This window comes from Phoenix dactylifera, chromosome 2 (genome assembly GCF_051530095.1).
Source record: "Phoenix dactylifera cultivar Ajwa chromosome 2, Ajwa_hap1_PhDact_Kaust_v1.1, whole genome shotgun sequence".
In the NCBI taxonomy this organism is placed as follows: domain Eukaryota; kingdom Viridiplantae; phylum Streptophyta; class Magnoliopsida; order Arecales; family Arecaceae; genus Phoenix; species Phoenix dactylifera.
This window is the reverse complement of record NC_143191.1, coordinates 44,772,317-44,833,264: the sequence shown is the minus strand read 5'-3', so window position 1 is coordinate 44,833,264 and position 60,948 is coordinate 44,772,317. Positions and strand designations below refer to the sequence as shown.

At 43.9% G+C, this 60,948-nt stretch overlaps 3 protein-coding genes across 3 annotated transcripts; 2 read left to right on the top strand and 1 right to left on the bottom strand.

Moving 5' to 3' along the window:
* Positions 1-10,175: 10,175 nt before the first annotated feature.
* Positions 10,176-20,116, bottom strand: LOC120106552 (eukaryotic translation initiation factor). Its single transcript, XM_089929055.1, has 9 exons — positions 19,647-20,116; positions 16,972-17,043; positions 15,981-16,076; positions 15,481-15,702; positions 12,872-12,969; positions 12,569-12,656; positions 12,103-12,453; positions 11,761-12,003; positions 10,176-11,548 (listed from the first exon to the last, which is right to left on the bottom strand). The coding sequence occupies exons 1-9, from the start codon at positions 19,833-19,835 to the stop codon at positions 10,511-10,513; spliced, it is 2,397 nt and encodes a 798-aa protein (XP_089785181.1). The 5' UTR covers positions 19,836-20,116; the 3' UTR covers positions 10,176-10,510.
* Positions 20,117-20,189: 73 nt separating this feature from the next.
* Positions 20,190-24,153, top strand: LOC148703286 (protein FAR1-RELATED SEQUENCE 5-like). The gene is made up of 6 exons (XM_089929054.1): positions 20,190-20,418; positions 20,756-20,833; positions 20,919-22,090; positions 22,163-22,889; positions 23,171-23,644; positions 23,747-24,153. Exons 1-6 carry the CDS (start codon positions 20,374-20,376, stop codon positions 23,912-23,914), a joined length of 2,664 nt encoding a protein of 887 aa, XP_089785180.1. The 5' UTR covers positions 20,190-20,373; the 3' UTR covers positions 23,915-24,153.
* A 28,535-nt stretch (positions 24,154-52,688) lies between these two features.
* LOC103707468 (heat shock 70 kDa protein 5-like) lies at positions 52,689-54,880 on the top strand. Its single transcript, XM_089928269.1, has 3 exons — positions 52,689-52,886; positions 54,025-54,201; positions 54,368-54,880. The coding sequence occupies exons 1-3, from the start codon at positions 52,689-52,691 to the stop codon at positions 54,878-54,880; spliced, it is 888 nt and encodes a 295-aa protein (XP_089784395.1).
* The last annotated feature ends 6,068 nt before the right edge of the window (positions 54,881-60,948 follow it).

The window sequence follows — 60,948 nt, the reverse complement described above, 5'->3', positions numbered from 1 at the left end:
TGTCTTCTGTCCTGACTAGGCCTCTTGCAAGGAACTGGTCTGTCCTCTCTTTCAATTTCTTGTAAACAATCTGGCCTGATAAATTCCTTGTAAGAAACATAAACAACTTAAGTACAGTAAGGATTGCATATAGATTATGTCATATCATGCTTAAATTGTTGCCAATATTTCATTCTTTGGAACTCTTCAGAGTTAAAAAAATAATTCAGCATGCAGAGAATTTTTGACATTCCCATGATCAGCTGCCACTAGCTCATTAAAGGATCAACGTCTAGGCTTGAATTATAGGCTAGTAATCTAAGTTCTTGTCTTTTTTACATCCAGTCCTTTCAACACAACTTTCACCTAGCCCCATAAGGCCAAACAATTGGCACCATTGCACCAGCACGAGATAGTGCATCCCCTTGCTTTACTGCTTTTCCGCTCCTAGCCAAACTTCAGGAAGCATCTTGAGTAAATATAGAAATTAGACACAACAAAATACAATGAGACACTAAACACAATCCATCTTCTTCATAGTTTCCTAAAGAAAGCTCTAACTTTTTGAAGTTTAATTTAGTGTCAACCCTTTCTCCCTTCTTGTCTGCCAATTTGTACCCAGCTCAATGAGAGCTCATTATGAAATCATGTAAGTCCACTCCACTCAACAAGTTCATCACCTAAGCTTATGTGGGTCCTCTAAACCTGGTTGCCAAGATTCTGGTGAAAGTTCTGCAAATTAAGATGTAAACCAAGCTAATAAACCTATAACCTTTAACTCTTTCAATCCCTTCTTATTTGAATTCAGAGGTATGAGTGTAAAATTGTTCCCTCCAAGTTCTGTAAAGCAGGTCAACAACAGCTTTCACCTCCTCTTACGGCAAATACCAAAAGCACTCCTAGTACAGCAAAAGGACTGTGGGATTGTATCTGTCTGCATGTGTCTGTGTCAAAAGGTCTGGGTTGACTGGTCCCTTGCCAAACTTATCTGGCATGACTGCGCTCAGCTTTGTGTAAGTAAATAATAGTATTGGATGAATTTTCCTGAAGTTATAATTTTCGAGGATCCAGAATAATGAGATCTCCCTCTTGCCATTGGGAGCTTTAGAACGATGGAAAATAGAAATCATGGATCCAACTTGAAGTGTATTTTATGGTCCAAAGTCTGTTCTTAATGTGTAAATGTCATCTCTACTATGTGTTAAGACTGTTATGAATTATGATTATATTGGCTGTCAACTAATCAGTCAACGACCTATACAGGGACATGAGCAACAACTCCTTTGATGTATCAGATGTTCCACCTTGGTTCTCAACCTTGCCATCTCTGACATCATTGTAAGTAGATACATAAATTTATAGGTATATGGTCTGCGTGCATGCATTTGTGCAATCATGTGGTCATGCATACATGATGGAAGGATGAATGTGTTATGCATATATGAATATATGAATACTATATTCGAAGATTAACTACAACATATTTCATTTTTTTTCTGCTGAGTTGTGTTCCACACATTCCTATTCTGTGAAAAAAATACGTGGAAAAGAAAAAAAAATCAACAATTGAAGGTATGTTCGAAAATGAAGTATCATGTAAAATATTTGACCAGTAAATTGAGTTTCCAATTTAAATTTATGCCAATAAACATGAGTTGGTATACAATATGAGGTAGTTGAGCCAGGTCTCCAGCATGTAGGCACCCTAGGTAACTTCTTGACTGTGCCCAAGGATCATATTCCTGAGTTCTTATGTTAAGGAGCTACTAAGTGAGACAGAGGTAGGGGAGAGAACAAAACGAACTAGATAGAGAGAAAAAGTGATGTGTGAAAAAAAAAAAGACTTTCAACAAATATTATAAAGATGACATTGGTATGAGAGTTGACCAAATCAAGGCTACGGTTTCGTTTAATAAGCTGAATGTATCTTGCATCATTTTTTTGAAATGCTTATACCTTCTGCTTGTTATTTTAATAGGAGACCGGGTCCTTATGAGCAAACTGAAAATAGGAGTTGAGGAGTCACATTTGCGTAGACAAATCATGCAGAATGGATGGAAACAGCATGCAGTTGATGAGCACCATTGAAGCTGAAAATAGGAGTTAGGAGTTGAGGAAACAGCATTCCAACTCTGCCATTCCAAGAACATCATTAAGTTGTAGGAACTTTTTATGGAAGTTATACTCCAGCCCCTTCCATTGTTAGCCATGTGAATGATTTTTTTTTTGTTGAGTTTGTTTTACGTTGAAACTACAATATGACAATTGAAACATATGTATTATACATAAAATTTCATTTGGACTGAAATTGAATGGTTGCCAGGAAAGTGCTTGACTGAAATTTAAGCGTCGGCAATAACTCTCCCAGCACAGGTATACCGAAGCACAAAAGCATCGGTAATACAAGAACTACCGACGCTTAAAAGCGTCGGTAATAGACCGACGCATAAAAGCGTCGGAAAAATTGCCTTTGCCGACGCGTTTAAAAGCGTCGGGTTATCTGCCGACGCTGACGAAACGCGTCGGACCATAAATCGTCCATGCCCACCTGCCCGACGATTTCGTCACGCTTTTGGACGCGTGGGGAGGAAAATTTCCGACGCGTATAAGCGTCGGTAAAAGCTCTGAAAAGCGCCGGAAAAAATTACTTCTTTTGTAGTGCTTCCACTAATTAATGATGCGTGAGTGCATTAATTAAAGAAATTAGAAGATCGAATCTTATATCTATGAAATCTTGTGCTGAAAAAGTTTGTGGCCAAGTTATTGCTTAATGCAGAGCCAACTCTCGATCTACTTGAATGTTTTTGTTTTGCTGAACACGAAAGTTGTCTGAATTTTATGCAAGTTTTCCACCTAGAAGCCACCCATCTCTTCTTTAGACTGTTATTTTTTCTAAATGGTTCATATCAACAAGGAAAATGAAATTAAGTACATTCTGCTGGTTACTGAAAATGAAAGATACATGAGATGATCATCACTACATATAGATTGCAATCTAACAGCAGTCATCATCATAGAATGCAATTTAGAACACCACACTTTCGATGATAAATGGATGTAAACCCTGAGAAATTAATAGAAGAAAAGAAGTACAAGGATCAACCAAATACTAGGGATGGCGGATGGGTGGGAAGTATATAGCACTTGCATCTGCGGTGCAGCACTGTGATGTCCATGTCGTGACGGACTATAATCGGAATTTGCACTGCCGGGATTTCTCTCGGCAGCTGCACCACCAGGTGCACCACCAGCTGCGCCACCCTCTCCTTTGTGGTTCTCTTTCCTCCGAGCACCCGAGTCCTCACACTCTCCCCCTCTCCTGACTTCGCTCAACTCGGTGGTCTTGTTCGGGCCTACAAAAGATGGACAAAGGAAGCATTTATCAATTCATCTCTTGCGAGGGGGAAAAAATAAGGAAAGGCAAGCCTAAAAGATAAATGCATGGTATAGTTTGGCACCGCTGGTGGAATGGCATGCAAGGTAAACTGCTCGTGAGAGATTGAGGCATGACCTTGAAGCCGTTGGCCTTGTGGTAGCTGTGGCAGTTGATGAGGTCCACTCCCTTCTGGAATAGTCATTTTCATGGCTGAGCACCAGGGAGACTGGAGTAATAGGACAAGGAGAAGCCATGAGAGTATGATGGTCTTCATCTAATATCTGTGATTGGATAAGCAATGTGAGTTGTAGTAGCTGAACAGGAGCGCCAGGTTTGCTTATAGATGGCCTGACAGGCATGACCCGGGGAATGGATGCTGTGGGGTTCATTAGTTTAGCCTCATTGATTAGTGACGATAATAAGATAGTGGCAAATGAGAATTAATTCCATACCTTTCTTCTTTAATGGTTAAAGAAGGTTCATGTAGCACTACTTTGTTAGCCAGTAGTCGTGAAAGCGAAAGGAATTCGTATCAAAGCTCAACTTGGTACAGGCTCTTCAGGTTCTCCAGAAGAGAGCAGTTTAAACGCTCATGCTCTAACTCAGTGATCGACTCAAGGTTCAGGCAAGCCTACTAGAAGGGTGCAAGAAGGTTTTAGTATCACATCAGTTTGATATCTTACTTATGAGGTGGGAGATTATCTTTCCAAGGGTGAGGCGACATACTGCTCATCAGGTAGCTTAGTAGAGAAGACGTCTACGAGAGGAAGCTTATAACTTTTCTCATATATTTTGGGGACCAATTCTCGTGCTTCTGAAGTTGGGAATATGGTGTCATATTCAATGCCGGAATTTGTTTCATTCCTAGGAGGAACCTAAGCAATTCATCCACTTACTCATAAATAAATAGATTTCTTTTTATCGACTGAAAGTAATTGCTTGCGGATTCATATTTTGTTCAAGAGTTTATACACCAAAGAGAGAAGATTCAATTCAATTTAAGCACTTAATTATCCAAATAAATATTGTGACGTAACATTGATGTGAACTCTTCGGCCAACAATATTTTTTATAGTTATGTCCGATTCCATCCCCAATTTTAAGCCAATAGATGTTAATTTTAATGTTACATTGTTACCCTCATATGTTTGAGAGGGAACCGAAGAGATATCATCGCTCATAGTTGAGGAATGATAGTTCCATATCTGACAGATCGAGGATTCTTACCATGCTTATATATTTTTAGACTCCTCAATCTAAACGCTCCAATTTTTAGATAAAATCTTAATATATGGTATTTGAGTTCCATCCTTTGATCTCTGTTGCTGGAAATTGGACCCGGGGGCCGCCGCGAAGCCGGGGAAGGAGGGGCTTCCGCCGCAGGGGCGGCGATCGACGGTGCGCCGACTGGTGGCGTCCTCCTAGAGGGGCAGAGCTCCGCCGCCGGGAGGGTGGTCGACGGTGCGCCGGCTGGTGGCGTCCTCCTGGAGGGGCAGAGCTCCGCCGCTGGAAGGGTGGTCGACGGTGCGCCGGCTGGTGGCGTCCTCCACTGTGGGGTGCGAGTCCTGCAGGAAGAACCGGTGGCCGGGCTCCCCGGCGCCGGCCCTCCGATGCCTAAGTCAGAGGGGGCCAATATGTGGAGAGAGCAGGGAAGAGAGTATGTGGAGACAAAGAGAATATTGTGTTCAATTGTGTCTGTGCTGTTTTCTTCCTTTTTCCCCCGGTCTAGGAGGGTTCTCTCCAGCTCCGGGTTTTTCCTCTTGTTTTTGGTCCCCCCTCCCTTTTCCCCCCAGGTTTCCTTTTATAGGAGGATTTTTGTTACCTGTGAGGTGACAGGAGGTTTGTCCTGTTTTGTAATAATTGGGCACGATTTGGCCCATTAATGGCGCAATGGAGAACGGGACCGGATCAGACCGGAATCAGGGAGTTGTCACGGTCGATCGGACCTGTTGGAGTGGTTGAACCGCCGGCTGTGGTGGGCCTGGGGTCCGTGGATGGTAAGTGCATTTATTACCGAATGAACCGGCGGTCAGGGAGAGCCATACGTTCTGATGGTTCAGTGATCCGAAGATCGTCTTGGGCCGTGTTCATTAAATGACTGAGTGCATCGGAGACTTGAGAGAGTCTCGGGCATTAATGGCAGGTCGTGCCGAATACCTGCGAAGATCTTATGCCTTGATGGCTTGGAGATAGTGGCAGGTTATAGTGGAGTTGTCAGGTCCCTTAGAGGGTTAGGTGGAAATTGGATATTTGGCTAAGGCATGGGCTTGGCCTGCTGTGCTCGGCCTTCTGGTCTCGGCTCTCTGGTCTCGGCTCTCTGGTCTCGGCTCTCTGGTCTATGAGCTCGAGAGCGGAAGAGCCCGATCACTTAGGATGAGCTCGAGAGCGGAAGAGCCCGATCACTTAGGATGAGCTCGAGAGCGGAAAAGCTCAATCACTTAGGATGAGCTCGAGCTTGCTGATGGATTTGGGTGCTATAATTACATTTGTGGGGTGGTCCATTTTTCCACCAACACTACCCCCCGACTTCCGAGTCCGAGCTGCTTTTTGGCTCGGGCGAAGGAAGTAGTTCAGTCATCGATCGTCCTGGTGCTGTGAGCGTTCTTACACCAAGGCGACTGAAGACGCTTTTTCTGCTCGGAGTCCGTTCTTTGGAGACGTCGGCAGAGAAGAATCCAAGTAAAGATAAATGAGAATGTAAAGACATTAAATGAATGGGTACCTTGTACCGTGTGCGTCCTTGCGCCGAGGCGACTGAAGACGCTTCTCTGCTCGGACTCCGTTCTTTGGGGACGTCGGCAGAGAAAAGTCCAAGAGTAATGTAAAGACATTAAATAAATGGGTACCTGGTACTAAGTGCGTCCCTGCGCCGAGGCGACTGAAGACGCTCCTCTGCTCGGAGTCCGTTCTTTGGGGACGTCGGCAGAGAAATCCAAGAATAGAGAATGAGCCGAGCTTGTTGGGCCAATGAAGACCACATCCCAACGTATTGGTTCAGCCCGATAAATCGGGGCATCTCGACGTCTCGAGGCATCCCGGCCGAGGCCGGGGTAGGAGCACGAGCCGAACTCGTCCGGTCAGAGAGGACCGCTACTCATAGCCGATGGAGCACGAGCCGAGCTCGTCGGTGGAAGCCGATGGAGAACGAGCCGAGCTCGTCTGGTCAGAGAGGACCGCAACTCATCTCGACGTCTCGAGCTTCCCTATAGCCGGGGCATCCCGACGTCTCGGGGCATCCCGACGTCTCGGGGCATCCCGACCGTGGTCAGGGTAGGCGAACGAGCCGAGCTCGTCTGGTCAGAGAGGACCGCAACTCATAGTCGGGGAGCACGAGCCGAGCTCGACGGTGGAAGCCGATGGAGAACGAGCCGAGCTCGTCTGGTCACTTAAGACCGCACCCCGACGTCTCGGGCCATCCCGACGAATCGGGGCATCCCGTTGTGGCAGGGCATCCCAATATATTGGGGCATCCTGACGTCTCAGGGCATCCCGACGGATCGGGGCATCCCGACGTCTCGGGGCATCCTGACCGTGGTCAGGGTAGGAGAACGAGCCGAGCTCGTCTGGTCAGAGAGGACCGCAACTCATAGTCGGGGAGCACGAGCCGAGCTCGACGGTGGAAGCCGATGGAGAACGAGCCGAGCTCGTCTGGTCACTTAAGACCGCACCCCGACGTCTCGGGCCATCCCGACGAATCGGGGCATCCCGTTGTGGCAGGGCATCCCAATATATTGGGGCATCCTGACGTCTCAGGGCATCCTGACCGTGGTCAGGGTAGGAGAACGAGCCGAGCTCGTTGGCTAACCTGAAAATAGATAAAATATTGAATTTATTTGAAGCCAAAGTGGCGTCCTGTACCTTTTGGAGATATTTTGATAGCTCTCGAGCTTCGAAGTCCCTCAGGACTTGGTTCGGCACCGGCCTTCTTTGGCTTGATTTTTTAGGTGTTTTGCGCTCGGGTTTCTGAGCTCGGTCTGCATGAGCTCGGTGGGGGCTTCAGTGATGGCGACGCTCTGAAAGGGGAGCAATGTCGCGGGCGCCGTCCCAAGGACTTACGCCCGTAAGGAGGGAGTACATGCTGGTTTCTTGCTTGCTGCCGGAAGACAGAAGACTTGGAAGGATAATGGGATTTAATGGGGTTGTACCCTTTGTCACAAAGGCTTACAATCCCATTTTAAAGCTCCATAACTCTCCTTCTCCAGACCTCAGCTTTTATTTCTCTTTCCCCCCAACTCGTTGATGTGAGACTTGGACTACTACTTCTCACTGGTTGCCCCCACATACGTCATTGCAGCGGGAGCCATGCCTGATTCGAGATGGCTCGGGAGTCAGGAGAAAGTTTCTTCCTCTGCTTAACATGATTCCGTGAAGGCGGCACAGGAGGGGCCTCCACTTGTTACAGGCTTTGGGCTGCAAATAGCTAGCGCTTGGACTTGCTGCACAAGCGCATCGAAGTGCTCGAGTTGGACTTGTGGAACTTGATCTACCGGAGATCTTGATGGTGAATTTTGGACTGAGCGTTTGGGACTTGGAGCATGATACTCGAAGGGGAAACCCGCTTGTAGGGGGCTCCGGTTGAACTGGAGCCGGAGGAGGCGGTGCCGTTGGGATGCCCCTGGGTTGCAAGCTTTGGACAGCGGTAGCCAGGGCCTGCACCTGTTGTACCAGGTCATCGAACTGCTCCGGCCGAACTTGATGAACTGACTCGGTCGGAGGTGATGGGTTTCGGACGGAACGCTCCGGGCTAGGTGGAGGACGTCGAGAGGCATTGGAAGCCCCTTTGCTTCTTAGCTTCATGGCAGCGAACTCGGGCCCTTCCTCTAACGCCAACTGTTGCTGGAAATTGGACTCGGGGGCCGCCGCGAAGCCGGGGAAGGAGGGGCTTCCGCCGCAGGGGCGGCGATCGACGGTGCGCCGACTGGTGGCGTCCTCCTGGAGGGGCAGAGCTCCGCCGCCGGGAGGGTGGTCGACGGTGCGCCGGCTGGTGGCGTCCTCCTGGAGGGGCAGAGCTCCGCCGTTGGAAGGGTGGTCGACGGTGCGCCGGCTGGTGGCGTCCTCCACTGTGGGGTGCGAGTCCTGCAGGAAGAACCGGTGGCCGGGCTCCCCGGCGCCGGCCCTCCGATGCCTAAGTCAGAGGGGGCCAATATGTGGAGAGAGCAGGGAAGAGAGTATGTGGAGAAGACAAAGAGAATATTGTGTTCAATTGTGTCTGTGCTGTTTTCTTCCTTTTTCCCCCGGTCTAGGAGAGTTCTCTCCAGCTCCGGGTTTTTCCTCTTGTTTTTGGTCCCCCCTCCCTTTTTCCCCCAGGTTTCCTTTTATAGGAGGATTTTTGTTCCCTGGGAGGTGACAGGAGGTTTGTCCTGTTTTGTAATAATTGGGCACGATTTGGCCCATTAATGGCGCATTGGAGAACGGGACCGGATCAGACCGGAATCAGGGAGTTGTCACGGTCGATCGGACCTGTTGGAGTGGTTGAACCGCCGGCTGTGGTGGGCCTGGGGTCCGTGGATGGTAAGTGCATTTATTACCGAATGAACCGGCGGTCAGGGAGAGCCATACGTTCTGATGGTTCAGTGATCCGGAGATCGTCTTGGGCCGTGTTCATTAAATGACTGAGTGCATCGGAGACTTGAGAGAGTCTCGGGCATTAATGGCAGGTCGTACCGAATACCTGCGAAGATCTTATGCCTTGATGGCTTGGAGATAGTGGCAGGTTATAGTGGAGTTGTCAGGTCCCTTAGAGGGTTAGGTGGAAATTGGATATTTGGCTAAGGCATGGGCTTGGCCTGCTGTGCTCGGCCTTCTGGTCTCGGCTCTCTGGTCTCGGCTCTCTGGTCTCGGCCTTCTGGTCTCGGCTCTTTGGTCTCGGCTCTCTGGTCTATGAGCTCGAGAGCGGAAGAGCCCGATCACTTAGGATGAGCTCGAGAGCGGAAGAGCCCGATCACTTAGGATGAGCTCGAGCTTGCTGATGGATTTGGGTGCTATAATTACATTTGTGGGGTGGTCCATTTTTCCACCAACAATCTCTATACGAGAGAGTGATAAGAAACAATAGTTCTATATTATATAAAAAAAAAGAGCGTTGAAAAATAATAGTCCTACGATCTTAGTGATGATTTTATCGTTATTCCTGGCAGGGATAGGGTCCCGAAGGGAAAGACAAGATCCTATCAAACAAATGCCAAAGGTACTTTAATCTGAGAATCATAAAAATATCGGATAGATGGAGGACCTCAGTGACGGCTTTATTGACGGGGATTGGATACTGAAGGGAACGAGTGCCAGGAGTATTTTAGGCCACGGTAACGAAGATGGCATTATATTAATAACTCAGTAACTCAAGATATGCAATTAAAAATTTTTGAGCTATAGAGATCTAAGGAAAACTGGGATAAAGTCGAGGAGTTGAAATAACAATTGTTTTTCTAAATAAAATGTATAAAATTAGATCAAAGTTCTTAACTTAGTAACTTGCTCCAGGAATACTTTGCAAAATAATCTTTAACAATGTGTGCAATAAGAATACTTCAAAAATGCTTCCCAACACGTCACAGAAATCCTTCATATAAAACCTAGAGAACTCAAATAAGGACATTGTTGATCATATAGTTAAAATAAAATTTTCTGAAACCAAATTTTGCCCTGTCCAATGTCTACCCTCGCTCGGATAACATGGAAATAACTAACTAAAATAAGAATAGAATAACAACTAGGAATATGATTCTAATTTAATGAGAACTCACAATGAACCGCCAACATGAACAACAGTAAATCAGTGAAGAATCAAACAAGAGAAACTTAAAACAATATGACAAAAAAATTACATTAAAAAACGTAAAGCATTAATCATATTAAGCCTTGTTCTTCTTGGGCTTGAAGCAAATTAAGCTGTGGCCAAGAACAAAATCCATGGACCTTTTCCCGTCAACTTGAAACAATAATAAACACTCACGTCACCTTGCAAAAATATACAGCTCATTAGATTATTTGTTCTCCAATTCTCCACCAACAAACATTGTGACACTAGCTGCTCACCTCATGGGGAAAAAGAGGGGAAAAAAAGAAATGAGGGGGAGGAGTCTTTGTTTAACTTTAACCAGAGTTGCAGAAAGCCAATTGGGAGCAACTAGACCCAAAAGCTAGCACTGCTACTATTCAGGAGAGAAGCTCCTTGCAGGCAGTGATATCTGCTGCCTGTGAACCTAATAATGCCTGACCAGATGGGCTTGCTTCTATACTTTTCATCACTGCATCAAACATTGCTGACTGGAACCTGCTATCTTCTACTTTCTTCAAGATCTCCTCCACTACTTTGAAACCCAATCCACCAGCCAAAATCAGCTTTCCGATGACTTCGCCAAAACAAGTAGGTGCTTTTGGTAAGTCTATACCTATATCATCCAGCATTGATCCATAAAGCAAGCACCCAGTCCCCAAGTCTTTTGGTGTAATAACCTCCTTGACAAACAAAAACTCGAGGAGCCTGACAACCGAATTGATGCAATTTGGGCCTTTGTCTAGAGCAAGATTGATGGCTTCTTTAACAACCTCAGGATAGTACTCAGGACTCTTCAACTCCTCAACACATTGCAATGCTTCATCAAGTATGCAGACATGGAAGTACTCCTCCAGAAGAGCAATTGTTTTCTTGTGCAGCACGTTAAGGTTGAGTTTTGGAGCACCAACCATCTTCTCAGTTATTGGAGCAGCACTAGGAGGCACCACACTCAGAGGCTTCAATGGCCCTAAAGTTTGTCCTGGTGTGTTCACCGCACCAGGAACAAGATTAGATGGACGGGATAGCAGCCCACCGCTGCCACCCTGCAACAATGCACTAGTCTTACCGGTTAACAGGCTCCCGCTGCCCTGGGGAAGTAGCTTAGCATTGATGGGTGATGGCTTGCCAACCAAGGAACTCTCATCGCGAAAAGCATCACTTTTCGACGTGGATTTGGAACGTGGAACTTCCCAATTATCCGTATCTAACCCAGGCATTCCAGGCATCTTTCTTGTTCCAGGCATTCCAGGCATCATACCCCCAGTACCAGGTCGGTTGATAGGGAAGGCTCCAGGGCGAAGGCCTCCATGAGCACTTCCACTGCGACCATTTCTCATGTTTGCAGTTGCTCCTGGACGCAATCCAAGATTCTTTTCTGCCTCAGTGTGGATTTCGGTTATGGTCTTTGCTTTCACCTGCAAAACCACAAGGAAGCAGAGAAAATCCAAGAAAATCAATCAGAACTAGACATACTTTCAATCAGCTCTGCAAACTAGAATCAGTCAGAAGATCAAGTATTCTGTAATTGTCTTTATACCAGTAAACCAATCTTGGATTTTAACTTCAAGCTAGGCTAAATTTCCAAAGATTACTTTTGTGTTAAAATTGATGGATTTGGAAAACTAACCTCTTCACGTCGAGGCACCCAGTTGTTGGCACGCAAATCAAGAACATCACGAACCATGAACCTCAACCGTGGTGCAAGCTGGGGGTTTGTCATCAGCTCCTTCAACCGGTTGAAATAGGTATCACTAAAACGACGGGACTTTGGGCTTTTATCCAGCTGCTTACCAATGGTATTGAATAACTGACAGATTGCCTCAACATTTTCCTCAGCGGGGCATGACTTACCATCATGTCCCAGTAGCTCCTGTTTGCACTAGCTGTATTAGGCATTTTTATCCAAGTAAAAAGAGGTCTTCAGACGTTCAAAATAATCAATAACAGGGCAAAGAATATGCATATTAACCTGAACAATATGATGAACTATTTTCTCTGGCACCATTTTTTGCTTTAAAAGCTCCCCAATCAGGCGGATGTTCCCAAGGGTGCGGAGCTTCACTAGTCTTTCTTTATCCCTGCGTTCCATTTCTTGACCTGGGCCAGTCAACTTTCTAACCTCAGTCCTCAGATTGTCAGCACCTTCAAAGGCCTCCTGACAATTGTTTAAGAGTATTCGCTTGAACGTGATCTCCTTTCCACCAGGTTCTTCAGGAGGAAATGGTGGAAGCTTCTCACTGAGATCAGAACACAGTTGAGCATACATGGGGCAAAAGGTAGGTTCCAAAACCGCTTTTTCAAATATGAGCATGATAACATCCTGCAACATTAGTTTGTTCAACAGATAAATTTTGCAACTGGAACCCAACAATACCATATCATATTTTTCATTAAAATTAAAAAGGTTATTAAATTGTAAAAAAAACCATTGCTACCTTTAAAATATCAGGTGTGGTGATTCCTGCATCAATCAGTTGGCCCTTGAGAACATCAAATTTCTCTGGTGTCAATTTGTTTAGTATACTGTATAAAAAAATGATAATATGTATTACATTGATGCAGAGTGATTCAATTGCATAATATCATAGCAATTAAATAAAGGAAAACCAAAAAGAAGAGGCAAATAGAAAGGGAATAAATTTGGGTAAGTAATAATTGAAATATCTATCAGCGTTTTCAGAGACTAAAAGCTGATCAATATTTCCCAGCAGGCTAAACTAAGCATTCAGATTCATTACCCCTTCACCGCTTTCAGAACCCGTTCTTTGTCAGATAGATTGCCCCGTCTGGCAGACCATGGCACTTCAGCCTTGAGTAGTACAGGAGCAGGTCCTGCCTGATAGATCACAAGAACAGCATCAACTGTCAGAAAAAATAAAGACCTGAGGACTTAAATTAACAAAACAAAAAAAGTAAAACACATAAATTGGTCATGACCCATATTTCACATTAAAAAAAAATCAGAATAAAAATGCTCTAAGGTGACAAAAGGAGGTAAAGCCATTTGCTGGTCACAGGTAAGCTTCATGCACTAAAAACAAACAGAATTCCAGATTCCAACTTATCATCAAATTTTTGAGCCACAAATGACTACCAGTTGAAGTCGGAATACGGATCAATGCTGTGTACAAGAAACTCAATAAGATAGCAGACATACTTACAGAGAAGAAAACACGAAGCAAGTCCAAAATTGCTCATGTAAGCCATTATAAAGAAGAACAAAATTACAGAACCTAATAATTGTATGACAGTAAGGTGTTGACAACAGAAAATTTCCTTAAAAAAATTTGTGGGATCACCAAGAATGATGCCAGTATAAATTGAGTCAAAGAAGTGTTTTCTTAAAAAATATGGTGATATCACCATGAATGATGCCAGTATAAATCACATCGAGGCAGTGTTTTTCCCTTTCTACTATGTTGCTTGACTTGTAATTTTTTAAACATTAAAAAAAAGAAATCCCAGAAACTCACAGCTTCAAAATATATAAAAAAGAATATCCTATTATGAAAAATAAAATAAGTTTTGTGACTGCTTTCAAAGTTCCCACAATATTATCTCAAGCACTTCTTTTGTGGATAGCAAGCACTTCAGAATTCTGACTTATGTAAAACTAAACACTGAACTACCACAAATAGCTAAAAACAATTTCAGCAGTGCTGCAGAGCAATTAAGTATCTCCTCATTAAGTTTCTTGTCCATGGTCAGAATATTTGTCTTTGTCCTCTTTAAGTTTCTTCAAGCAACAAACTATTACAAACCTAATTTGCAGTTAGGAAATCTCGGTAATATATTGACTAAAAGAATAGCAAAATAAAGTGTAACAAAACTCAAGGCATGTAACAGCTCTCTCTAACAAATCAAGGCATGAACTTCTCAGCAAACTTAGCCACATCAAGGACTTAATACCTTCCCATTAATGCCTTCCCATAAACAGAAGCTATTTTCCATCTAAGAAAGTAGTTCTTGTGTTGCTAAAAGATAAATGAAGCACATCCATCTTAGATTCACAATATTTATTACTTCCATCTTAGATTCGCTAGGAATATTGAGAAGTTGATTACCACAGGTACTAAAGGTCAAAATCCCCTGGACTCTCTCTTTGAGTCTCTTTATTTCATTAAAACAATATTCACCGCAAGAGAACTTCTTTCAAAAGATCTCTCTCCCTTGTCTCTACCAAATTAAAAGTCCAATTCTGATGGGAGTTTCCTAAATAAATTGGTTTCAAACTGGATGAAATTAGCCACAGGCCATAAATAATAAAAAGTTAGGATATCCACAGAAAAATAATAAAATAGTATAAAATGATGCTAGAATATTATACCTTAAGGTTTTTTCTTTCAACAATTATACTATATTGAATGCTTCTGATTTCAAAGAAAATGTTTTAATGTAAATTCTGAATGCAAATGGTCGCTTATAATTTGTCATGATGATACATGAACTTAGCATGACTGATATAGACAGAATGATGTATCTAGGCTGCTGAAATGGAACTAAGATCAGTCTGCCCAGGCTTACACTGGCAGTATGACCGACTGTACAAAATTATTTCCACTTCATTTCAATAGTAATCAAGTTGCTTCAGACCTTGCAGTGAAGGAAGTGTGAACTGTTTAAAGAGAATGGATCTCAGTTGATCTTTAAGCCTGTGTGCAAATTTCCTGCATGTTTTCTTTCACACGAACTGATTCAATGCGAGTAGCTCAAATGATGCAAATGGTTTAGTAATTACATAATTTTATATGTAACAAAGCACCATGATATTTTTCTTGAAACCCCATGTCATGATTCAAAACAATACAGTAAATAACGTGTCTCCAATTGGAAGACACATAAAAATAAGGGAAAAATATTCAACTAGCAGAACAAATAGACTTACAGGGAAAACGATGAATTGAAATAAATAAATGCAAAACAAAGCTAGCAAAGATGTACACATATCAACTTAAATGAAGCAAAGAAAATGTCTACATGGGCATCACATGATAACAACTATTTTTCTAAGTGATAAAGCTTGAAACAATGTGTAAAGAAAAGTTTAAAACAAGATGTAAAGTCACATGACTCAAAACAGGTAGGATTGAAATAACTTATGGCTACATTAGTCAAAAATGAACTAGTCTTATCCCATCTGGTTTGGCTTTATAAATTATGCACAGAGACAAATTTCTACATCCATCATGGACTAAGAAGAAAAGAATGTACATATAATACAAAGCAACAAACTAGGCCACCCCCAACCCCCAGAAGGCAGGGGAGGGGGGTTAACTGGTGGTTTCAAAGGATAAGAAAGGAACAGGGAAAGCAATCGAGAGGAAGAAATTAAGATGTTAGTAATTACCACTTGGCCAGAAGATACTTGAACTCTTGAAGAAAAGTGAGAGCTCAATTGGTCCTGCCCATCAAATTGTTCTGGTTGTCTTGTGTTGGGTGGATATGACTCCTTATTATCACGAATCTTATCCCAAGACCGCTCCTCTCCAGCTGAGGACAGTTGTCCCAATCGGCCACGCCAATCACGATTGTCTGGCTCGGAATAACGAATATGTGATTGACCTTGCAGCTAAGAGATGAAAGAAAATATCAGAAAGAGAATAAATAATAAAAGCACATAGTAAAACAATTATTTCTATGTAAAATGATGCGAGCATTATGCTTTCCAAAGGCTTCCCTTTGTAAAGATTTGCATATGGTACATGTAATAGGCATTGCAGGATATCAAAAGAGCCAAAATACTCTCCAGCAAAATTCAGTCCAGGTACATAGAGGGGACATTCATATCAAATATTTCCATTTGGATGACACATGCACATTCAAAGGATAAGACCTCAAAGATCTTACATTTGCATCAGCACGAACCCAACTTTGATCTTCACCATGAAGTTCTGCCTCAATCTCTTGCTTGATTTTCAAGATATCTTCAGATGCATGAACTGCCTGTCATAAGGCAACAGCAACTAAACCAAGGATATATAAAGATAACAAGATACTAGATTACAAAACATATGAATGATGCACAAGAAGCATCCAAAAAGAATGCCTAGTTAAGACATCAGAAATTTTCTTGGCATCAGAAATTTCCGTCGCAGCTGATAGGCGTCCTAGTGGTGGCAAAATATTGGAAAACTGAATGAACACACCATGAAATTTTTTATAAGAATAATAATCAAATGATCATCTGCCCAAAAATTAGCAGGGAAGTTTCATCTCTGAAAAGGTTTTTACATTACAAACTTTAAGGTAAAGCTCCCATTTATCCCCTCCTAAGCAACAGCAAGGGAAATTATCAAGCTGCTTTTCAGGTAACCTGCCATGAAACATTTTGGGCATGTAATGTTTCTATTATGGACCTCATCAAGAAAAAAGAATGTCCCTCAAATAGCCTTTATTTTATATTTAAATATAAAATCGCTCATCCTTTAAAGGTGATTGGAGAGGTTTAAATCTTTGGATTTTGACTCATGCTAGCACAAAAAATCTAAAATCGGTTTCATCAGATAAAAGCATAGTGACCACAAACAAAATATCTCCCATAAAATATTGGTTAAGTGTAGCTCAAACAGTCTTGCTCAATTTTTATTTGTCAGCTGTTGCTCAATGCTTTTACTTTCATTTATTAAAAGACTTTTTCCCATTAACTCCGTTCATTGGATTTTCAGCAATAATTACTATGAGAAACATAGTTTTTTGAGGTTTTACTGAGGAACCAACTTAAAAGGAACAGTGACAAAGGTAAACTTTCTTGATAAAGGAAAGCAATGAATACTCAAAGCTGACCAGCTTGAAGCAGGAGATCAGAACAGATAAATAGTCCACAAACTCATTAGTGTACCTCTCGTAGTTGTAAGAGTTGGTCCCTTGAATAACGAATTCGCTCACGAGCCTCAAAGCGTGAATCTCCAGTCTGCAGCAGAATCATCAAAATCAGCTCATAAAAATCCAAGATAGCATCTTGAATACAATACATCGAAGGAAGCAAAACTACAGAAGATTTCTCACAGCATAAACCACCAAAACTCATCAAGAGCAAAGAATTTTTTTTACAAGTTCTTATGGGCCACAAAGCTTCAATCTGACAGTAGAATATAATGCTATCATGGAATAATGGATCCTAAGTTATTCAAATGAACCAGACAAGCTGGGATAGATATCCGTTATGTAATTATTTATCCAGATAAATAAATATACCTCCACTCCTGGAGTTTTTTTTTTTTTGAACATATACCTAGCAGCTTAAACCATTTAATTATCATGTAAAAATGCATTTAAACAAATAAAGAGAAACCGATGATGACAATCTCAAAATGACAGAACTCGTATGTAATTGTTCATTTAAATGTATAAATACATCATGATATTTCATGATTTTCTATCTTTTGAAACTATATGCAATGATCTTCTAAAATTCAATTTTTGGTTACGCAAAGAAATTTCATATTATCCCTATAATCACAAAATTGCAACTTCTACTCCAAATAAAATTTCCAAAGTCACATTTTCTTATTTTTATCATCTTATGTTCCTTATTTTGTCAACCTTTTCCCTTTACAAATGAAACACCTTCTAATAATAAATCTCTACTTTAAATTTCAAATGCTCTAAATCTAGGAAAAGAAGAAAATTGCAGTATTGTATACAAAATTTGCAATATGGCAAAACCATAATAAAAGCCCTTTTCTATGGTAATTGTTATTACTTACTTTTTCGTATCCATGTAAAGAAAAATTCTTATTTTTTCTTGTACTATTATTGATTCTTACAACAATATAGATCAAGAATCTCTATTTCAAAGTTCCTCTCTAGATTCTAGCTTTATACACCATCTTGGACAAGAAGCTCCGACTCTTAATATCTTGCTTACAGGTCTCATTGCAATACCTTACGCCATAAAACTTCAATATTTTGATAATCTCCTGTTTGTTCTTTTTCTTACATCCATTATTGCAAGTCTTGTCACTTCTTGTTGTCTCACTGTAAGTCGGATGCCCGAACTGCACTTCATCTAGAAGTGTGCAGTTCTGGGTGTTTGTTTTGACATTAGTAACTCTAAAATGGCGCAATGAGGCTCCCAGTTCAGTAAAACTGCCAAACTTCACATCCACTTTGGGTGATATGAAGTCAATATCCATAAGTTTAAGCAGCACATTTAATGCCCTCAAACTCGCTCCCTCTTTACATATAGACCAGTATAGCTCACTTGGGCTATAAGTATCATTAATAATAGTTTTAGTGCCCAAAAAATTGCTTTTCTTGTGGAACTAATGTTCTCAAAGCTAAAGTTCTCAGAACTCGAGTCAACGAATTAAAATTCAGACACTTCTAATGCTTACTTTGAAATAAAGACATCATTATCAGACGATGGGAAAAAGAGTCAAAAGGAAGTGACAGAGGGTCCACAACTCCCTATTACATTGAGATGGAAGGTGAGAGTTAAAGAAGAGATCTCAATGAAAGGATATGGTGTCTCCTTTTGGCTTAAAAAGTTGGTGTATAATTTTAAGAAAAAGACTGATCAATAGGATCAGATTAACATCCATTCTACACACACGCACACACTCTCATGCACACAAGTGCAGATGGGAAGCAAAGGGAACTCTTCATGCTTATAAAAATCAACTTAATGCATATCATTACTATTTGCAGAAGTGGCTTTTTTTGTCCTTTTTTTTTTTTTTTGTGGTGGTGTTTGTGGGGGGGGGGGGGGGGGGGCGTACAACATCTGGCTTCTTTATAGATGGAGAAATGCATCACTTCTGCACAATTTAACTTTATGACAGATATTATACTTAACTTTATACAAACATAACTTTATTACTTGCCACGAATATACAGATTATAGCTCATATGCCAACTAATCAAAATTCCTTTAAAAAAATTCTAACATTCAAATACCTGATGCTATGAGTCCCTAAACATACGAACAGTTAGTTGGATATTTTAATTGCATAACCAAGTTGATTCCTCGTATATTTATTAGATGCGAGAATTTTTGCAGATAAAGTTTCAAGAAGAGGATCATCCTGATAAAATCATCCATCGTATAAGGACCGTATCAAAGAACTTCTTCGCTCCCTAGCACTAATCACACTTCATTAAACAATCAAAAGGAGTTTATTTTTCACGACCAAATAGAGAATAGATAATCAGGAAACAATTTCGAAAATATATCTTTCATCTTCTTAGAAGCCTCGGAGAGAGGGCGAGATTAGGAAAAAAAACTAAAAAAGAAAAAAATTAAAAGAACACAACGAAACGCAACTCAAGATTTCACTTCTAAACCCTATCATGACCTATCAAGGACCCATCTTTCCCAAGAAATCAACTCCACTCGAGATCAAAGATATCAGACTAAGCACCAACAAACCCGTCGGAGCAATCCAAGAATCTAACAGACCGACCAAAACCCTAGCTCCCACATGATCAGTACGTACTCCCGAAGGGAGAGCAAAGGAAGCCAACTTTGGCCGACGCGAAGAAACCCTAGATCCGGGGAAGAGGGGTGCTTACCTTGCCGGTGGCAGCGATGCCATGGGGGCGTAAGAAGGGGAGGTCGAAGGGCGAGGAGGAGCTCAGGGACGATGACCCTCCAGCGGACGCGGCGAAGGCGGGGGAGTCGAAGCGAGGAACGAGGAGTCTGCCGCCTCGGTTGCCGCCGCCACCCGGCCTCAAGCTAATGACCGTCTGATCTGACTGCATACCTCGATCGATCCACTCTCTCGGCCCTGATGGGATCGCGTCAACCGTCCGATCGAATCGCGGTACACTTCCGCGAACGGCAAGGAAGAGAAGCCTTCGGCGGAGCCCTCTCTCCCTATGGAAGAACAAGGCGGAAAGGGGGAAGGGGGTGGGGGAAGAGCTTTTCTTACGTCTGAGCGGTGGGATTTTAGGGTTTCGATGAGGGTATTTTGGGTATTTTGGCGTATAACGCCGAAGAGGCTACGCAAGTTGCTCACCTTGGTCTCAACCCTGCGATGGGTAGTTCTAAATACACCCCCCCGATTGCTCAGGACACCCCCCAAAAACCAAAAAAAAAATACCCAAACTAACCTTTAGTGTAATTACCAAATTGCCCTTGAAATTTTCTCAGTACACCCCCCTTCCTCCTCCTCCATCTCCTCCTCCGTTTCGTTTTGAAAAGGAAAAAAAAAACCACCCCTCAAACCCCCCTTAAACCCCTCGATCCATTTACATCGTTTAGGCGATCTTTGAAGGAGATTTAAGCCCCATTCGAAGCATGGACAAGCAACTAGTGATTTGGGACGAAGAATCGGCCGCAAAGGTACGTGTTCCACCTTGTTTCGAAAGTTTTTTTTTTTCACGGTTCGTGCTCCGTTCGGCACTGGATCGCCGAACAAAAGGCTTCTGTTCGGCTGCATAGTGCCGAACAGAAGCCTTCTGTTCGGCAACGCTCTACCGAACAGAAGGCTTCTGTTCGGCTGCACAGTGCCGAACATAAGGCTTCTGTCCGGCACACTGCAGCCGAACAGAAGGCTTCTGTTCGGCACTCTGCAGCCGAACAGAAGCCTTCTCGTGCCAAATCGCGTGCCGTGCTGAATTTTGTGCCGAACAGATCCTCTGATTCATTAATTCTTGATGATAAATTATTTTATATGTAGGGCTATGCTACAACCGAATCTAGTATAATTGGATCAGAATTTGTACTGGATTACACAAGCGAATTTACAACTTACGAGGTATTATAATATATTGTGCAATTTTGTATTAGTTTAGCGAGCTATTTTTACAACTGTGTACTTACATAAATTGTTTAATGTATAGATCTTCAAGAGTAGAGAGGACTTGTGTAATTGGTGTCGTGAAGCTGGGAGGCGAAATGGTTTTGTTGTTGTAATCAAATCATCCGATGCAGGTACCATTTCTAAGAAACCCAGAATTACGTTAGGTTGTGAGAGGGGTGGGACGTACCGAACCACAAAAGAAAAGCGAATAAAGACTGCCTGTGGGACAAAGAAGTGTGGATGCCCTTTTGCATTAAGAGGAAAGAAATTGGATACTGCGGATGATTGGATATTACTGGTCGTATGTGGAGTGCACAATCATCCCGCTGCAGAGAATCTGGAGGGGCACTCATATGCAGGGAGATTATCTGAGCAGGAGACGGAATTGTTAGTGGATATGTCGAAGAGTTTGGTTCGTCCAAAGGACATATTATCCACATTGAAGGAAAGAGATGCCCTCAATGTTACGACTATCAAGACTATCTACAATGTACGTCAACGGTTTAAGGTTGCAGAGAAAGCCGGGAGGTCTGAAATGCAACATCTATTAGGTAAATTATCAGAGGCTAAATATATTGAGTGGCATAGGAATTGTACTAATACGGATGTTGTGCATGACTTATTTTGGGCACACCCTGGCAGCATTGATTTGTTCCGTGCATTTCCCCGTGTGTTGATAATGGATTGCACGTACAAGACGAATAGGTATCGTCTTCCGCTCTTAGAGATTGTGGGGGTGACATCTACTGACATGACATTTTCAGTTGCTTTTGTATACTTAAATTCTGAGGGGGAAGAAAGCTATACTTGGGCATTAGAGAGATTGCGCAGTGTCATAGCTGATGATGTTTTGCCTGAGTTGATTGTTACAGATAGAGACTTGGCTTTGATGAATGCAATTCATAGAGTATTTCCTACTGCTAGACATTTATTATGTAGATGGCATATTAGTAGGAATGTTTTGGCCAAGTGCAAAAAAATTTTCGAATTGAAGGAGAAATGGGATAAATTTATTATGAGTTGGAATGTACTAGTGCTGTCCTCCACGGAAGACGAGTATAATGATCGCTGGAGTGCACTACAGAGAGAGTTCGGTACCTATCCAGATGCACTACAGTATGTGTCAGATACTTGGCTGAGCAAATACAAGGAAAGATTTGTTGCGGCGTGGACTGATACATGCAGGCACTACGGAAATGTGACGACAAATAGGTATCACAAATAAAGACTCATTTAAATTTAATTTGCCTCAATTCTTATATCTAACTTTCATTTGTTTACTAGGGTCGAGAGTGCACATGCAAAGCTCAAAAAGCAGCTTGGATCAAGCCAAGGAAGTTTCGAGTCATCTTGGACTAGAATACATGGATTGATTGAGTTGCAGCACAGCTCTGTTAAAGCCTCATTGGAGAAGAGTTTATTGGTAGTGCAGCACAACTTCAAGCCAGCTGAATTCAAAGAGTTGCGAGGTTTCATATCTATAAGTGCGTTAAATCATGTCCTCGCCCAATCGAAACGAGCCAATTCAGTTGGGTTTGATGATTCAAATTGTGGGTGCGCTATTCGACGCACACATGGTATACCATGTGCTCACCAGATTGCGCGGTACAGGGTGGAAGGTCGGCCCATTCCTCTCGACTGCATAGATCCTCATTGGAGGAAACTTGATATTCTGCCTACCCCCCCCGTGCAGCCAATTCAGTTGAGTTGTGATGCAGAGTTAGATTTGATTGCGCTACGATTCAAGAAGTTAGATGGGGCTTCTCAATTGCAGATGATCAAGAAGTTACGAGAGATTGCAAGTCCAGATAGTACACCTCTTTTAGAGCCTGCAAAACGGAAGACCGGTTCACGTGGGCGCGCTTCACTGAAGGTTGATACGTCTACTCGACGTGACCCGTCTGCGTTTGAGTTGGTTCTATCTGGACAGGATAGTTATTCACCTGGTGTTGAGAAAGTTACCATCCGCAATCCATCTACTCAGATTCAAAAGAGACGGCCCAAGCAAAAGGTAAGTACCAAATATTTATTTCCTTACAATAGGTATCACAACGTCTACGGGACGGTCCGTGCCGTGCCGGTATGTCATGTGCCGATACGGGACATGTCGGGACGTGCCGTGCCGAGATGTGCCGATACGGGACATGTCGGGACGTGCCGTGCCGAGATGTGCCGATACGGGATGTGCCGTGCCGAGATGTGCCGATACGGGATGTGCCGTGCCGAGATGTGCCGATACGGGACATGTTCTGCCATTGTTACATATTTTCTATCATTTGATATTATTTGCAGATTTTTCGTACTAGAGCCCAGTCACATACGCCCATTATCTATATTGATGCTATTCCTTCTGCCTTGAGACCATACATCCAGCATATCAAGGATGTAAAAGCTGATGGGAATTGCGGATTTAGGGCAATAGCTGACTTACTGGGATTTGGAGAAGATGACTGGGTGCGTGTTAGGAAGGATTTATTGCAAGAGTTGCAATGTCATTCGGACCACTATCGCACATTATATGGTGTGGAAGGGACGATTGCTGAGATCACTCATGCATTATCATATTATGATGATTGTCCACCATATGACAGATGGATGACTATGCCGGACATGGGTCATCTTATAGCATCCTGCTATAATGTTGTCCTATACCATCTCTCGTTGCAACAATGTCTGACCTTCCTACCTCTCCGTTCTGTGCCAGTACCTCTTCTATCCCGCAAAGATATCGCTATCGGATTCGTAAATGGAAATCATTTTGTTGAGGTACTACGTTCACAACACTTGCGAATATTTAATTTTGCTTATTTAATTTTGCTTATTTATAATTTTGTAGCTATTAATATTTTCTTATTTCTAATTTTGAAGGTGTTCTTGTTGCCGGGACATCCCGTTCCGCCAGTAGCGACCAATTGGCGAAAATATCATCTTCCTTGTGCTACCGGATGGGAAAATTCATATGAAGCACGGATTCAACAGTTCAAAGAGAGCATCTCACCTAATGTTATAATTAGCGAGACAGTAGAGTTAGATTGATTATTTATATATGTACAATTTTTGAAAGTTGTAAATTTTTTGGGGCTCTTAGAGTCATGTACTGTGAAACTCCATCATCAGCTGGGAATACATATGACGACTGTTGTTTCCGTTGAGATTTCAGATGTAAACAGAAACATACTTAAGAGCTGGTGGGAGCAAACAAATCAAACAGGGGAACTAATAGACCTTTCTGATGTACAAGAACTTAACGGTGACAAGCTTGAGCAGATGATTAACACATTTGTTGGAAAAGAGGGCTCTGTGATGTTCTTGGTTAAGAGGTTAATCGGCTGCCCTCTCCTTGCAAGGCCAGGTCTTGCCACTGGCACCCTCTTAGGCTTTGCTGCCTTTTTTGGAGGGGAACTTTGTCCAGGGTCAGCTTTGATTGGAACAACATTTGGAGGTACCTCAGGGGGAGGTGGAGGTAGAACATCAGTCGTATCAGATTCAGGGTCAAACCCCCCACGGGACTCCATCTCCTCAGGGGGAGGTGGAGGCAAGACAGTAGAGTTAGATTGATTGTTTATATATGTACAATTTTTGAAACTCCATCATCAATATAAATCAAAAAATATCTGTCTTCGCATTGTTAGATTGATTGTTATATGCACTGTTATATTTATGTAAAATAGAACGGGCCAGGCTTTACAAAGATTACACGTAAATGTACCAAAAATATATATTTTTCATTAATATCAAAGGCTTTACAAAGATTACAAAGGCTCCATCATCAATCCCTATGACGCCATCGTCGACGCGTGTACTGTTGTACGTCCGAATGAGAGGGTCCTGGATCCAAATGAGAGGGTGCTGTACTCGGGCCAGGCTCATCACCCAGAAGTACCTGATGCATCTGAGAAATAGCATCATATAGGTGCCCGGCACCTAGTGACGTAGCCTCTGAGGGACCCATCCGTACAATGTCGGTACTGATACCGAGTGCAGCTGCATTACGCCGCCGGTGCATGTCAGCATCATCATGACCTCCCCTAGCTCCAGAATGAGTACTCGAGCGCAGATGAGGAGGCTGAACTGCAACGTGCGTGATACGGAGATACCACTCCATGTATCCCGGTACGCTGTCTGATGGCCGGGTAACTGGGTGGCTCCTGCTCGCCTGGCTCAGCACGTGGTCCTCCCACCGCTCCCAAAGCTGATCCATATAGGAGTAATGTATCCGGTACGAGCCTGCTGTGGAACCTCTGTTGGCTCGCGTAGGGGCTAGTGGCGCTCGAGGGATGGTCTGAATACGACCAAACTGTCTAAGAACCCTTTCTGGATGATAGGGTTCTACGATATCAAGGCACTTGATGGAGCCACTAAAAAATGCGACGGGTATATATGGGTGATCTCCCCGAAGCCGATGATGGGGATCCCAAATAACCTGTAAAACAAAAGGTCCATTTCAGTTTTATACTATATCGCATATTAAATGTACTGACAAACACAAGCAAATGGTAATATGATACGTACCTCATCGATGCTCAAAAGGTCCAATGACTCACGTAGAACCACTAAATGGTCCATCGTGGTACGGGATGGAGTACCGGGCATCCAGCGGTGCACGCGGGGACTGGCATCAGTATACTCGAGCGACGGGTGAGGACTGAGTGCTGGAAAATGCTCATAAATCCATGCCTGCAGAAGCGTCATATAACCACTGATCTGTCTCACTGATGACCTCGACGCAATCCCCAACTGCCGATACAAATATGCTAAGGCAGCTGTACCCCAGGCATATGTGCTCACCCTATCCAGATCCCGCAGTAAACACAGATACGCTATAGGCACCCTGGTCCCACTCTTATCAGCAAAGAGTGTGCAGCCTAACAAAAATAACAAATAGGCTCGTGCTGCACACTCTATCCTCTGCTGCCTGTCTCTATCAGATACAGAGTGAAACTGAGTCCTCAGCCACTCCATCCTCACAGACTGACCGCGCGATGACAGTACCTCCTGACGCGCGTCTCCAGCTGACACCCCCAACAACTCCACAAGTAGCTCCTCAGCATCCCGATCACTCATCCTCTCAGGAGAAACTGATACTGAGGAACCTGCGACAGGAATCCCTAAAATGGCGGATACATCATCCAACGTGATAGTGATCTCGCCAAATGGTATATGGAAGGTGTTCGTCTCGGGCTGCCATCTCTCTACGAAGCCCGAAATCAGAATCTTATCGATGAATCGATAAGAGCACTGTACTAACTCTACGAGGCCCGACTGCCTCAATAGTGCTCTGAACCTGGTATTTGGTTGGTTTGAAGACCACCACTTCCATTCACCAACCTTGGCAGTATGGTTCATGCACTTTAGTGGAGCTCGTTCCTGTAATATAAATGTATAATTACTACTACTTTATAAAACATCAATAAACAAAATATAATGCTATAACAAATAAACAATACCTGTTGCCTCCAGATGGAAGCTGCTATATGCGTCCTGAAACTGATCAGGACGGACTCATCCTCTGGACCTCCTGGACATGGTCCAACGGACTCATCGTCTTCGCCCCTAGCGGGCATATCATCATGCTCTGACTCAGGAGAGTCCGATGGCATATGAGCAGGCTCGGGAGAAGCAATCCTAGCACGACGTCTCCTAGCTGACGCCGTAGGTCTAACTCTGGCGGGACGGGGATCCATGTCTGAAAATATAGAAATTCAATGTTAGGCTATATCAAAGAAAATAATTCAATTGCATACATAAATGTTCGGCACAAAATTCAGCACGGCACGCACCAGAACCCTTCTGTTCGGCTGCACAGTGCCGAACAGAAGGCTTCTGTTCGGCTTCACAGAGCCGAACAGAAGGCTTCTGTTCGGCTGCACAGAGCCGAACAGAAGGCTTCTGTTCGGCTGCTCAGAGCCGGACAGAACCATTCTGTTCGGCACCGTGCAGCCGAACAGAAGGCTTCTGTTCGGCACCGTGCAGCCGAACAGAAGGCTTCTGTTCGGTTGAGTGTTGCCGAACAGAGGGCTTCTGTTCGGCACTGTTCAGCCGAACAGAACCCTTCTGTTCGGCGATCCAGTGCCGAACGGAGCACTGGAGGCGGGGGGGCGGGGAGCTACCTCGACGTGGTCGTGGAGGCGCCGGCGAGGTGCTCGTTGCTCGGGAGATGGCTGGGGAGGTGGTTCCGGGAGAATGCCGGCGACGAGAGGGAGAAGGGGAGAATGCCGGCGACGAGAGGGAGAAGGGGGAACGGGGGGGTTTTGGGCGAAGGAGAAGGGGGAGACGGAGGGGGTTTGGCCGCCGGCGAGGTGCTTGAGGTTCTTGAGGCGAAGTTTTTTGGGGGGAAGGGAGAAGCCGGCTGGAGTGGAGTTTTGGAGGGGAAGAGCGGGGTTGGGGGGGGGGGGGTTTGGGGGGTGTAGAGAGCAATTTAGGTGAGGGGGTGGGGAGGGTGAAGGGTAATTTAGGATTTTTCAATTTTTTAGGGGTGTCCTTAGCAAATGGGGGGGTGTAGAGAGTATTTAAATTTTTTTTAATTTTTGGGGGGTGTCCTGAGCAATCGGGGGGGTGTATTTAGAACTACCCCCCTGCGATGGATCCTCTTGGCCTTTGAAGAAGTTCTTGGACGGAATTAGGTAGGCTTCGGCTTTTGAGAGAATATCGGATGGTGCCATCGTGGAGTGCGTCCGCTGTGACGTTAGAGTCTCCAGCTCAGACCGAATCCGACTCGGATCTAGTTTTCGGGACGGTTAGGTGCCGGGAGCCAGGTTTTGAATGTTGTCTGCTGCGTCAGCCAAATTGAATCTCTTTTGACCAATAAATTTTTTATTAACACGTACCAGTTATACAAGGAAAGTTGACCATTAGATTCGGACACGAATCCTTGGCCCAATGGGTTGTCATGCCAATAATAAATTAAAATTGAACTTGCTTGCAAGAATTCTGTATAATTATTTTTTAGAGTAAATTTCTCCGACCCCCTCGACGTTTGGGGTAATTACAGGTTTTCATACTATGTTTGGGAAATATACATTTTATTACCTAACTTTTGCTATATGTATAACACATAACCTCCTTCAGTTATTTTCCTAACAAATAAGTTTGCTAACATCATTACTCTCTAATTTATCTGAGTCTTAAAATATCTTAGCTGATTTGGGGCAAGGTTAAAAGACCTGATTAGTCTTAAAAAACTATGGCTAAGTTACTTAATTTTGGATATTTTAGTCTTTTTAACATTGTCCAAAACCGGCTGATACTTTAAAACTTAAATAGGTTAGAGAGTGATGACTCCATTAACTTATTTAATGGAAAGGTAAAAGGATAGGGGCTATGTGTCATACACACAACAAAATGTTAGGTATTGGAATATATATTTCCCAAATGTTAGGTGCAATCTATAATTAGCCCAAACTTTAAGGAGGATCGGTATAATTTACTCTATTTTTTAATTTTAAAATTTTTAAATATCTATTTATAGTCGCAAGTCTGGTAGAGGTTCAAGACCTCATGCTTCATTCCAATTTCCGAACAAGGCTTAAGGTTTCAATCATAGTTCACAGCTTGAAATCATTGTTATATCAATGCATGAAAATTGAAGAGAATTTGATCATAGCTTTACAATGGTAATTATCTTAAATTTTATAACATGACTAAATCTATTGGCATCTTCGAATGGGATACCCATTACTTAAAAAAAATAAAGGTATGTTATCCAAAAAAATGAAAAAAAAGGAAAACTCCAATGAAAAAGGAAAAGACAGCGAGCAAAAAAAAATATATTCATAGGGGTTGATACAGTGAGAAGAGGGAAGAGCTATTTGATTACCGAGATTATACTTCAAATATTGACATATAAATAGAAGTAAACTGGAATCAAAAATTCTTTATTTGGTGAAGAAAATTCTTCCCAAAAAAACTTATGAACATGTCAAAATGCTCCCCATACAATGAATTAAATGCTATATATAGGACATGACCCCAACCTTGATTTGGCATTAACCTCGGTAAAAAATCACACTAGCTCCTAATAGGAATCGAGAATAAGAAAATATGTTAGAAATATAGAAATTTGACTAAAATTCGACACTATCTTCAATAAAAAACATTTAAAAAAATCCAACAAAGACATCTAAATCCTGTTTACTCGCACCCTTCTCATACAATGGAAGTAAAATCAAGTATTTATTTATCATAGTTTCACACTTGAATTTGTTGGCTATGCTGGACATCTAAATCCTGTTTACTCGCACCCTTCTCATACAATGGAAGTAAAATCAAGTATTTATTTATCATAGTTTCACACTTGAATTTGCTGGCTCTTGTAAAGAATAGCATAGCCAACAAATCATGATATGTGATCTATGCTGCATCAGGATTTTTAAATAAATATTATGAAAAAAATACATCTCACAACACCACCATGGTGAAGATTTAATGGTAAACCTATATAACATTTTTTTTTCTCTATTTAAAAAGAAAAGTTTGAAATGCACATTATCTTTAGTGTAATATGGCATCAATTTAAAATATCAGAACAGGAAATTGTATTGCCATACCTTTGGTAGATAGAAGATAAAATCCTCTTGGCTAAATAATAATGAGTCGAGTTCCCTTATTTGCAAATATATGTGACCAAGTCAATATCAATTATTATCAATTATTGCACTGCACAATTTCGACAACCACTAGATAGCCACAAACTGCCCACTTCTTATCCAAAGAAGTATGGTTGTAGAACTCTTTTTATAATAGCTTCCGACCTCCGAACTTTATCATGACCTAAATCATAATTTTTTAGCCATTTTTTTTTTCTTTTGATGTATCAATAGATATAGATATTAGAGGACAATGACTGTCTTTGATTTGACTTGCTCGTGTGGATATCGACTAAGGCCCTATTTAAGGAGCTGTTGGCAGTAGAGCTCTTGCAAGTAGAATTTTTGAAAGTAGCGCTTTTGTAAAAAGTTGTTTGCTATTTGGTAACGATATTTCTAAAGTGTTGTGACACTTTAACATGTATTTGGTAAACAAACTGAGAAAGTACTTTTAGTATGACAAAATAACTATAAAAGATATTGCATAATATTATACAATAGAGCATAATAAAATATAATATGTACTAATACATAAATATATGATATAGTAAAATATTACTGTAATGTAATATAATATTATTATAACATAGTAATATAATATTATATACTATAGCATAATAATTTAATATAATATTAAATTATTTAACATAGCATATCAATGTATTATGATATAATGTAATATAATATTATATTTATAGTATAATATAATAATAAATATATAAAATATTATAATTATTAGCATAAATTAATTTTTCATAATATAACATAATATTAAATTGTTTAACATAATATCTTAATGTATTATGATATAATGTAATATAATATTATATTTATAGTATAATACAATCATAAAGGTATAAAATATTTTAATTATTAGTGTAAATTAATTTTTTATTCTTTTGATGGCCATTTATCTCTGCAACAAATTTTCTTGCGGATTTTCAGAATTATAAATTTTTTTTGTGTAATTGTTATATTTTATCACAGATATTTTGATAAAAAAAATCAATTTCTGAACGGGCCTAAAAGTGCTTTTTCGGAAAGCTCCATTTTGGAGCTTCTTCTAAAAAGCTATTTTTAGCTTTTTAAAAAATCTAAAACAACTTTTCAAAATTTTTACCAAACACTTCTATTTAATCTAAAAGTACTTTTGGAGGGCCATAAAGTGTTTTTTGGTCCTCCAAAAGCTTCTCCAAATAGGGCCTAATATGATCAGAAAGGATGACAGAGAAAAGTTTAGGCTTGAACATTAAGCATCATGATAGGAAATGATAGTGAAAGTCACTATTTTTTTCGTTGCGTGATCACTGTTAGGCTCTTCAAAGAGTGATTCTCTTTTCTATCGCATTGCATTATCAATGCTACTTATATTCTCAACAATTCCTTTTTTTGTTTTCTTTTTCCTCAAATTTCCCTTTTGCAGTAGCAGCAAACTGTGCCATAGAAGATTAATACTTGTTTTATAATGATATACGCTCAATAATAGATCTTTCAAAAAATATATTTATTCAACTTTCTTAGCTATGTTATACTGCAGAAATAGCTACTTGATATCACCAATAAAAATGCTTCAGTAATTCAAGAATCTAACTCTAAGACCTCGATCAGCGGTATTGTTGTCTTCACATCGCTCCCTTAATGGCATCATGAAATATGCCGCATAATGAAGGCCAATGGTGCTGGACCGTTGAGTACCTAGTTTGAGTGATTTTTCCAAGTTACAGTCGAGTTGCCTTCTCCATGATATCAATGATAGGCATTTATTTTCTCATGAAAATCATAGAATAATGCACATGCCCAATGTTGCTGAAAGGATGTGATGTGATATGATATATATTTATTAGTTTGACCGAGGTTATGATCTTGGCAACCGCCCAAGGTTATAAGCTCGACATCAACTGAGCCACCAACCACGACAGTTGATTGAGTTGCTGATCTCAGCATTGACCAAGTAGCAGCAGCGAGCCTCTTATCTCCAATTCAAGGCATATTAAAGGCAGTTAAAAGCCCATTAAAGGTATGATTATGATCCCGTCATTTATGTGGCATGTTACGGGATAGTTCAGCTCGTTCTGCATGATTGAGTGATTATTGCATGTTCGCACAAGTTGAGATCCACGACTTGCAAAACGTGAGGGTCTTTGTCGAGCAATTAAGGCAAATTTCCACCTTCCTTGGCAATAGGCATTAACCCTCGCTATAATAATGCCCGGAGGGACTTTTAGATATGCTTTATTAAGCGCTCTCTCTCTCTCTCTCAGTCTACAATCTCTCAAATCTCCACTGTTTCTTCCAAAATTCCATTTCTATTTTTCGGTTGGATTGCACTCATCAAACTTCTTGTCTGGAGCTCAACAACCTAATCATTCCAGCTCATCTCTTTAGCTCGGAGCATGTCTGGCCTTGCCAACTTGGTGCCCCTCTGATCTCCTTGCGTTCAACTTGGTTTTTGGCAGCAATAGAATGCATTCTAATGAAAAAAAATAGAGCAATGCCACCAAGGTAGTAGCCTGGTGGTAAGGGGGCGATAATTCCGCCCAAGTTGCCCGGGTTCGAAACGCGCGGGCGTCGATTAAATTAGGGGACCGGATGCCCCACGCCCGGCTGGCTTGTTGGCGGTTATGCTTTCCTTCCACTTGTACCAAGGTGGCGCTGGGGTGACGTACCCACACGTGAGGCGGTGAACCCAGTGGGGTGAGCCCACGGGTCGGGGAAGGCACGCGAAAACCTGCGACCTGTATCGAACATTCCCTGATGGAAGGGGGGCCCAGTAATGGGGCTGCTACGCGGGTGGGCTGGTCCCTCCCCTCCCCTCCTATTTTTTGACCAAAAAAAAAAAAAAAAATAGAGCAATAACTGATTAACATAGAAAGGGATAAATGATCCGGAAAAAGCTTAGCCGGCACACCTAACATAGCTGACGTTATCTATGCGTACGCCATGCCAGCATCTGAAGACCTCAATTTGCTGCCGCACCTGATCTCTCACGAGTAGCCACCGCCTGTAGCTTCCAGAACACCAATCAACAAAAGCTTTTTTTTATCCCCAAACTACCCCCACTCTTTTTTATCCATTACAACTTCAACGGGAGTCCGTTCTGATACCATTTATAAGTTATAATAATACAAAATTTCACCCAAAATAGCTAGACAAAAAATATTATTTAGGTTCTTTGACTCCGTATGAGTATCCAAGATCTACCTAGTGAATAATCGATGTGGGACTAAACACGCTCGTATGAGCTCTCGCAACCGGCCTTAATATCATTCACATGATTAACGAGCCCACCACCGCCACCATCGCTTACAGAAGGCTAGCCGCAGTGGGAGCGCAACCAACCAGCCACCGTCGAGATCAACTCCATCTACGAAGGAATCGACTTCTACGCGACCCGGGCTCAATTCAAGGAGTCGAACATGAACCTATTCCGGCGATGCATGGAGCCGGTGGAGAAGGACCTTTCGGACTCCAAGATCGGAAAGGCCAGGTGCACGAAGTGGTGCTGGTTGGGGCCCTTGGGGGATCCACGCAAAGCCAGCCCAACTTTTAAGCAACTTAGGCGGTCGCCTAAGGCTCTGGCCCAAAGAAGGCCCACCGTAGGAAATACCTCAAAAACAAAATGGAAAGAAAAAGGCCTTTTAGTAAGTTCACCTTAGGCCGGCTCACTATAGAAAATGCCTCAAAAACAAAACGGTCTTAGGCCCTGTTTGGGGGAGCTTTTGGAGGGCCAAAAAGCACTTTCTGGCCCTCCAAAAGTACTTGTAGATAAAAAATGGTGTTTGGTAAAATTTTCGAATTCATGGGATCCTGCAGCTTCCTTAGCGACGTAACCCGATCTCCAGACAGTAAGATCCGTTATCGCTTCGCTTCGCCTGCTCTACTTCTCATCGTATTCCGTATAGCTATACTTCCCTGACAGACTTGACCAGCTCAAGCCTCTCGGCGAAAGACAAAGTACGAGCCTTCCAACTCTCAAGTCTGGATCTGACTTTATCAACCAGCAATGCCTCTCCTATTTTGAAAACGAACAAAAGAAAGAAAAAACAGAAAAGGCCATTGGAAGGATGCGAGCGGGAAGATCCATCTCAGACAGAGCAGACGGGGAAAGAGATAGTCATAACCAAACTTCATATCTCGAACCAAGCCCGAGGAGACTGCTTGAGACCATATATCGCCTTTTTTTTCACCTGCAAACTTTCCCTTCCTGCGCGCTTCGATCCATTTCCCGATCCGATTCATCCGATAACGTACCTATATGAGTGGGATGGATGGTAAATCATTTGCAGTCTTTTTCGGCAGGACCTAGACACGGAGGTTCAGGCGCAGCAGAAATTTTTGAATATCGGGATTGGCGGATTTTTTTTCATGGAAATACGCTCTCTATCCCCTATTTTTTGAGGTCCCCATGAACCGCTTTTTAGTATTCGTGTTCGCCTTCTTTCTTCCTTCCCTTCCACACGGAAGGATCATGGGGTTCTCCCAACATAAATATCCAGGGCCCGTTCTCTGACCAATTAGCTACCTACCATCCAGAAGCGACGAAAGGAAGGAGCTGCTGCAGCGCCGCACCCCCTCTCCCCCGCCGCTGCACCCCCTCCCTCTTCCCCGCCGCCGTAGTGCCGCACCTCCTCCAGCGCTATCGGCCATGCGGGAGGAGAACCCTTTCTAGGGGGCCAGCCGCGGCTGCCAAGACTGCCACAGGCGCCGCCGGCCATGGCCCGGTCCCTTTCCGGCGCCGCCGACCGCACGGGAGGAGAAGAACGGAGAAGGGGGGAGAGGAAGGAAGGAGAAGAAGAGAAGAAAAAAAGAAAAGAAAAAGAAAAGGAAAAAAAGAAGAAAAGAAAAGAAAAGAAAAGAAAAGAAAAGAATAAATAAATAAATAAATAAAATAAATAAATGCATAAATAAATATTTATATAAATGAATGAATGAATAAATAAATACATTTCAATGAATAAATATTTATATCATAATACATTAATATGTTATTTTAAATAATTTAATATTATGTTATATTATGAGAAATTAATTAATACTAATAATTATAATATTTCATATCTTTATTATTGTATTATACTATAAATATAATATATATTACATTATATCATAATACATTAATATGTTATGTTAAATAATTTAATATTATGTTATATTATAGAAAATTAATTTACGCTAATAATTATATTACCATTATGCTATGCTATGCAATGTTATATTACTATATTATAATAATAATATTTTATATTACAGTAATATTATACTATATCGTATATTATGTATTAATATATGTTACAATTTATTATGCTCTATTGTATAAAACTATGCAATGTCTTTTATGGTAATTTTGTCATATAAAAGTACTTTCTCAGTTTGTTTACCAACCATATGTTAAAGTGCCACAGCAATTTAAAAATATAGTTACTAAACAGCAAACAGCAGCTCTACTTCAAACAGCTCTATTTTCAATAGTTCTATTTCCAACAGCTCTAGTGTCCACAGCTCCCCCAAACAGGGCCTTAGGCCCCAAACACATTGGGACGCTTCTGATCCACGAGAATTTCCGTAGTCCAGCAGCAGGACTTTTTTTTTTTTTTTTTTTTGCTAAACAAAAAGGAGTAGGGGGGAGGAAGGGACAAGCCCACCCCCGCGTAGCAGCCCCCAACTGGGCCCCCACCCCGCCAGGAGAATGTTCGATGCGGGCAGAAATGGCCGTGTGTTGGGCACCCCGACCGGTTTTACTCATACCCTCCCCACCCGTGGGCCCGGCTCAGCTACTCCTCTGAGCTCTGGCTCGAGTCCCACGTGTGAGTACGTCACACCCGGCACCACCACGGTGGTGGGGACCAAGTGTCGGTCATGCACTTCCCACACCAAGGGTTTCCCTCTTAGCTTCTTGGCGTTGGCCAAATCAAGGTGTGCCGCCTTGACCGAATGTAGATAGCGCCAGCCAAAGGGAAATTCGGCACTTTGCTCCTCCAAACTCTAAGTATGCTCGGCTATGGATGGAGTCTTGCACTCTTCTTCGGAATCTAAAGCTTTGTTGGCCGATGAAGACAACTCATATGAGAATGTAGAGGCATCAAAGGCAACTTTGATTCAAAGTGAAAAGGAAATACAAATATCTAAGGAGGGTTTGATGGTTCCCTGCCTTAGCCAATTCCAAGGGGGGTTGATGTACCCTGCCTTGGCCCAAGTCCCTTAGGACCGAAATTAGGCAATATGCCTACCCAAGCCTAATGGCCGAATGCATTTTACAAGTGGCTAACTAAACAATGTCCAAAAGTCCCTCCCCCTACTCAATTCGGATCTATTTGTAGACCCCCTACAATGGCATGCATTGGCTTCCTTTTGGCTGGTTGTTAGTATGTTGTGGCAACTCCTTTGGGACTTCCATTGCATAGCTTGCTGTCTTGGTTTGGTTGCCATTTGGTTGCTGCCTTTGGTTTGGCTGCTTGCTTGTCTTGGCGGTGGTTGCTGGCGGTTTCTTGCTGTTGTTGGCATTGGCTTGCAGTTATGGCTGTCGGTGGTTTCTTGCTGTTGGCCAAGCTCTGGCTACTGCAGAGGCCTTGGTTTGGCTGGAGTTGGCTGTTGGCACTCTTCTGTGCTTGCCTCTGCAGAGGATTGATCTTGCTGTTATGGCCCGGCGCACTGGCTTTGCCCGTGCCGCGCGCGGTCTGGTGGGCTGCGCGTTGGCATGGGCAAGCCAGGCGCTGCTCTTGTTTTCCTTCGCCTAACCTCTTGGTCTGTGGTTTGATCCTTTGGTTGCTTTGGCTCTGTCGGCCTGGCCGCTAGGTGCCTGGGCGCTGGGCGTCTGGTCGCTGGGCGTCTGGTCGCTGGGCGCCTGGCCGCTGGCCGGTTGCTGAGTGTTGGCTCCCGTGCGCGCATGGGCTCGGTCGGTTGGTGGTTGGCGTGCTCGGGTGGTTGCCTTCTGTGGCGCATGGCATGCGCTGGCCCTGGATGCCACACGCCTGCGCGTGCCGTCGGTTGCCTCCCGTTGCTTCTGGCGCGTGCGCGCGCCGGTCTTGGGCGCCAAGGGCCCGCGCGCGTTGGCGGTTGCCGGCCGTTGCTCCTGGCCTATGCGCGCGTTGGTCTTTGGCGCCATGGGCCCGTGCGCACGGCGCCCCTTTGGCGTGCATCGGCGGTTGCCGCCCGTTGGTTGCCCCTTGCCCGCGCGTCTGCTGTGCTTTGGCGCGCGTGGCCCGTTGCTGTCCGTTGGCTGTCTTTGGCTTGTGCGTGCCTTGGCTTGTGCTGGGCTTGCCTTGGCCGCGCCTGTGCCTGTCCGGTTATCGGTGGCCTGTTGGTGTGCGCGCGCAATGGTTTGGACCGAAAGCATCCATTCCTTGCGCGCGGCTGGAAATTTGGCTTGGCCCTTCCGGCCAATCAGTTTGCCTTGCGCTTGGTCCTTGTGGCCTGTTGGTTGTCTCGGTTGCAGTGGCGCCCCAGCCGAAGGTCTGCGGCCTTGGGCGCGCCTCTGCTGTCCCTGTCGGTGTTGCCAATGGCCCAGCCTTTGCTTGCCAAGGCTGGCTGAACCTCGGTTGTGCCCCAAGGAATGATAGAAGGCCACTAGGCGGACATGAGCCTTGCTCTTGCTCCGCCTTGGCCTTCATGATTTGGCTGATTTGGTGAGGTGAATTAGAGGGAACCTCACCATTCCCCCCTTCTTGAAGAACACCCTTGTCCTCAAGGGTGGTGGTTTGATAATCCTCCTTCTTAAAAAGTGGACTCCCTTCTTTTCTTGATAATGCATCAGCCACTTTGTTGTCCTTTCCCGGTTGATAAACAATATTGTACTCAAATCCCAATAGTTTCACCAAGAATTTCTGCTGTTCGAGCGTCGTTATCTTTTGTTCTAAAAGATGGCGAATAGCCTGCTGATCAGTCACAATTGTGAATCTCCGCCCCAATAGGTATGGTCTCCAGATTTTGATTGCATGAACCACAGCCATTAATTCTCGGGCATAAGTGCTGCTGGCCTTCTTCTGTGGCCCTAATGCTTTTGACATGAATGCAATTGGCCTTCTGTCTTGAACTAGCACTGCACCAATTCCGTCCCCACTTGCATCTGTATATACTTCAAAGGGTATGCTGAAATTAGGTAAAGCAAGGACCGGCATTTGGGTCATCATTCTCTTCAAGTCTTCGAAAGCTTTTCTTGCCTCATCCGTCCAAGTGAATTCTCCCTTTTTCAGCATATTTGTCAGGGGCTTAGCAATCAATCCATAATTCTTGACAAACCTTCTATAGTAGCCGGTCAATCCAAGGAACCCTCTCATTGCTGTGATACTTTGGGGAAGTGGCCAATCTACCATGGCCTCAATTTTCTTTTGATCCACCTTGACTCCTTCTCCCGAAATGATATGGCCTAAATACTCCAATTCACGTTGCATGAATGCACACTTGGATGCTTTGATGTAGAATTGATGTTCTTCTAGGATCCTTAGGACAAGATCCAATTGTTCCAAGTGCTCTTCTACTGTCTTAGAATAAATTAGAATGTCATCAAAAAACACAATCACAAACCTTCTTAGGTAGGCCCGGAATATGTCGTTCATGGCCGCTTGAAAAGTTGATGGTGCATTACACAAACCGAAGGGTATGACTAGATATTCATAGTGGCCCGAATGTGTTCTAAATGCAGTCTTGTGAATGTCTTTATTCTTCATTCTGATTTGATGATATCCGGCTCTCAAATCTAGCCGAGTAAAAACTGTGGCACCATGAAGTTCATCCAACATTTCATCCACTGTCGGGATTGGAAATCTGTCTTTGATTGTTGCTTCATTAAGGGCTCTATAATCAGTACAAAATCTCCATGTGTTATCCTTTTTTCTGACCAAGAGAACGGTGATGAAAAGGGACTAGAACTCCTTCTAATTAACCCTTGTTTAAGCATGTCATCAACCTGCTTCTCTATTTCTCCCTTTTGGAAGTGGGCATATCTATATGGTGGGACATTCACGGCTTTGGATTCTTCCTTAAGGCGGATAGGATGGTCATACAATCTTTGTGGGGGCATGGTTTTTGGTACTTCAAGGATCTTCATGTGTCTTTCTAATAATTGCCTAACCGAACTAGGGACTCCTTCAAATTCATCTTTCATGGGATTTGGTTCGGTTTGGCCTTGAGTAGATAATAGAATGGCTACACATAGGGCACCTCCCTTGCAAAGTTTTTCTAAGGTATAAGCCTCACAAGGTTTAACTTCATTATTTCCTATGGCAATCCACTTCTTCTTTTGACTACCTATTTTGAATTCCATTGTCATTGAGCCAAAATCCGTGATTACCTTTCCCACTTGTCGTAACCATGCATTTCCAAGAACTATGTCAAGTCCTACTAATTGAATCACATGTAAATCAGCCTTGATTCTTACCCCTTGGATGTTCATCTTTACTTCTTGTATGACTTCCTTGCATGTGAGCTTTTCACCATTGGCCACCTTAACTTCAAACGGCTGAATGTTCATAGGATGCAATCCCAATTTAGGCACAATTGCTGCATTGATGAAGTTGTGTGATGACCCGCTGTCAACCAACAAGGAAACTTCATTTCGGCCGACCCATGCAAGTAGTCTCATGGTGCTGGGTTTTGGCACCCCTGTTAGTGCATTCAATGAAAGTTCTGCATTACTGTCATCCGCCTGCACATGCATTTGCTGATTTTGGGTTTGCTCCTCATCATGTTCACTTGAATGATTATTTTCTGCATCTCCAAATTCTGCATCTTGAACTTCAATTAGGAACGATTGCCCTGATTTGCACTTGTGATCTCGACCCCATTTCTCCCCACACTTGAAACACAAGCCTTTCTTGATGAAATCTTGGACTTCCTCCCTTGTCAGCCGCTTCACTTGTGGCTGGTTCTTTGGGTTGCTGCCGACTGCATCCTTGCCCTTCCAAGAAATTTTGGTTGGCATGGCTTTGGCTTCACGGTTGATGGTCTCTTTGATCATTCTTCTCTCGGACTGAAAACCATCATCCAGAATTTCTGCCATCCGCATGGCCTCTTGCATGGAGTTGGGTTGCTTTAACTTGATCTCCTTGGCAAGCCAAGGCTTCAAGCCATCAATGAATGTTCCCATCAAAGCCTCCTCCGACCAACCTGTCACCAAAGTTTGTAGGCGGCGAAATTCTTCAACATAGGGCCGCACTCTTCCTTCTTGCTTGATTTTCGCCAATTGTCCATGATAGTTCACAATAAGGGAAGGCCCCCATTGAATCATAAACTCCTTCACAAATGCAGTCCATCCCAATCTCCTTCCTTCTTTTTCATAAATGGATCTCAACCATCTCCACCATTTACTTGCTTTGTCTTCAAGATGAAAACTAGCAAGGGTTACTTTCTCCCTATGTGGAACTTCATAAACATAGAAGTATTGTTCCACCTTATCCATCCATTCAAAAGGATCTCCCCCACTGAATTTAGGGAATTCTATCCTTGGCTTCCTAACCTCTCTTCTAGGCTCTCCCTCATCTTCTTCAACTTCACCATGATGGGGCATTCTTACCCTCTCCTCTCTTCTTCTTCCTCTCGGTCTAGTGGCAATCCGGGGCTCCTCTTCGGACTCCCTCACACTAAAGGCTTCCTCATACTCTACTCCTCTTCCAAACCGATCCACACACACCCCAAATCCTTCCACTCGACTCCCTCTTCTTATTCTTTCACTCCTTCTTTCCCTAATCCGGCATCCACTATGGTTACTTGCCAATTCTTCCTCACTTCCCCTTCCTTGGTCCTGCTCATTAGCATACGGCCAAGACTCCTTGTTTGTATTTTTTTCTCCACTTGAAACTCTCCTTTCCAACCTCTCCAAACTTTGATTGGTATCCCTTCTCATTTCAGCCATAGAATGGGAGAGTTCTTCCAAGGCTTTGTGTTGCCCAGATAGACAACCCAAGAGGGGGGGTGAATTGGGTTTTAAAATTAACTTAGATATTTAAAACGTTATGGATGATTAATTAAAAACTATTGCAAGTTATTTAATTAATCCTAAGTGCTGTGAGTGATGTGAGAGTAAGAAGAAAAGAGCCAATCAATCACAAACACAAGGTTTTATAGTGGTTCGGAGCTAACCCTTGCTCCTACGTCCACTCCCCAAGTCTCACTTGGGAATTTCACTATAACCCCCTTGGATTACAGCCGGTTGTTTTGCAAGCTCACAACCAAACTTGTTGTTTTACGAGCTCACAACGAACTCGGTCGGTTTTTCCAGGCTCACCGACTAGAACCAACCCCGATTGTTTTCCCGGGCTCACAATCAAACCCTTACACACGTTGGTTTTTAACTTGGCTCACAATCAAACCCTTAGTCCCCTTGATTCAATCCCCCGATTGAACCAAGTAAATACAAGTTATAGAAAGAAAGAAAAATAAGCTTCTCAAAAGCAGATGTAAAACAATATAATCAAAAGAGGAGTTTAGAAGCCCTCAAACGCTTTTAAGCTGAAGTAGAGGAATGGCTTCTTGAACTCCGATCTCCTCTCGAATGAGTAGTCGACTTGAATGCAGGAGGAGGAGGCTTTAATTGCTGGGAAGATGTAGTTGGTTGCAGTAAATGCTGATCTTCCCCTTTTTCGTTGAAGAGCACGTTGCAGAGCTTGAAAGCTTGAATGCTTGGAGTGGAATGGTTGTTCTCCTCCTTGCTACAGTCTTCTGTGGCTATTTAAGCCAACCCCCACGGAAACTAGCCGTTACACTGCTTTTTCTGTCCGTTCTGCACACTCTGCGCAGCCTGACAATATGACCATTGGTGGGTTGGAGTCGACTCGCGCGATCAGGAGTCGACTCGGCTGTAGCGGGAGTCGACTCAAGCTTTTCCGGAGTCGACTCGGCAACTGTTCCAAATTTGAATTAAAGTTGCCGTCACGACTGGGAGTCGACTCGTCTTGACCCGGAGTCGACTCGCCAACTTCTGGAGCTGACCTGGCAATTTTGGAGTCGGCTCATCCACAGAAGTCCGTGGATCCAATTTTGAATTTTGTCCACTCGAGTCGACTCGACTGTCCTTGGAGTCTACTCGAATCTCAGAGCCCGAACTCCCGATCCTCTGTCTTTTGGCTCATCCAGTCTTGGAGTCGACTCGAACTTCCTTGGAGTCGACTCGGCTCTCAGTTTCCGAAAGTTGGTCTTCTGCCTTTTGACGTGAAGCTTGTCTTGGAGTCGACTCGAGCTGTCTGGGAGTCGACTCGAATCTCAGAGGCAGTAACATGGTTTTCTGTCTGTCGATGGTCGCGGAGTCTCGGAGTCGACTCGTGCAATGCGGGAGTCGACTCGAATCTCAGAGTCCCAAAAATGCTCTCTGACTTTTTTCTTGTGTTCCGCTGAGAGTCGACTCATGCTTTCTTTGGAGTCGACCTGCCAACCATCGGAGTCGACTCGCGTTCCACTGGAGTCGACTCGAATCTCAGACCCGAAAAACTGCTTTCTGACTTTTCTTTGTGTACCTCTTGGAGTCGACTCTTACTACCCTGGAGTCGACTCGTTGAACATTGGAGTCGACTCGCGCACTTCAGGAGTCGACTCGTTGACAGGTTCTGAGATGAGGCTTTCTGTTCTTCTTTCTGTTCTCAGTCGGAGTCGACTCGTACTAGTCTGGAGTCGACTCGAGCTCGTGCCAGTGAACTTGATACGCTTGGAGTCGACTCGTGATATTCGGGAGTCGACTCGAGTCTCAGACTTTGGTTCAGCATACTTCTTAACTTATCCAAAATACTATGAACCAAATCTAGAGACACTTGGACAGGATTTTCACTGAAACACTCAATTGAATTCATTAGTAATCACAAGATATACTCAAATGCTTTGAGCTCATCAAAATCAAATGGGGTTTTAATCAATCACTCCACAATCTCCCCCTTTTTGATGATGACAAAACTTTGAGTATATGTAAAATGACTTGCTCAATAAATAATGAAATAAAATCCATAAATGAAATCAAATGTCTGATAATTTAATTTATCCAAGTTTGAAAGGAGTGAAACATTAAATTTCGGAGTTAAAGCTCCCCCTTTCATTTGGAATTATATAAGCCTTCATATTATGCAATCAATTGTTTGGCTTATATGTCATTAATGATTTAGTTTGATTAAAGTTCAGATTCTCCCCCTCAACATATGCATTCAACTATGTTTTGATTCTCTGAATTTTCTTTTAATGCTTTGAAGTTTTTGAACTGAATTTTTTGTTTTTAGAGGAAAAATCTGTCAATTTGTTCTTGAGTAGGATTCAGCTAATCTCCGAATATCCCTTGAATAGATTCTGGAGATTACTCCATTAGGAGCCCCAAAAGAGAGATAATGAGCCTCGAGGTACCGAATCCACTTAGAACAAATTTGTGTGTGTTTTTAAGAGTTTATCTTTTTATTTATTTCCATTGATTTCTTTTCATATTTCTCCCCTTTTACACATTTTATACATATTTCTCCCCCTTTTTGTCATCATACCAAAAAGGAGGTAATCACACACAATCAATGGCACAAATGGCACAACCAATCATCAAATGGCACAGAAGTGAAGATAAGATGTCTACTCATTGTATTGATATGAATGTGAATACATTTGAGCATACAATAAGTAAAGTAAAACAATACAAAACAAAACTCAAACACATCTATGTCCTCCTCGAGGATGAAGCTCCCCCTCTCGAGGATGCATCTCCTCCTCTGGAGGATGTGGCTCCTCCTCTCGAGGATGGTGCTCCTCCTCTCAATCGGCTCTGCTCCATGAGGAGGGTGACTGCATCTGTGACATGGCCAAGCTGTGTGATGATAGACGTGGTGGCTCTGCTATGTGTAGTGGAGAGCTCTGTCACCGACGCCTGAAGCCCAGTCACCGATGTCTGAAGTGCGTCCAGCTTGTCGATGAGTACATTCGACAAGCGCTCGGCCCCCTCGGTGGTGGTGTGCATGTCACGACCTATCTCCTCTCGCATCTGTCGAGTGGAGCTCGTGACCTCACTCATGCTGTAGAACTGGGCCTGGACCAAACTCCGGACATTGTAGATCTCTTTCCGTACATGAGCTGTCATGTCAGTCACGACTGTCAAGGAAGGGACCAACTGAGAAGATACGGGTGCAGGAGTGGGAGCAAGCACCGCACCTCGGAGCTCTCGAAGCAGCTCATCCCTCACCTCTCTGACTATCTCCTGTCGCAGCTCCCGGAGCTGCTCAGGATCAATCCGGACGGCCATAGAGGGTGGTGCCGAGGAGGAAGGTCCGGCGGAGGTGGTAGGAGCAGGAGGAGTGGATGGAAGGTCTGGATGGTCTGGAAGGTCTGGGTAGTCTGAATCGGGCTCAGGACTGGGTGAAGGTCTGGTGGTCTGAGCGGTGAGGGTAGACTTCCTAACCCATACCCCCTCTCTCTTCCGAAACTCCATCCTGTGCATGGTCCCTGTACACAAGCGATCTGTCCATCGCAATGCACGAGAGGGTTCTCTCTCAGGAATGGGAATCTCGTACTCCCTAAAGAGGAGTAAAAATCATGCCGTATGGGAGGTTGAGCCTAGGTCTATCTAGGGGCTCACACATATACCTATAGATGAGTTTGGGGAAGTTGACCGGGGTGTCCTGAAGAATGTAAGACATAATAGCTAGGTCCCTCTCATTTACAAAATCAAATCTTCCTGTCTTAGGGAAGATGGACCTGGACAGAATACTCAAAAGGATTCTCACTTCAATAGGAAGTGAGCTAGCAGATACCTCGTCTAGGGGGGACTGAGGTGGATGCCCTAAGACGACCGTAAGGGCCTCAACTCTATCCTCAGGGTGTGCGGGAGCCACCCCTACTAATGGAAGGTGGAGGATGTGGGCAATGAGATCCTCCGTGACACGCACAGGGACACCTACTACTGTGCCCTCGATACCTCCATCTCCCCGATGGACGGTACTATAAAACTCTTGAACAAGGCCAGGGTAAGTGGGAAGGTCCAAAGTGAGGAAGTACTCTAGGCCCTGGGCTCTAAGCCTATCACCTATGGTGAACCCTTCCCGGGAGAGATAGTCAAAGTCGACATACCTCCCGGTGGTGACGGCCTTCCCGGCCAACGGCCTTGTGGGAACCGCCCTAGGCGGGGAACGAGCCGGAGGTGGTTCCCTCGCGGGATCGTGCCGCGCCTTGGAGCGCCGCTCGGGACCGGCCTCGGGACGGGACCTCTTCCTAACCACGGTCTTACGAGGCATCTTGACCTAAACGGGAAGAAACACCTAAAGGACGGAGAAAGGTCGACGGAGGAGACTCGGGACGGACAGGAGACGACCTAGGAACGGACGAAAACCCTAAGAACCGGTGAAAAATCGACCGAACAGAGGTTGGAGACGATCGGGGACGACCTAGGAGTCGGCTCTAGGGCTTTTTGAACAGTGGCGGCTTGAAAGAAAAGTGTTTGCGAAACGACAAACCTAGGGTTAAAAAGTCGGATCCCGACTGCGAGTCGACTCCCCTGAGTCGCGAGTCGACTCGACCTCGAGTCGACTCCAGAATATGCGCGAGTCGACTCTCCTTATGCGCCTGTAGACTTCGAGTCGACTCCCGACAATGTGCGAGTCGACTCCCCCTCAGCTGCCATCTTTGCGAGTCGACTCCCGCAAATGCGCGAGTCGACTCCCCCTTAGGAGCCGGCTCTGAAACTTACTCGAGTCGTCTCTAACTTTGGCACGCACCTAAAACTATGCTATAATCGTGCCAAATGAGGGAAAAACACCTAATTATGATCTGATTTGATGATCATTGAAAAGAAACTCTATTTTAACCACATTGTAATCATCAAAATCTATTATTCTAGTGAAAACCACCACTAGGATGGATCAATCACTCCTAATCCCCTCCTAAGCACACTAAACCTCTCTTCACTTAGGGGTTTTGTAAAAATATCTGCTAATTGATTATCAGTACAAACAAATTGGAGTGTCACATCACCATTCAATACATGATCTCTTATGAAGTGATGTCTTATCTCAATGTGTTTAGTTCTTGAATGTTGAATTGGATTTTTAGTTAGATTTATGGCACTTGTATTATCACAATTAATGGGAATTTTATCTTGTTTAATGCCATAATCTTCTAATTGTTGTTTAATCCACAAGATTTGAGCACAACAACTCCCGGCTGCCACATATTTAGCTTCAGCAGTGGATAATGCAACCGAGTTTTGTTTCTTGCTAAACCATGAGATAAGATTTTCTCCTAGAAATTGACAAGACCCGCTGGTACTTTTTCTATCAAGCTTACATCCAACGAAGTCTGAATCTGTGTATCCTATTAAGTTTAGGCTAGATTCTTTAGAGTACCATAGCCCTATGTTCTTAGTTCCTATTAAGTATTTAAAAATTCTCTTAACTGCAGCTAGGTGTGATTCTTTAGGATTAGCCTGATATCTAGCACACATACACACACTAAACATAATATCAGGTCTACTTGCAGTAAGATACAGTAAAGATCCTATCATACCTCTATAAATTTTTTGATCTACAGATTTACCTGATTCATCTTGATCTAATTTGCATGATGAGCTCATGGGGGTGCTGATTGACTTGTTTCCCTCCATATCAAACTTCTTGAGCATCTCCTTGATATATTTTGCTTGATTGATGAAGATTCCTCCTTCAGATTGTTTGATTTGAAGCCCTAGGAAGTAGTTCAGCTCTCCCATCATGCTCATCTCAAACTCACTCTGCATCAAATCAGCAAACTCTTCGCAGAGGCGATTGTTAGTAGCACCAAAAATGATATCATCAACATAAATCTGTACTAATAACATATCTTTGTTTTGCTTTTTCAGAAATAATGTTGTGTCTACATTTTCCCTAGAGAATTCATGTTCTAATAGGAATTTACTAAGTCTCTCATACCATGCTCTAGGTGCTTGTTTTAATCCATAAAGTGCTTTGTTCAGTTTATACACATGATTAGGGTATTGATGATTTTCAAAACCAGGAGGTTGTTCTACATACACTTCCTCATTAATATACCCATTTAAAAATGCACTTTTTACATCCATTTGAAATAGTTTGAAATCCTTAGAACATGCATATGCTAATAATAGTCTAATAGCCTCAAGTCTAGCTACGGGAGCAAAGGTTTCATCAAAATCTATGCCTTCTTCTTGATTATAACCCTTTGCCACTAGTCTAGCCTTATTCCTTATAACAATTCCATTTTCATCTAGCTTATTTTTATATATCCATTTTGTACCTATAATTGGATATTCAGAAGGCCTCTCTACTAGATCCCACACTTTGTTTCTAGTAAATTGGTTTAGTTCTTCTTGCATTGCATTTATCCAATTTTCATCATTTTCGGCTTCTTCTATATGTTTGGGCTCAAAGTGTGAAACAAAAGCTAGATGGTTATTCAAATTTCTAAGTGAAGCTCTAGTCCTAACCGGTTGAGATGGATCATCTAGAATGAGTTCCTTAGGATGCCCGTGAGCATACCTCCAAGCTTTTGTTAGCCCATGATCCACAATAGGCTCTTGGCTTGATGATGTTTCTTCAATCAATTTTTGATTATCATCTTGTAATCCCATCTCATCTATCTTTTCTTCAAGTATTTCAACATCATCATCAAAATTAACCTTCTTACTAGATGAGATGTCACTAGAGTCATCAAAAACAACATGTATAGATTCTTCTATAACTAGGGTTCTTTTATTAAAGACTCTATAGGCTTTACTAGTTGTAGAATAACCTAAGAATATTCCTTCATCAGATTTAGGATCAAATTTCCCTAGATTATCTTTCCCATTATTATGTACAAAACACCTACATCCAAAGGCATGAAAGTAATTAACTTTTGGTTTTCTGTTTTTCCAAAGTTCATAAGGTGTTTTCTTTATAATGGGTCTTAATAAAACTCTATTTAATATGTGACAAGAGGTATTAATGGCTTCTCCCCAAAAGTACTTAGGGAGGTTACTTTCACATAACATAGTCCTAGCCATTTCCTCTAGTGTTCTATTCTTCCTTTCCACAACTCCATTTTGTTGTGGTATCCTAGGTGCAGAAAAATTATGGGTTATCCCCTTTTTACTACAAAATTCGTCAAATAATTGATTTTCGAATTCGGTACCATGGTCACTTCTAATGGCTATGACTGAAGACTCTCTAGCATTTGTTACTTCCTTATGGAACTTCTTAAACATAGAAAATGCTTGATCCTTATGCGCTAGAAACATGACCCATGTGTACCTAGAGTAATCATCTACTATAACTAGACCATATTTATTTCCACCTAGGCTTGTTGTTCTAGTTGGACCAAATAGGTCCATGTGTAGTAATTCTAGAGGTCTAGAAGTAGAGACACATTTTATGGATTTAAGAGAGTTCCTAGATTGTTTGCCAAATTGACATGCTTCACATATTTTATTCTTTTCAAATTTTAATTTTGGCAAACCTATCACGGAGTCTCTTTTAACTAGTTTAGTTATTGTGTCCATGCTTGCATGACCTAACTTACGGTGCCATAACCAACTAGCATCATTATCTTTAGTTTCATTTACAACTAGACATTGTTTATGTTTTGTAAGATCTTCTAGGTCTACAACATATACATTTCCACGTCTAATTCCTTTAAAAACTAAACTATTATCATTAGGATTTGTTATAATGCATAGTGATGGTTTAAACATAACATCATATCCTTTATCACATAATTGACTAATGCTTAACAAGTTATGCTTAAGACCATCAACATATCTAACATTATCTATAAAAGTAGAAGGGGTGATTTGAACTTTACCAATACCAATGATGTGACCTTGGTTGTTGTCTCCAAACGTCACAGCACCTCCCTTCTTAGCTTCAAGGGTGAAAAATTGATCTTTATCACCCGTCTATCCAAATACCAGCAGTTTTTGTTGACTTTGGCTGCAAGACACTCCTACACAAGCAAATCATGTCATCTTAGGTACCCAAGTTTTCTTGGGTCCTTCATGGTTAGTCAAGTTGGTTCCTTTTGGAACCCATACCTTTTTAATTTTTCTTTTAGTTTTACTTTTCCTAAAATTACACACATTTGCTTTATGACCTACTGTACCACAGCAAAAGCAAGTTATTTTCTTAGTTTTAGTTTCTCCAGCTTTAACAAAGAAGTTACTAAGAAGTTTTTGTTTATTTCTTGGTTTATACCCTAAATCCGCTTTATTAAATACGGCTCGTTGACTATTTAGTATCAAGTTTAATTTTTCAGAGCTATATGTAAATTTTTCAACTAAGGGTTTGTATTTGTTAAGTTCTTTAGTTAGTGTTTGATTTTCAGCTTTTAGATCATTAAGTTCTTTTGTAAGATCCTTATCTAAGGTTTGTTTATATTTTTTAAGTTCTGAAAATTCCTTAGTTAGTTTTTCATTATCTTTAGTTAAGGTGTTAGTCTTTTGAGTTAAAAGTTGGTTGCTTGTTTTAAGTTCTATATTTTCTTTGGTGATTAAATCCTTATCCTTAACTAATTTATCGTATTTATGTAGGTGTGATTGATTAGCTATTTTTAGTTCTTTATTCTTAAGATTTATAGCCTTATATTCTACCATTAATTCATTAAAAGCATCATAAAGTTCATCAAAAGAAAAATCAAGATGCGTATCGGAAGTTACCTCGTTTTCGTTGGCCATGAAGCAGAAATTGGCCTTCTTTTCTTGTTCATCATCTGATGAGGAGGATGATGAGTCGGAGTCGGATAGTGTAGTGACAAGAGCCTTCTTCTTCTTGTACTTACTCCCCTTCTTCAGTAAGGGGCACTCTGCTCTTATGTGACCCGGCTTCTTGCACTCGTAACATCCTATCCCCTCATTTTCCCTTTCCTTACCCTTATCCTTTCGATAGGAATTTGAGGGGCCTCTCCTTTGATGATACGCCTTCTTGTGGTTGATGAATTTCTTGAACTTACGCACAAGAAGCGCCTCACCATCATCTTCCTCATGTTCTTCTTCTTCACTGCTGCTACTGCAAGATAAGTCTTTGTTAGATGAAGTAGATTTTAAAGCTATTACCTTTTTCTTATGGGAGAACTCTTCCTCGTTGTGTTGTTTCATGGTGAGCTCGTGCGTCATAAGGGATCCAAGAAGCTCCTCAAGTGGTAACTTGTTCAAGTCCTTGGCTTCTTGGATTGCCGTCACTTTAGCTTCCCACGACCTTGGTAGACACCGAAGGATTTTCCTGACAAGCTCACTGTTAGTATAGTTCTTGCCAAGGCTTTTTAGGCCATTGACAATATCAGTAAACCTAGTGAACATGCATGTGATTGTTTCATTTGAATCTATTTTAAATAGTTCATATTTATGAACCAAGATGTTTATTTTGGATTCCTTGACTTGATTCGTGCCCTCATGGGTCACTTCAAGTCTGTCCCAAATTTCTTTTGCAGAATTGCAAGTTGAAACCCTATTGAATTCATTTCTATCTAAGGCACAATAGAGTACATTCATAGCTTTGGAATTAAGTTGTGCCTTCCTCATGTCATGTTCATCCCAATCCGTTTCTAGTTTGGGTACCTTGACACCCTCTACATATATGGATGGGATGTATGGCCCATTTACTACAATAGTCCACATCTCATAGTCTTGGGCTTGGATGAATATTCTCATCCTAGCCTTCCAATATGAGTAGTCAGACCCATTAAAGAATGGGGGTCTTTGGGTGGACTGACCCTCAATGTGGGAAGATCCAAATGGGGTTGTCATTTCGATCTTTTACTCTTGGGTGGAAGAGTTTAGGCTCTGATACCACTTGTTGCCCAGATAGACAACCCAAGAGGGGGGGTGAATTGGGTTTTAAAATTAACTTAGATATTTAAAACGTTATGGATGATTAATTAAAAACTATTGTAAGTTATTTAATTAATCCTAAGTGCTGTGAGTGATGTGAGAGTAAGAAGAAAAGAGCCAATCAATCACAAACACAAGGTTTTATAGTGGTTCGGAGCTAACCCTTGCTCCTACGTCCACTCCCCAAGTCTCACTTGGGAATTTCACTATAACCCCCTTGGATTACAGCCGGTTGTTTTGCAAGCTCACAACCAAACTTGTTGTTTTACGAGCTCACAACGAACTCGGTCGGTTTTCCCAGGCTCACCGACTAGAACCAACCCCGATTGTTTTCCCGGGCTCACAATCAAACCCTTACACACGTTGGTTTTTAACTTGGCTCACCAACCAACCTTAGTCCCCTTGATTCAATCCCCCGATTGAACCAAGTAAATACAAGTTATAGAAAGAAAGGAAAATAAGCTTCTCAAAAGCAGATGTAAAACAATATAATCAAAAGAGAAGTTTAGAAGCCCTCAAACGCTTTTAAGCTGAAGTAGAGGAATGGCTTCTTGAACTCCGATCTCCTCTCGAATGAGTAGTCGACTTGAATGCAGGAGGAGGAGGCTTTAATTGCTGGGAAGATGTAGTTGGTTGCAGTAAATGCTGATCTTCCCCTTTTTCGTTGAAGAGCACGTTGCAGAGCTTGAAAGCTTGAATGCTTGGAGTGGAATGGTTGTTCTCCTCCTTGCTACAGTCTTCTGTGGCTATTTAAGCCAACCCCCACGGAAACTAGCCGTTACACTGCTTTTTCTGTCCGTTCTGCACACTCTGCGCAGCCTGACAATATGACCGTTGGTGGGTTGGAGTCGACTCGCGCGATCAGGAGTCGACTCGGCTGTAGCGGGAGTCGACTCAAGCTTTTCCGGAGTCGACTCGGCAACTGTTCCAAATTTGAATTAAAGTTGCCGTCACGACTGGGAGTCGACTCGTCTTGACTCGGAGTCGACTCGCCAACTTCTGGAGCTGACCTGGCAATTTTGGAGTCGGCTCATCCACAGAAGTCCGTGGATCCAATTTTGAATTTTGTCCACTCGAGTCGACTCGACTGTCCTTGGAGTCGACTCGAATCTCAGAGCCCGAACTTCCGATCCTCTGTCTTTTGGCTCATCCAGTCTTGGAGTCGACTCGAACTTCCTTGGAGTCGACTCGGCTCTCAGTTTCCGAAAGTTGGTCTTCTGCCTTTTGACGTGAAGCTTGTCTTGGAGTCGACTCGAGCTGTCTGGGAGTCGACTCGAATCTCAGAGGCAGTAACATGGTTTTCTGTCTGTCGATGGTCGCGGAGTCTCGGAGTCGACTCGTGCAATGCGGGAGTCGACTCGAATCTCAGAGTCCCAAAAATGCTCTCTGACTTTTTCCTTGTGTTCCGCTGAGAGTCGACTCATGCTTTCTTTGGAGTCGACCTGCCAACCATCGGAGTCGACTCGCGTTCCACTGGAGTCGACTCGAATCTCAGACCCGAAAAACTGCTTTCTGACTTTTCTTTGTGTACTGAATTTCAAGGGCGTCAAGCCTTTGGTTACCCTCGGAATCCATGAAAAATTTTTTTTAGTAGATTCAGAACAATCCTTCAAAGGTATTCAAACGGCAAAACTACTTCTGAATGGTCAACACCCACAAGGTTCCCTCACGTAACTCTTCCCTCTTTTACCACTCGGAAATGGCAATTTGAAGAAGGTTGATTGACTTACTTGTAGGGGACTTCAGATAAATGGCGCTACCTTCAAGATGTTCTTCTTGAAGAAGATATCTCAATGAAAGCACCAAATTGGTGGGGACCAAGTGTCGGTCATGCACTTCCCACACCAAGGGTTCCCTCTTAGCTTCTTGGCGTTGGCCAAATCAAGGTGTGCCGCCTTGACCGAATGTAGATAGCGCCAGCCAAAGGGAAATTCGGCACTTTGCTCCTCCAAACTCCAAGTATGCTCGGCTATGGATGGAGTCTTGCACTCCTCTTCGGAATCTAAAGCTTTGTTGGCCGATGAAGACAACTCATATGAGAATGCACAGGCATCAAAGGCAACTTTGATACAAAGTGAAAAGGAAATACAAATATCTAAGGAGGGTTTGATGGTTCCCTGCCTTAGCCAATTCCAAGGGGGGTTGATGTACCCTGCCTTGGCCCAAGTCCCTTAGGACCGAAATTAGGCAATATGCCTACCCAAGCCTAATGGCCGAATGCACTTTACAAGTGGCTAACTAAACAATGTCCAAAAGTCCCTCCCCCTACTCAATTCGGATCTATTTGTAGACCCCCTACAATGGCATGCATTGGCTTCCTTTTGGCTGGCTGTTAGTATGTTGTGGCAACTCCTTTGGAACTTCCATTGCATAGCTTGCTGTCTTGGTTCGATTGCCATTTGGTTGCTGCCTTTGGTTTGGCTGCTTGCTTGTCTTGGCGGTGGTTACTGGCGGTTTCTTGCTGTTGTTGGCAATGGCCTGCAGTTATGGCTGTCGGTGGTTTCTTGCTGTTGGCCAAGCTCTGGCTACTGCAGAGGCCTTGGTTTGGCTGGAGTTGGCTGTTGGCACTCTTCTGTGCTTGCCTCTGCAGAGAGTTGATCTTGCTGTTATGGTCCGGCGCACTGGCTTTGCCCGTGCCGCGCGCGGTCTGGTGGGCTGCGCGTTGGCATGGGCAAGCCAGGCGCTGCTCTTGTTTTCCTTCGCCTGACCTCTTGGTCTGTGGTTTGATCCTTTGGTTGCTTTGGCTCTGTCGGCCTGGCCGCTAGGCGCCTGGGCGCTGGGCGTCTGGTCGCTGGGCGCCTGGCCGCTGGCCGGTTGCTGAGTGTTGGCTCCCGCGCGCGCATGGGCTCGGTCGGTTGGTGGTTGGCGCGCTCGGGCGGTTGCCTTCTGTGGCGCATGGCATGCGCGCGCGCTGGCCCTGGATGCCACGCGCCTGCGCGTGCCGTCGGTTGCCTCCCGTTGCTTCTGGCGCGTGCGTGCGCCGGTCTTGGGCGCCAAGGGCCCGCGCGCTGGCGGTTGCCGGCCGTTGCTCCTGGCCCGTGCGCGCGTTGGTCTTTGGCGCCATGGGCCCGTGCGCACGGCGCCCCTTTGGCGCCATGGGCCCGTGCGCACGGTGCCCCTTTGGCGTGCATCGGCGGTTGCCGCCCGTTGGTTGCCCCTTGCCCGCGCGTCTGCTGTGCTTTGGCGCGCATGGCCCGTTACTGTCCGTTGGCTGTCTTTGGCTTGCGCGTGCCTTGGCTTGTGCTGGGCTTGCCTTGGCCGCGCCTGTGCCTGTCCGGTTATCGGTGGCCTGTTGGTGTGCGCGCGCAATGGTTTGGACCGAAAGCATCCATTCCTTGCGCGCGGCTGGAAATTTGGCTTGGCCCTCCCGGCCAATCGGTTTGCCTTGCGCTTGGTCCTTGTGGCCTGTTGGTTGTCTCGGTTGCAGTGGCGCCCCAGCCGAAGGTCTGCGGCCTTGGGCGCGCCTCTGCTGTGCCCTGTCGGTGTTGCCAATGGCCCAGCCTTTGCTTGCCAAGGCTGGCCGAACCTCGGTTGTGCCCCAAGGAATGATAGAAGGCCACTAGGCGGAATGAGCCTTGCTCTTGCTCCGCCTTGGCCTTCATGATTTAGCTGATTTGGTGAGGTGAATTAGAGGGAACCTCACCACCCGGCTACTAGCGGTTCAAGAGCGGTCCTACACCACAAGTCCAAGCAGTGACCAGAGTAGTAAGCTCCGGTCCACAATTTAATCGTCGCCGCAGCGATTCGAATTTGGAACCTTGTGGTTAGAATTGCTGCCCAGTACCACTAGGCTACCACCTTGGTGGCAGCAGCAGGACTTCTCCAGCGAGAAAGAGCTCTGCAAGAGCATCAATCCCGACGAGGCCGTGGCCTACGGAGCGGCGGTCCAGGCCGCAATTCTAAACGGGGAGGCCAACGAGAAGGTGCAGGACCTGCTCCTCCTCGCCGTCACCCCGCTTAGCCTCGGTATCGAGACCGCCGGCGTGGTGATGATCCCGTCCTCATCCCGAGGAACACCACCATCCCCACCAAGAAGGAGCAGATCTTCTCCACCTAATCGGACAACCAGCTCGGCATCCTCATCCAGGTCTACGAGGGCGAGCGGGCGAGGACTCGAGACAACAACTTGCTCGGCAAATTCGAGCTCACCAGAATTCCTCCGGCTCCGAGGGGTGTGCCGCAGATCAATGTCTGCTTCGACATCACGCCAATGGCATCCTGAACGTGTCGGCCAAGGATAAGACTGCCGGAGTGAAGAACAAGATCACGATCACCAATGACAAGGGGAGGCTGAGCAAGGAGGAGATAGAGAAGATGGTGAAGGACGCGGAGGATGAGGAGATTAAGAGGAAGGTGGAGGCGAAGAATGCCTTGGAGAACTCCGCCCACAATATGAGGAATACGGTGAGGGATGACAAGATAAAGGCCACGTTGTCCGAGGGGGAAAGGCAGAAGATAGAGAAGGTGGTGGACGAGACGATTACATGGTTGGAGGGGAATCAGCTGGCGGAGGCGGACGAGTTGGAGCACGAGCTTGAGCAATTGGAGGAGGTCTGCAACCCGATCGTAGCCAGGATGTATCAGGAGGGTGGTGGAGTGATGCGGCGGCGGGGGCGGGCGTGGGGGGGAGTGGGGACGCGATGGGGAAGGAAAAGGGTGCGCTAGATTGGGTGAGGGCACGGCTGAATTGGGTGTGGGCTTGGCTAGCTTGGGTGAGGAGAAAAAATGAAAAAATGTTCTATCTTCATTAGAACTCTCCAATGATGGTGTGAGAATTGGGAAAGGATATGTTGGCGTGAGAATGAGGAAGGAGTCCTACCCTACTAAAACTCTCAAATAAGAAGGCATGAGAAGGGATGAAGGAGTCTCATATGTGCTGAATTTGGCCTCCTGCATTGACGCCTTCGTAGAGTCCCAACTACAGTGGACTTGGGTCGCTGTGCTGGCGCCCCTGGAGGGTCTCAACCTGAATAAAACTGGGTTGTTGGCTGCCGCACTGAAGAGTCCCCATTGGGCTGAAACTCCGCTGCTGCATTAGCGCACTTGGGTTGCTATATTGACGCCTTTGGAAAGCCCCAAGTGCCGTATAACCCAGCTGCTGGTTGGCGCCCCTTGAAATGTCCTCGTAGCCCGGATGTATCAGGAGAGTGGTGGAGCACGGCGGGGGCCAGGATGAACGGTGGCCGATATGGAAACAATGGCGGCTCTACTAGAACAGGGGCTGGGCCCAAGATAGAGGAGGTGGACTGATGAGTTTGTTTGTATGGATCCATGGGTTTGAAAGTCCAAGATAGAGAAGGTGGAATGTTGAGTTTTGTTTGGATCCATGGGTTTGGGCCTTACGGTGTTTGGATCCTTTCCTTTTTCTTTTTTTTTTTAACTTTTCTGCACCATGGTCGAGAGAATAAAGGTGTATCCGTATGGTTATTTCCTGCCAATACCTGTCCGGAGAACGCTTCTACTTTAAAAGAATATCTTATTTATTTATTTATTTTCACTTTCTATGGACTGTAATAATTTCAGAATATAATATTTCCATCCCTAAATTGTGTTAATCAAAAATAGTGGCGTCGATAATTCGATCTAATTATGGGTAGTGTTAACTATACTGAAGCAAATTTTATATGGAGTTAGTAGGTTCTATTAGATGGTAGACATTTTCTATACCTGAATGCGATCTAGTAATCTTTTTTCACGACGTCGACCATTATATCGTACCTTACCCTGCATAGATCTTAAAGCATTTCAAATTTTTTTTATTTATCCATCTGCATGGATCTTGAAGCGTTTAATGGTAGACTCATGCTAAGGAAGATGAATCCTGCTTTTGTGCAAAAGATGCAACCTCTGTCCATTTTGAAGTGCCAACAGTTTCCTTTTTCCTCTTTTCGGTTTGCAGAGCAGCACTTCATGTTGGCTGATGGCTTCTTAGGCTTGCTTATACCAGGCTAGGTGATGTAGCACCAGTGCGGGGGAAGAGGAGAAGAAGGAAGAACAAGAGAAGGAGAAAGAAGAAGAGGTTGTAGAGACGCAGGAAGAATAGAGAAGGAGAGGAGAAGAAGAGAAGAAAGAACGTAGGGAAAAGAAATTCTTAATCATTCATTAAACCCTAATCATGAAAATAGTTCCCTATATATAGGGCCCAAAAACACAACTTGCATAAACCCCCCTTACACAGAAATAAATCCTAATGAACCCACAAATAACACAAATAAGCCCTAAAATGCAAATAAGCCCAGAAATAAAATAAACCACAAATAAACCCTAGAATGCAAATAAGCCCAAAAATAAAATAATAAAATAAATATGCAAATAAACGAGTCTGGCTCAATCCGGGGGCTCAGGATCATCTGGATGAAGGGCTCTGATGTCCCCATCAACTCCTCCCGGGTGAGAAAAACTCGACCCCGTCGAGTACAGGTCTGGCCGGCTGTCGTACTGCTCCAGAAGATCGGGGTCAATGCGCTGCAACTGTGCTTTGGAAATCCACGTCACATCAGACTTTGGTCGACCTTTCCACCGAACAAGGTAACGTTGGTAACCACCGTTCCTGCTTGAAATAACCTGCTCATCCAATATATGTTCTATTTGTTCTCTGCGTGCATGAAATTTGGGAGGTGGTGGCTCAACAGCAGGTAATAGGGCAGGGTATCCAACATAGGCAGGTATATCAATAAAGGGGTCAGAAGGCAGGAATATTATCTTTTTGTATGGGACTAAATCTTCAATATTAAATGTCGCACTAATCCCATAGTCATCAGGAAGATCCACAACATATGCATTCGAACTGGTTTTCTTTAAGATTTTGAACTGTTCTGCACTACAAATTTGCAATTTCTTAAACGTTTCCGAAGAAAGTCGTTCAAACCTAATTCTTATCATGATGTAATCTCTTTCACTTAACTCATTATAACGTCTGTGTAAATCAGCAAAGGATTTATATTTTAAGTTATTAAAGTGACTACAATTGCTGATTTCTCGATGCAATGAATGTGGATGTAATACAATTGATTGTGCAGACTCAAAGACTCTATACTGATGAGACATGAAAAACAGGTCTATGGGTTGCCTAAGTTTGTAATCATGCACTACTTCGAATGGACTCATACCTATGGACTTGTTAACCGAACTATTACATGCAAACTCAACTGTCGGTAACATTAAATTCCAGGTTCTAACATATGCATTCGGTCTGAGCCTATGATGTAGAAGGTTGGGCAGAGATGCTCCGGGAACTAGATCGATTGCGCGTTGGATATCATGCATTGGAGAAAGTGCATCCGGAAGATCATCAGGGAGTGCATCATGAAACTCCTCTAGAAGGGAAACTACTACCGGGGAATGTTCAAGGTTGGACTCCGCATGGGTAACTTTAGCTACAAGTGCCAATTCAGATGATTGGCTCTCAATATCTGTCACTACCTCTTCCACAGTTGTGATGTGAAGTGGCTTGGTTGTACTTAGATCACTAGTCTCCCTTTGGGAATCATTTTGGACAAAGTCTAATTCTGTAGGTTCGTCTTCAAAGTCTTCTTCATAGTCTTCTATATTTGGTTCATAGACTTCTTCGACATATTCGGCCTCTTGGTTCCTAACTTCTGGTTCAGTAATCGGGTAGGTCTTAGTGGAACATTGGGGCGCTATATAGCCGAGTTGTTGACACCTAGAGTATTGGGTTTGGTGCCTAGGAGAGTAGGGAAGGACTACAGGTGGTGCGACCAAACCGATTTTAGGTTGGGCTGTAACAGGGGTTGGCGATTTAGGGGTCCTAGAATGTTGCATGAGCTCACGGATCTCTTGTCTGAATTCTTTGTATCCAGCCCGTATGGCAACGATCTGTTCTAAGATAGACCTCAAAATGTCGGAATTCATGGTAGCTACAGGGGTTTTAGGTTGATTGAGATAGTACTCCATATCACTACAGGTTGGCATGCAATGATGACACTGGGTGATGATGTGAAATACAGTGTCACTAATGAAACCCTAATAACTATGATGTAGGACCAAATTTGATGCAGGACAACCTACTAATGCAATCTATTATGATTTCAGAAATCAGCAAGTCTTCACAATAATAGCTTAAATTTAAATGTTGCTGATTTTTACTTCGGTTATTCAGAATTAAGGATTAAGATTATTCAATTTAAGAAATTAGATTGCAATCAAGTAGTACAGTTGTTCTGATCCTAAATCAATATGATCGAATAATGTTGAGAAACGTCCTGTTACTAGGGTATGCTAATTTAATGTCAAGATTTAAAGGGTAATAGGACGGGTTCGGAAGTGAGAGGTTCAATGTTCTGAATTATAACAGCAATATAAGTTTTCAAAATGTGGCTATCATGCAAGAGAACTAGAACATAATTTAATGAACAAGCCAGAAAAAGTAGAAACCTATCACCTGTGGCGGATGCAGTCAACCAGAATCGTCTGCTCGTGGAGTCTCGGACACGAAGTTGGCGCCGGGCAGAGCTAGCTGGAGTTATGGACCTGCATCTACAGCACAAGGCTTCCGGGGCTGTTGAAATGGGCTGAAGAACAATCTGGTTTGGGCCTGAGATCGGACCTGCAGCCGCTTGGGCTTGGGCCGCGCTCAATTGATGGCGCACGGGCTTGGGCCAGTACAGAAGCAAGAGCGGCTGGGGCCTTGGTTCGTGCGGGAAAGATGGATGGCCAAGGGTGAGAGCAGATGAGGGAGGCGACGGTGATGGCCAAGGGGGAGAGCAGTTGAGGGAGGCGACGGTTGGGATGGCGGCCGAAGTCGGGGAGGGGCTGTGGTGGTGCTCGGGGTGGCGGTGGCGAGGATGGCGTGGGTCCGGTGTCGTTCACAGGAGACGTCCTCGGGTCGCAGTGAAGGCGGACACGGCGGCGGCGGCGGACGAGGCTCGGTGGAGACGGAGCCCGGCGGAGGTGGCGCAACAGAGATGGAGCGGCAGAGAGAAGGCTGCCGCGAAAGATGAGCGGCGGCAGACTCGGCGAGGCGGCGGAAATGGGGTTGGCACGACGGCGGCGAGGAGGACAGGCGGAGCGGCTGGTGGTGGCGCTTCAGGCGGAGCTCGGCGACGGCGGCGAAGGGGTGGCACGACGGCGGCGAGGAGGAAAGGCGGAGCGGCCAGAGGCAGCGCTGCAGACGGAGCTCGGCGACGGCGGCGAAGGGGACGGTGGAAACCCTAGGGTTTCCTTTTCGGCAGAACAGAGGTTGGTTTTTTTTTTTTTTTTTTTGAGGGGAAACACGTGCAGGTCACGTGATCCGACTTTTTTTTTTTTTTTTTTTTGAGACACGTGAGATCACGTGTGTTGTTATAACCTTGGATCCGGTCGGATTCGGGTTGTCGGGCGTGAACCGCTCCGATAACCCGTTAGTTCCTCACGTGCAAGGCACGTGTATTTTTTTTTTTTTTTTTTTTTTTGGAATGGATCCGGGATAGCAGAGAAACGGGTAACGGGTTTGGATCTTACCCGTTAGGTTTGTTTTCTTCAACCTCCCGATGGTTTCGGGAGAAGGCTCCGATCTTCACGGCGATGGCGGTGGCCGGGGCTCTGGGACCTATGGCGGCGGGCGGGGCCGGTCACGGGCTCCGGCCGGCGGCGCTTCCAGTGACGCGTCGGCAGTCACGGCTGCGGCTCCGTGACCTGCAGCGGGGGATGGCTGGTGTTCCCGGGTTTGCCACGGGTCGGCCGTGGGCGGCGCGGGCGAGCTGGTGGCGCTGCTGACGTTGTGCGCGGGGTGAAGGCGGCCGTGGGCGCGACGGGTGGTGGGATTTGGCTCCTCCGACGGTGGGCTCGGGCCTTCACTGGGCAGCGGCGGCGACTGATGGATCAAGTCAGAGACACGCGAAGGAGAGTCTGGTGCAGGGGCTGTGGCTCTTTCTTCTCTCTCGGCTGCAGAACTTTTTTTTTTTTTTTTTTTTTTTTGCTCTGGTGAAGACACAGACCGAGAGAGAGGAGGGGTCGGATGCGGATGGCTGTCGATCTGGGCCTTCACAGACTCGGCAGTGATCCTTTTTTTTTTTTTCTTTGGTGAGCGGACTGACGGAGGGAAGGGGTCTGTTCTTGTTGTTGATGGTAACCGAGGGAAAGAAAAACTGTTGACGGATCGGGGCTTTGGCAATAGAAGCAAAACCGGTTGCTCTGATACCAAGTTGATGCAGCACCAGTGCGGGGAAGAGAAGAAGAAGGAAGAACAAGAGAGGAAGAAGGAAGAAGAGGTTCTAGAGACACAGGAAGAAGAGAAGGGGAGGAGGAGGAGGAAGAATAAGATCTGGGGGAAAAGAAATTCTTAATCATTCATTAAACTCTAATCATGAAAATAGTTCCCTATATATAGGGCCCAAATACACAACTTGCATAAACCCCCCTTACACAGAAATAAATCCTAATGAACCCACAAATAACACAAATAAGCCCTAAAATGCAAATAAGCCCAGAAATAAAATAAACCACAAATAAACCCTAGAATGCAAATAAGCCCAAAAATAAAATAATAAAATAAATATGCAAATAAACGAGTCTGGCTCAATCCGGGGGCTCAGGATCATCTGGATGAAGGGCTCTGATGTCCCCATCACTAGGCAGTCACTTGGGATTTGCACACTGGGGCCAACCTCATACATGGCCGACTAGTTTTATGTTTATTGCCCCGTTTAACAGATATTGCCTTGGCCGTGTCTAAGTTTGAAAATTTAACTGGGATCCATGTTTAATTTTATTTGAATGGGTTCTTTTGATCAAAT

Excerpts from the sequence above, each read along its gene's own strand:
- LOC148703286 (XM_089929054.1), top strand. The coding sequence starts at position 20,374 with ATGGACAAGCAACTAGTGATTTGGGACGAAGAATCGGCCGCAAAG. Across the intron at positions 22,091-22,162 it reads GGAAATGTGACGACAAATAG|GGTCGAGAGTGCACATGCAA; the intron begins GTATCACAAATA and ends TTTGTTTACTAG. Across the intron at positions 22,890-23,170 it reads AGAGACGGCCCAAGCAAAAG|ATTTTTCGTACTAGAGCCCA; the intron begins GTAAGTACCAAA and ends TATTATTTGCAG.
- LOC103707468 (XM_089928269.1), top strand. The coding sequence starts at position 52,689 with ATGGCCTGCAGTTATGGCTGTCGGTGGTTTCTTGCTGTTGGCCAAGCT. Across the intron at positions 52,887-54,024 it reads TGGGCTGCGCGTTGGCATGG|CAGCAGGACTTCTCCAGCGA; the intron begins GCAAGCCAGGCG and ends CCTTGGTGGCAG. Across the intron at positions 54,202-54,367 it reads GTATCGAGACCGCCGGCGTG|AATTCCTCCGGCTCCGAGGG; the intron begins GTGATGATCCCG and ends CGAGCTCACCAG.
- LOC120106552 (XM_089929055.1), bottom strand. The coding sequence starts at position 19,835 with ATGCAGTCAGATCAGACGGTCATTAGCTTGAGGCCGGGTGGCGGCGGC. Across the intron at positions 16,077-16,971 it reads AACTCTTACAACTACGAGAG|GCAGTTCATGCATCTGAAGA; the intron begins GTACACTAATGA and ends GCCTTATGACAG. Across the intron at positions 11,549-11,760 it reads GGGTGCCTCGACGTGAAGAG|GTGAAAGCAAAGACCATAAC; the intron begins GTTAGTTTTCCA and ends GTGGTTTTGCAG.